This window comes from Babylonia areolata, chromosome 18, assembly GCF_041734735.1.
Source record: "Babylonia areolata isolate BAREFJ2019XMU chromosome 18, ASM4173473v1, whole genome shotgun sequence".
In the NCBI taxonomy this organism is placed as follows: Eukaryota; Metazoa; Mollusca; class Gastropoda; order Neogastropoda; family Buccinidae; genus Babylonia; species Babylonia areolata.
Genome location: NC_134893.1, coordinates 48,998,415 through 49,070,503, shown reverse-complemented (window position 1 = coordinate 49,070,503; position 72,089 = coordinate 48,998,415). Strand labels below are relative to the sequence as shown.

The 72,089-nt window shown below is 40.9% G+C and overlaps 2 protein-coding genes across 9 annotated transcripts; one reads left to right on the top strand and one right to left on the bottom strand.

The window, feature by feature from the left end:
* The first annotated feature begins 4,370 nt into the window (after window positions 1–4,370).
* LOC143292875 (uncharacterized) lies at window positions 4,371–12,228 on the top strand. 5 transcript variants are annotated; one of them, XR_013056692.1, is made up of 3 exons: window positions 4,371–4,590; window positions 8,991–9,197; window positions 10,047–12,228. XR_013056692.1 is itself a non-coding variant. In XM_076603526.1 (3 exons), exons 2-3 carry the CDS (start codon window positions 9,109–9,111, stop codon window positions 10,261–10,263), a joined length of 309 nt encoding a protein of 102 aa, XP_076459641.1. In that variant the 5' UTR covers window positions 4,373–4,590; window positions 8,991–9,108; the 3' UTR covers window positions 10,264–12,228. The 5 variants fall into 5 exon arrangements, 4 of the variants coding, with proteins under 4 accessions (XP_076459641.1, XP_076459642.1, XP_076459640.1 ...); XM_076603526.1 differs by having other exon boundaries at window positions 4,373–4,590; window positions 10,044–12,228; XM_076603527.1 differs by lacking the exon at window positions 4,371–4,590 and adding an exon at window positions 6,830–6,845 and having other exon boundaries at window positions 10,044–12,228.
* A 9,075-nt stretch (window positions 12,229–21,303) lies between these two features.
* Window positions 21,304–46,889, bottom strand: LOC143292874 (ADP-ribosylation factor-binding protein GGA1-like). 4 transcript variants are annotated; one of them, XM_076603522.1, is made up of 18 exons: window positions 46,762–46,829; window positions 43,552–43,698; window positions 42,960–43,120; window positions 41,096–41,194; window positions 39,231–39,389; window positions 38,660–38,725; window positions 38,295–38,375; window positions 36,233–36,367; window positions 31,788–31,872; window positions 31,105–31,212; window positions 30,584–30,694; window positions 29,762–29,829; window positions 27,357–27,600; window positions 26,484–26,625; window positions 25,140–25,480; window positions 24,468–24,631; window positions 23,635–23,745; window positions 21,304–23,351 (listed from the first exon to the last, which is right to left on the bottom strand). In XM_076603522.1, exons 2-18 carry the CDS (start codon window positions 43,655–43,657, stop codon window positions 23,259–23,261), a joined length of 2,274 nt encoding a protein of 757 aa, XP_076459637.1. In that variant the 5' UTR covers window positions 43,658–43,698; window positions 46,762–46,829; the 3' UTR covers window positions 21,304–23,258. The 4 variants fall into 4 exon arrangements, with proteins under 4 accessions (XP_076459637.1, XP_076459636.1, XP_076459635.1 ...); XM_076603521.1 differs by having other exon boundaries at window positions 24,468–24,634; window positions 27,357–27,597; window positions 46,762–46,828; XM_076603520.1 differs by having other exon boundaries at window positions 24,468–24,634; window positions 46,762–46,827.
* Between the last annotated feature and the right edge of the window lie 25,200 nt (window positions 46,890–72,089).

Genomic DNA, 72,089 nt, shown 5'->3' with positions numbered 1-72,089 from the left:
TGGACTTTCAATCTGAGGGTCCCGGGTTCGAATCTCGGTGACGGCCCCTGGTGGGTAAAGGGTGCAGATTTTTCCGATCTCCCAGGTCAACATATGTGCAGACCTGCTAGTGCCTGACCCCCCTTCGTGTGTATACGCACACTGAAGATCAAAATACGCACGTAAAAGATCCTGTAATCCATGTCAGCGTTCGGTGGGTTGTGGAAACAAGGACATACCCAGCATGCACACCCCAGAAAACGGAGTATAGTTGCTTACATGGCGGGGTAAGCGTTCCTGAAATCTGATTGAATGACACAGGAAACGAATGATGAGCGCCCAGTGGCAGTCGTCAGTCGGGTCTACCCAGGTAGGCAGCCTGTTGTGCAAATGACCCCGTGTTTGTAAAGCACTTTGTGCTTGGTCTCCGAGCGATGATAGGCGCTATATAAGTATCCATATCAATCAACCAACATTTTTCTATGCTGCTCAGTTCTGTTTCATTCTTTCTTTTCTTGATTTATGGGAAAGAAAATGTGTTTGCAAAGGAAATTCACCTTCCTCTCAAACCACACAGTTATTTCTACAGCTCCAGTTCCAAGCACTTCTCGCTAGATTACCTTACCGGAAATAGAACCGAGACTCCGGAAATTGAACAGAAGGCGCATTCTGATTGCCTTTCATCAGCCTGATAAAGCAACCCCCAGACACATCACCGAGAATGAATGAACAGATCGATAGGTTCAGGGCACTTTGATTGGGGCGGCAGAATCCTTCGTGGTTTTGTCTTCCAGTGTTATTCCGCGCAAATGTCCCAGAACAGTTTTAGAATGAAAATGAAGTTCGTGATCAACAGTGTGGAAGAACCAGCACCCGCACTACGTACGCACGCAATCAAGCACGCACACACGCATAATATGCTCACACACCCACACACACACACTCTCTCTCTCACACACACACACACACACATATATATATATATATATATATATATAATGGTCGCATCAACCCAGAGAAAAATAATTTGAGCATATTAATCTTTACCCGAATTCTGTTATGCAAATAATTGTTTTATATAACATTGCTCACTCGGTCCTGAAACAGCAAAAATCAATAACTTTGTAAGCGTGGCTAATCTATGTGTTCTTAGATAGATTTTATCACTGGTGTAAGTATCCTGTGTGTATTTACTGACAACGCATGAACTGTACAACATTGATAATGCATGGCCGTGTTTTCAAACATGTATATGAAGGGAGGGGGGAGAAGAGGAGGGGGTCCAACAAGATTCAGCCCCAAAGAACACAGATTTCTGTTTGTCCCCGCCGATACATTAGAAATGCCATGCTGCCAGCACTGAGAGGCTGTGTTGGAATTTCCCACACACCGCCGTCATGTTTGACGAGTCTGGAGGCGGAACCGGCAGGAAGGCATCCAGAGGTCTCCAAAGGACGGGAACTGTGTGAACTGTCTGGTTTCCTGTGAACCCGACGGGGGTCGGTATGTACGTTGAGTTCAGCTGCTGATTTCACCTCTGCTGACGTGAACTGCAGGGGGGAAAAAAGGAAAGGGGGAAAACCACGGTGCAAAAAGATCGTAGCGGCGTGTGTTTGACAGGTCAAGGCATGCGCGCGGTGATAGTTTGCACGTATGCACGGCCGAGGACGGCTGCTTACGTGACGACTGCACCACACGCCATCACAGCTTTGTTGGGGACGGACAGTTCGATTAGTCCTGTGGCCTCTGCCATGTCGGACTGGTTTAGAAAGCTGGTATTTTTAGGTTTGGGGTGAAAAAGTAGAGCAAAATTATAATCAACGTCCGGAAAATTCATGTTATTGTACCCTCAGGACAAATGGCAGTCAAAGGTTGGGAAATGTATAATCAACCGTCCGAACAAGGTACACCGCACATAATGTGGTTGTTTTCATGTGTATATGACTATGTGGACTGAAAATGAGACAGCGACAAAACGTGTATGGTAGCCCTCAGAGGGCAGTGGACAGCAGGAAACCGTTACAAATATTCAGGATGCCAGACTCCACTGAACGACAAGAAGAAAATGATGAAACCATAAAAAATGGAACAATTAACGGATCACAGGAGAGAGTTTCCAGGAAGTTCAGTAAGAAGTAACAATAATGAAGCTGATGTCATCTTCAGTTCCCATTCATCAGCGAATGAACAGCGAGCTAAAGTACAAGCCTTTTCTGATCCTTTTTTCTTTTTTCAAAACTATCCGATTTGGAAGCGGCTTGAACTTTCCATGAACTACAAGCCAAGAGAAGAGCGTGCATTTCAACGTCTCTGACAATTTAAGTTTTGCTTTGAATCCAGCCGACGGTACAGGTCCATATCAGGGCTGAGTAGCATATATGTCAGTGTAGAACTACCCAACAAGATACAAATTAAAAAAACAAAAACAAAAAAAAACGGATGTAGGTGGGGTAGGATGCAAGAGAAAATGATAGTGTGTAACCGACGTTGCGTTTAGAATGAACAGAAAATGCTAGTGGCGTCACGGCTAGCAGGCGTTAGAGATAGACCATCGTTGTATCTTCCGGAAAATCTGCTTTAATTGTCTCTCTCTCTCTCTCTCTCTCTCTCTCTCTCTCTCTCTCGTTTCATCTACTGTCTTCTGTCCAGGACGTTTTGTGAAAAAGGTTGTTGTTTTCTCAGTCGTATGTCTATGCCTGGATCACTTGTTATCAAGCACTTCAGTTCGCCAACATCACCCGAGATATGTGTTTGCTACAATAACAATGTATTACCACGAAATGTACAGAATGATTGAAGCCATGTATGGACATATCCCTGGCTTGTTTTCTGTGCAATGCTGATGCTGAACTTTTGCAATAAAAGACTTCATTTGTGTTGAGTGCAGTCACGGACGCGTTCTTACTATTGTGAAGCTTTGGGGATGTTATGTTGCTGTTGTTTTTTTCACTGACAGCCTTTATTCACATTGTCTATGTAGCTGTTCTAATTGCTGCACAAACGCTTTCACTGACAAGAAATCTTCTCTTATGGGAACAGATAAGAATGGCATTGAAGCCTACGTCTATGGCGTGTGTCAGGGGACAAAAATAACAAAATTCCCTCGTTTGGAAAAATAAACTGTTTGATTACAAGTGATCCAGGCACAGACATACGACTGAGAGAAAACAACAGCAACAAAAAAACACACCTCTTTTTTTCATTCAGAAAACGTACAAGACAGAAGACAGTATTGAGGTGACAACGGAGGAGGAGGAGGAGGAGGCAGTGGGAAAAAAAGAAAAGTAGAGGGCAAGGGGCGGGGAGGGGGGGAGGCAGGGGAGGGTGGAGGGGGTGAGAGGAGGATGCGGCGGTGGTCTTAATCACTGCGCCACCACGTGGAGTTTGTCCCTCCATTGATCACCGGTCCCGTTATCGGCGGCCCTAGGGTCGTCTACCGGGAGACCAGCACGTAGAGAAGGGCGGACTCTACGTCACCAGCTACTGCTCAATGGAGAAGGCGGGGGTACTTTCCACAGAGAGAACGAGAAAGGACGTCCCAGTTAGGCTACGTTGTTCGTTCGTCGGCAACCTTTTGCACAGGTCCCTATACCCTCTGTCCGGCCTTAAACTTAAGAGAGAGCAGGGTGTTCTTTGGTCTGCACTTTGGGAATCCTCTGTCACACCCAAAGCGCTGTGTAACGTCGGCATTAAAAGAAAGTAGTTCTGTATTATTGTCCCCCCCAACACATGTACACGTTCTCCTGTTTAGGGACAGGTTAGCGACAACTTTAATGATTGACGTGTGTGTGTGTGTGTGTGTGTGTGTGTGTGTGTGTGTGTGTGTGTTTGCGCGCGCGCGCGCGTGTGTGTCTATATGTGTGTGTGCGTGTGTGTGTGTGCGTGCGCGCGCGTGGGTGTGTGTGTGTGTTTGTTGCATGCGTGTGTGTGTGTGTGTGTGTGCGTGCGTATGTGTGTGTGCGTGCGCGTGTGTGTGTGCGTGAGAGTGTGTGTCTATGTGTGTCTGTTTGTGTCTATACGTGTGTGTATGTGCGTGCGCGCGTTTGTGCGTGTGTGTGTGTGTGTGTGTGTGTGTTGCATGCGTGTGTGTGTGTGTGCGTTAGTATGTGTATGTGTGTGTATGTGTGTGTCTGTATGTGTGTGTGTGCGTGTGTGTGTATATGTGTCTGTGTGTGCGTGCGCGTGTGTGTGTGCGTGTGTGTGTGTGTGTGTGTGTGCATAAGTATGTGTGTGTATGTGTGCGTGCATGTGTGTTTGTGTGTGTGTTTGTGTGTGATGTGTGCGTGCGTGCGTACGTGCGTGCGTGTGTGTGCGTGTGTGTGTGTGTGTGTGTGTGTCGCCGAGGGGCGGACGCGCTGTGCCCGGGACACCAACAGGGGACGGAGCGTGGCGTGACAGCAGCCAGTCTGCAGAGATCGTCCGGAGCGACAGGAGGTGATCCGACAGGTAGCTAGCTGTTTGGCAATTGTTCAACTTCAATCGTTTTTTCCCCTCAAGTTCACAGCAGCTTTTTTTTTGTGAGACACCGACTCTTCTGGAACAGAGAGAAGTCCAAGTTCTACGGACTCCAGTGCTTGTTGTTACCTGTGGCAAACCTTGGAACCCAAACCAGTGAGTTTTGTTTTGGTGTTTTTACCATTCTGCATCTGTCTGTCTGTCTCCCCCTTCTCAGTCTTTGGGTGTTTTCATCCTGCTCGTGTTCTTTCCTTTGCCTCTGGCTGTTCTTGTCTTTTTAAATACAAAATTTTGTATGTTGTACAAAGTCAGTATTTAGCATTTTTAATTTGGTTAAAGCCATGTAACATATTGCACAATTTAGATTTTTTTTTTTAAATGTTATATTTTCAAATTATTGTTATAGTTTTGAATTACTAGCGTGTATTTCTCTACTTTGGTCACTTGTTCTTTCATACATTTTTTTCTTTTTGTGCTGATGTCACACTTTAGTCTTGAGCATCATGCTTTTTAACACACACACACACACACACACACACACACACACACACACAGTGAAGAGGTCTTTTCGTTGTTGTTATGTATCTCGCCTACAGGTGGTAATCTAGGTTTGTCTTTCAGTGTGGCTTTCATTTTATTTTGTTATATAACTTACTACATCTAACATGCTTGTCACTATATAACTCACTACATCTAACATGCTTGTCACTATATAACTTACTACATCTAACATGCTTGTCACTATATAACTTACTACATCTAACATGCTTGTCACTATATACCTTACTACATCTAACATGCTTGTCACTATATAACTCACTACATCTAACATGCTTGTCACTATATAACGTACTACATCTAACATGCTTGTCACTATATAACTTACTACATCTAACATGCTTGTCACACAAGCATGTTAGATGTAGTAATCTGAAATAAAAAATAAAAAAAATTCTCGCAATGGTCTTTCTGTTTAGTTGGAAGTTAAACCAAATACTCCCCTGTGGGAAAAGTTTTAGAAGCTATATGAAATAACAGTATAAAACTGAAAAGATATTTCTAAAAAGAACATATCATAATACTAATTTTCTGACTGACTTTTTTTTTTCTTTTTTTTTTTTCAATATTATAAACGCCACATAACAATCTAAAAATAAATATGCATCATGAATAAAAGATGTGAGTCAACGGTGTCCACGTATTTTAACTCCGCTCCGATGTTTCTATGCAGTGTTGTTCCTGCTTTTTTATTGTCATTTTTAACAGAGGTGTTTGTTTGTCAAAATCCTGTATTCACAATCTGATGCGGAAATGAGCTGGACGTAGAATTAAATGCTGATTCGTTTGTTTTTTGTTGTTGTTGTTTTTCCTTCTTTTTTTTCCCTCACAGTAATGTCTTCATCACCTCTATTATAATAATGTTTTGTTTGTTTTTTTCGCCCAGAGTTACTTTCATGATAGCTGTGTTGGTAGAACTTGATTCTTTGACTTTGGGGGAAATTTTCTTTAATGGTCTGCCTATATTGTTTGTTTGTATTATCACTCCTATGGTGGTTTTTGTTGTTTGCTTTTTTATTAAAATATATATATATATATATATAGTGAAAATTTTCATTCTGAGAATTTTTAAAAAAATCGAACAGATGATAATCCGATCCCAGCGTTTCGTCAGTTGTCATCGGCTCCAAAACACACGCCCCCACATCACAGAAATCTTCCCTCTCCCACTTCCCTCTCTTCCCCTTTTTGTACAGCTGCCTGGTTTCGCTGTGATTGCATCATAAGTCAACTGACGTCAAACTCACCGACATTGATTTTTTTTCCTCGATCGATCGGGTTGCGATCTTCCGTGCGCGCACACGTACATAATTATCCTACTTGTACCTATTTATAGACACGTAATTCCTACACACGTGCAAATGTTTATAGACACACATGCTGCACTCATGCACATTTTATAAATAAATACACCAGCTGGAGGCTGTTCGAACGTGTTGGGTACCGTGTGTGGGTGAGTGCCGCGCGCGTGGGTGCTCGAGGAGAAATGAGGGATGCGAGTAGGACAGGACAGCATTCACAACAGAGCGTCAAATAAAAGCGTTTTGTTTCCCCGCTTGTGTCGGCAAACAGGTCCAGCATCTGCAGCAACATGGTGCAACACTGTGCAACCCTCTCGGCAATGTGTGAGAGCAGGCGGGCACAGGGAAGAGCGAGAAAGGAGGGTGGGGGTGTGGGCCTTTGAGGCACAGCTGTCGTCATGTCGTTCTAATACTGGCTATTGGATGGCAGCCAGCAGTCGGGGAAGCCATAACAGTAAGTAAGAAAACTACTGTTGTCCACTTGGGGAGTGGAATCAAAAGGATCGTCAGGACACTGCTGGTGGAGAACGTTATGCTCGTCAGAGTTACTGGGTAGGTTTCGGGGGTAATTCTTACCAGCCTGCGTGTTTTCCATTCCATATTTTGGGCCAGACGTTGTTTCCTGCCAAGTCTTGCTTGATTTACAGAGGTTTGTGTCTGGAGCATTGGATAAGTTTGTAAAATGTGTCAGATTACGCTATCGATTGGATAAAAGTATGCGTGCGCCGGTTCGTGTGTGCGCCTGTTTGTGATTGTTGAAATAGCTCACTGACTCGGAGTGCCCCAGTCCAGTCCAGACTGGAGAGTTAAGTGGATATTAGAAAAGGGAAGGTGGAAAATGTTCCTGTTACTCGATGTAACATGCAGTTCCCTTCACTCTACTCAAGGATTGGCTAGCTCTTCCTCAAAACAAACAAATACAGATTTTTTTTTTTCGTTTCCCGGACAAACACACGCGTGCAGCGTAACACTGACGCACAATTTCCTCAGACACGAGAGCCCGCGCGCGCAGAGTGGGTGCGGCACGGGATGTTGCAATTCACACTTGTATTTATAGGCGAGCAGCGGGGTAAAGTCGCTCAGTGTGGTCTGATGCAATCAGCTCTTCACGTGGGAGACATAACAGAGAGAAAGGGAGAGACACCCTCACAAGCCGACAGGTTCGCCAACAGACAAGGTCCTTCACATATTTCAGAAACAAGAAGTGGAACAAACGTGATAAACTGACAAGTGGAATAACTTTTGATAAAGTGACGTGCATTTAACGTGTTTTCTTTGTCACCAATTGTCCAACTCGAGAATCTCTCATCGCGAGTGGAAGGTAAGAAGTGTGGGAATCGTGTCATGGGTTGCATTGCACTGAGAACGACAGACGCGAGACAGATAGGAATAAGAGACATCTAGATTGGGATTATTAAAGGAAATTGGTTTGCCCTGCGTTTAGCGTTTGAAACGGTCTCTTCAGTTGCGCTTTTACTTTACTTTTCTTTTTTTTTTCTTCTTTTTTTCACCATCTCGTTGCGCTGTTCTCAGCCGTGGCATTTTCTCCTCTGCCGCGCCAACACACTGAAGATTGCATCATTGTGGTGTTTTCACCATGTGGCCTGCATGTGGCTTCTGTTCTGGCTTCGCTCCCTGCAACTCTGCCTGTTGCGTCATTGATCGTACGACCGCACAAGAATGTGGCGTGTTACCGTGCCTTTTCTCGTGTGTGTGTGTGTGTGTGTCCCACCCACTCTTTGTCCTCGACACTTGTACTTGCCGTCGAAGTTTCTCAGCCATTTATTGATACTTGCCCATCAGTTTCAAAGGTGTTGCGTCATCCCAAGGTGGCATACATTCATAATGTAATACCATGTTGCGCATGCATTTGTTCATTATCTTCTTTACAATTCGCTGATATTCTAACATAAAATTATGCGTGTGTTGATTTACATCTCGACGCGGTTGGTTGAGCAAAATAAATTTCTGGTTCAGGCGGCAAGCCCGACCAACCCAGAAGCTCCAATAATTATACACAGAAAACAATTTTACTATTTTGTGGCTCTTAATGGAAAGAAAAAAATAATGCATGTATTAGAAACAGTCTAGTTTCTGTGATATTTTGCTGAAGTATCACTTATCCCCCTATGATTATTTCCACATTCGGTATTAAACATTGTCCTAGCTGCCTTCCGGTTTGCCCTGTCCAGACACGGCAGTGCGCGTACGGTCTGCAACAGAAACCCAGACAGACATGTCAGGCTAGACATGGACATACACATGTCTGTGTTGCTGCTCCCACGCTGTCTGTTTCTCAGCGATCAATACGGCGTTCTGCATGCACGAAAGTCTACATGTTTACAATAGCTCTCTCGGCTCTAAACCGATCATTCACTGTACCAGTTACTCATGCACGCACGATTTTTTTTTTTTTAATGGTAGTCCCATACTGTTAACGTTGGGCAGCTTTGTGGTTGATGATAGACAATTTGAATTCTGGCATCAGTCAAAGAGTCAAACGTTTAGGCTAAAACACCACTTGAAAACCAGCTCAACACAAACTATGTCCGTCTTTTTCCCCCCTCAGTCTGTAGTGACATGTAACTATCCAAAAACAGCCAATATCTGCCTTCTGTTGACATTGTGTATAATATTGTGTACACACAGAATGTAGAAACAATGTATTATATTTGCCTCATTTGGTGTGTGTTACAGAAAGGCGACTCCCAGCCAAGCATCCTCTGAGATTGGAATCATCTTAGCAAAGAAGCGAGTGTGCTAGAGCCAAGTGGTAAAGAGCTTAAAAAGAACAACCCAAAAACCAACCTTCACAATGTACTGGCCCAGTGTACAACACGAAGTCTCCTCGACTTCACCTTTGGCCAAAGGCCTGGTGTATGTCGCGCCTCGCCTCTTCGGCAGGTGAGTACCAGTTGTAGTGTTAGTATCTGTGGGGTTGACCCTTCACTTAGACACGCTCGTGAAAGCAACTCTCATACTCATTTTAACTGTCTTCAACACACACACATACACACATGCGTGCATGCCCGCGCGCGCGCACGCACGCACACACACAGATACACACACACTGTGGAGGAAGGAAAGTAATTGGAGGGAACGAGCGACAAACCCAAAAACAGTTCTGCAAAAATCTTAGTGTGTCTAGTTGTCCTTTCTTCGTGTGAAATTACTCCCAAACAACTGTGTGTGTGTGCGTGTGTGTGTGAACCACGTTCGTACCAGGTGACATAACTTCTGAGGTTGCCTGTGAAAATGTCTGCATGCCTTGTGTTTAGTGTCATCAGTTGCTGCACGTGCTACATGTGCGTCTGCCATGTTTCACAGATGTAGGTTTGTAGATCAGCATCAGCATTGGTGCCTGAGGTCTGCAAATACGTGACAGTGATAATTATCATTCACGTATTTTTAAAAAAAAAAGTATAATTCTAAATAGAGAAAGAAAAGAAAACAAAAGATAAAAAAAACAAACGAAGAGTGATTTGTAGTATTTGACATTTCTTTTGCGGACAAGCACATCCATGTGCTAATAATCACAGACGGTGTGTTTTGATGACTTAAAATTGATATGGATTTTTTTCTCACACTTTGTACGCGCGCGCGCTTTTGTATACAATTAGTCATGGGCACTTCCAGACATGGCCTCTTACCAAGTGTAACGTGAGAAACGTCCAAAGCACCATACTCTTTGATAAGCTATCTCATCATATAATTCTTGTTTTACTCAGTTGGACTTATTTTGTTTGTCAGCAGGTCAGTCCTTTTGGAGATGAAAGATTTACGCCTGGACAGCACTTCCGGGTCCCTGATGCAGCCGCTGTGCGCTCTCCTTCAGCCAGTCACAGACAAGCTTTCTCGGCACGTGCAGACAGCGGCAGCGGCTTTCAGCCAATCAACGCAGACTTCCGCAGTCTTCCGTCGCGCTGCCAAGGTCGATGGGAAACACGAGAATTCCGCCTGTACGAGATGAACCGCAGAGCTAATAGACAGACTGTGCATAGTGTGAAAGAATGAATGCAGGAAGGAAGAAAGGAAAAGGAAACTGACAGAAAAGGGACAAGCTGGTCCAGGGAGGACGGTGACAAACTGCTAGTCATTTCCTTAAGATGATGTTATTTTCCAGTGAAGACATTTCCAAAGACTGTAGCCCGTCTGTCAAGTTGTTCATGCCAGTACACGTGCTCTGTAACTAGACTTTACAAACGGAACGTAACCAGAACGTCAGCCGCTCTTTGTACAGACGCAACATTTTTGACAGCATGATTTACTGTTTTCCGGTGTCGTCCTGCGCTGTGTGTGTTGTCAGCTGCCTCCTTGGTCTCACCTTAGTTTTTTCTACCACGGGAACTCATCAGTCAACCAGGACAGGGCTCTCCTTGAACCCTGCTGAATGACACTCTTTTTATAGCCCGCATAGAGTGGGGGGAGGGAGGGGGAGGGAGGCAAAAGACCGAAATGTATATAACCTTATTTATTGCCGCGAAGAAATCATGGTTTCTTTTTTAATGCTCGTTTTTGTTTGTCTGTTGTTTTGTTTTTTGTCAAATATGCCATGTGAGAGACAAAAGGTCAGGAGGCTGTGTCTACAGTTTTATTAGATTTCATTTATCTTTTGTTAATGTCACAGTTGCCTAGCTCATGAAAAAGCAAAATACAAAAACTGAAAGTCTCCAGAATTTCAATTCTGTCTGTGTCGGCAACGCACATCTGTCTGTCCAGTATGTGACAGACGTGAAATGATTAACTATGCCCTTAAAACGGAAACGTGGAAAGAAATACAACGTATGTTCCAATCTGTCACTGGTAAAATAAAAATAAATATAAACCTCGCCTTTGTTTCCACGCTGACAGGTTCCTTACAGCTCCTTCCTTTTCAAGTCATTTCATTGAAAACTAGTTCACCATACTGTCAGTCCTCAGACAAACACATTGCGCAGTAAGATCCCTGTTAAAAATAACTGGTGGCACAAACTTTCAGAAATGTTTAAACGGGATACCATGAATACAGAACAGCGCGGAGTGTAGGCGTAGCCAGATGAACACAGCTCTGTTATTTCACACCATATGTTGCACAAGTCTATGTGCTGAACAAGCTGACAGCAAAATAAAGTTGTTTTACACAGCACGTGATGCTATGTGAAATTAAACAGATTAACATAGCTATGCCATTAAATGCCACAGGTTGTGATCATTACTCAGTCTGGCAGACGCCCAAAAGCTTCCTTTCAAATCGTGTTATTGTCGACCTCAAAACAACGCGTATAAACATTTATGTCGAAATGTCGAACGTGCCATATTTATATGTATGTCTGCATGTTATGAAATATGGACGACACGGGCAGCTTGATGGGAGGGACCTGATGTGAATGCAACATACTACGCATAACATTTGACATTCTTGAGATTTTGAGAAAGGATTTCAGTTTAGCATATATAAATGTCTGCTGCATTGGCAAATGCATTAGGCAGATTTTGCTAAATGTGTCAAACATACCAAAATGTTCCAGTCACACAAAACATGATGCGAAATATTTTTTTCACTTACGATTCATTTCGTTTGATGAAATTCAGTTGCTCTTTTGAAAACTGTGTTCCACAGCCAGATTGAAATGATTATTAATGTTGACAAACTTTTCATTCCCTAATAATCGCTAAATATTTTGTATGAAGTACAACGAAAGGATTCTGTAGTTTATGACTGTTTCAGATCCAACAGTCAGACGTGACCAAATTAATGCTTTGTGCGTAGTATATGTGTCAAGTGCAAAGTACGATGTGATAATTCTTTCAAGGGTGTACATAGAATTGTCGGTGTGCTCATGCGAACAGTCTGAACAAAGTTCTTGGAACCTTTCACTCAAAGTGTACAGTGGTCCTTGTTTATTTTGTGTTGATCGTGATCTGAAGAGCAAAATAAAAGGACAGTGGAATAATAGTCACCATCGTGTTATTCTTTCAAAGATATGTCTGTCGTCAATGGCCTTGCTGCTTACGGGTTGGTTGGTTGTCACTTCAGCAATTTTACTTTGCACACACGATTATACTTTGCATATTGATTATACTTTGTATCACAAAGTATCTTTCACTCAAAAATCGAATCTGTATAAAATCACACACACACACACACAACCGTCTTTATCTCTTTTTTTTGTTGTTGTTGACATGAATCCAAGTAAAACGTTTTCTTCCAGATGTACTTTACAGACACAAACATGCATGCATACGCTTAACACAAACTATGTAGACAATCTATCCATTCAATTACAATGATTCGCGGAGAGAAAAAAAAATCCAACAAATACTTGAGCAGTTTCCAGCAGTTCAAAGCTTTTTGATCTCAACACGTGTTTCAGTTTAGAAAATTATGTTGGTTTTTTTTCGGTGACACCACTTTAAAAACAGACTTCCTTTTCGTTACCACGCAAAAGCGCACTGGGCTTACACTACACAAACACCAAGTAGAGAGTGATGTCAGCATTCTCTTAAGGTGGCTGCCATAATAATCCTCACGTAACAAACGTCCACAAAGAGGAACGAGTGACAAGAAAAACAAAAAGAAAAAAAGACCGGACACAACTGCAACATGACGTAAAAACAGCGACTGCACACACACACACACACACACACGAAAGAAGACCTGCATGAACAGCGATGCTGTTTTTTTTGTTTTTGTTTTTAAAATAAGAAACAGACAAATACGGTAGCCAGGTCATTACAGCACCGGGCTCCTAAACTAAGGATCCTTGAGGTTCATGGTAGCTCATGGTGCAGAACTGATCAGTCTCCAGAATAAGACATTGCGGACCTGCCACAGTGCAAAAACCCACTTCGTGTCTGCAGGCAAACAGATGAACAAATAAGCACGTCATCCTGCGGTGGGTTATGGGCACAGTGTAATTATAGTGAGCACTAACAACGCCTGAAATCAGTGGCGGTCATGTATTTTATAGCCAACTTTAAATGAACGCGGGAACTGCAACCCAATGACGTAGAATTAGACGAAGTGGAGTGATTAAAAAAAAACAAAAAAAAACAAACAAAACAAAACAACTAAACGACTTACAATATGTCAATAGCAGATACAGAAAGGGAAAAATCAAAACCGATATAAAGCAACCTTTCCATGAGTGTACAGACTTACTGAACCTGGCCAAGAACAATAAAGGAATGTACAATGCTCCTGTACACGTTGATCCCTTGCTATAAATACAAGCAGTTGCCCGTGTACGACGACCTTCCCAAATTACTCCCATTTCACTCGAAATAATTCTAGTGGCCTAAGTGGTTGAATATATCCAAACAGTTCACAATATATAGACACATTTGCTGGTTAAATCTTGGGGTCAAGACTCTTTCGGTTGTATATCAATGAACGACTTGCCAGCAGGACTATCCTCCATTGCTCGTCTGATGAAGTCATATAGTGTAGAGATGGCGGTACTACCAACACACCCATCAACAGTAGGTACCAGACAATTTTGATCACTTTGGGAAGGAAGCTGATTGTGTTGCATGCACAAACATTCCTGCACACTACACTTCAACACAGGACTGCATCTTTACCCTGTACTGCGCGAACTTCGCTGCCAGTCCGAAATGAAGTACTTTGGAGTGGAAATCACAAAGGGTCTACAATGAAATGTACGGATCCACAGCGTGAAGAACGCTTGGCTTCATCTGAAGGTAAGCAACCCTCAAGTTAAACGGACTGCATGACCTTGGTGAGACTCATACTTGAATATGCCAGTATATATATATATATATAACACATCTTACAACACCATTGATGTAACTGTGGACATGTTGATGCATAGTGCAATCGATTTCCGGCAGTCTACAACGCAGTGTGTACAAAACGTTGGCAAGTCCCCCACTCTCCAACCTGTAGGCTCCAAATAGCTGCTTTGGCGGATCGGCGACCAGTCTGCTTCCAAACTTGGACAATGCGACAAAAGCCCCGAATGTGAACGTTACTGAGGTGCCAATTACCAGAGCAGACCAATCTTCACAATAACTCTTCACACAGAACGTTCCAGAACAACCATGTGGCACACAAGACACACGAAATGCATATATGCGCGTGTTCTACCAAGCAGTGACGTATCATGGCCTATTATTTATGACAAAGGCTGATCGAGATGCGTTCTCTTGGATGACAGGGGCATTTTTCGTTCTGAAAACCCTGCAAATCTCGATTATAAAAAAAAGAAGTACCAATGAAATAAACCAAATTATATTCAAATGCGATTATTTCATGGGAATATTTAAACAACTGTAGCCTTGGCAGAAATGAAATGATTGTGATTCATGTCATAATTCAGCCTAAATCATCTTTCAACTTTCAACAGCAAGACAAATAATCTACAAATGCAAATAGCTTGACGATGAAATTATTTTTCCTTAGAACAGATTACCAGAAGAATAAGGATGGTAAGGCATCTCCAGTGTTTGCGCGAAGCAGATGGTACACACACTGTCATGAAGACCTTTCGTCCATGCATTGATTAGACGAGCTTTCAGCAGAATTTCAGTATGTACGTGAAGATAAGACTCGATGCTCAAACTTGCACGGCAGACCCGTTATTACTTTATGTATACTCGTACGAATCTCTGATTAAGCCTTACGTGTTTTACTTTAAAAGTGTGCGTGTGTGTGTGTGTGTGTGTGTGTGTGCCGTGACCGTCTTGTTTGCCTTGCCAGTAATATTCCTGTAACATCAGGCTTATCCCCACACCGCAGCAGCCATTGTTGGTAAAAAAAAAAATAAACAAAAGCCCCGAACAAATATTTTCAAAATTCATGCTACATTACGCCTACTCAGTAAGGAGGTAATTATTTGGTCCTCATCTCCATTTGTAACTGTAGTTTCTGGTTAAGTTCGCACTAAAACGGCAGCACTACCTTTTTGTGTATGTGCCATGTTAAATCAGGACTATCGCCCGAGAAAAAAAAGACAGAAAAAGATTTGGACGACCTTGACAGAACATCAGAAAGACTGGGTGCTGAGGCATTGGGGAAGTGAAGGCAAGGGAAAGTAATATGTACAGTAAATTGTGAATATGCTTTGAAGATTTAAGTCCCTTCCAAGAGTTGAACCAATTACGATGAGGATTCCAAGCGTTCACATCTGTGTGGGTGATTCAGTGCAAGCATCCATGCAGGATGGTGGAGGGACGGACCACAGAGGATTCTGACATGAGTCTGCAGGGACGGGGGAGGTGTTTCAATCTATTTTCTAATAAGTTCTTAAAATTAACATTTCCAAAGGGCTATTGATCATTCTGTGGGCTCTCAACTGACCGACTATATTCCCACCACTTCCAACTGGTCTTCGGTAACTTCTTCCCCCACTCACCCACACCATGCATTACAGCAAAAGAATCTTTCCAAGATGCAACACCATATAAGAAACTATCCATATGCATTTTCTCACATGTTTCAATTTGAATTTTGATTAGAAAAAGAATACAATGCATGAAAACACACGAGCATCTGTGCAATATCTGATACAGACAAATCTTTTAATGTTTTCACATTATATGATACAGGTGTGACTATCAAGTAGAACAGTTAAGAGTATTAAACATTTTGCACAAGCATCAGACGCGCGATAAAAAGAGACATACACCAGAGTGCAAGTGATCAATGAATGACAGTGGAAACGTGGTCAGGCCTGGGTTGAGAGCTCATGTACTAACTACTGCACCATTTCTATGCAGTTGTAATCTGTCCCAAGTCACTTGGATAAACTATGATTATCGTGGAACTAGTCTCCAGCTGATGCTGTTTTTGGTTATCGATTTAAAGACCGGAATGAACTGTGTACGCATGCGTATTGGTTGTGTGGGAATTCCTCGAGACAAACACAACCTGCTAACTAAGGGCCTCTGTGTGTGTGTGTGTGTGTGTGTGCAGCATGATATTCACATTTACTTATAGACATATTTTACATTTCAAATCAAGTTATTTGTTCACATTTATTTTCATCCTAACATCTAACATCTTCTTCAACTATGCAACTGTTAGTTGTCCGTCACAACAGATTAATATGAAAGCCACACACATAAACTTATCATAATCAACGTGAAGCTCATCTCTGCACAAACATCTAAAATCAACAATGTGGACCCAATGAAAACGTTAAAGGTAACAGGAGGTGCGAAGGCAGAATAATACACTGGCAGGAAAAAACACCCAAAAAACAAAAAACACTATGTGAGTGTACTGCATGCTTTTGAACTGAAGTGAAGCTTGATAAAAACCTGCCATGACGATTTCTAAAGACTTTTTAGTTGAAAGCAATATCACTCGTTTCATCTTCATTCTGTATATGATTTGGTTTTATCTTTTTCTTCTTCTCACGCCTGTTATTTTCTTCCATTAGCATGCTGCCCAACAGCAAACCATGCAGTTAAATGAAGTTTTTGAAACGTTGTTTATCTGAAATGAAATTTCACTACTTTCCAAATATACCGAAGTTTCCAATAAAATATAAATCGGAACAGTCAGCACATTAGTTTATTGATCGCTGTATGCATATGTGTGGGAACAGTGGGAGAGATAAAGACAGGCACAGAGAGAAAGAGGGAGAGGGGGGAGGGAAGGGGGGGACAGTGAGAGAGAGAGAGAGAGAGAGAGAGAGAGAGAAGGGTGGTATGTACACCCATCATTGATGTTCATCAAAACACAAATAAAGCAACGACCAGAAATGAAAAACAGTGCTGACTGCAAATCATCAGTTGACATAAATACACTGAGAAGAAGGAAAGAAAAAAAGACAAAAGCCCAACACACACACACACACATGCACGCATACAGACACACAAACTCGTTCTCTCTTACTGCACACTTTCACAGTTCCAGACCGTCAGTTTTAAGCCCACTTCTTACGCTCTGTACACCAAGTTGCTCTGGCCTTTCACACTGAAAGGCACTATATACTCCTCGTTCACAAGCACTTGATCCACTTTGTTACTAAGTGTATGAAAATGGAATAACAACTCACAAAGTTGCAAACTCAAATTTTGTAAACTCAGGCAAACACTGCAGCGGAAGACACAGATTTTGACTTTCATGTCAGCTCATTGTCTGTGGCTCAATGCCGCCCCCTACGATAGATCGACATCATTCTTAAATTGATGACGTCTAGTGAAATGAGAAGTATAATGCAGTGTTTTAGCACTCTGTGTGTGTGTGCTTTATTTCTGATCTTTCTTTCTTTTTTTTTTAAACACTTAGTCCTCGTTATAGTCGCTGCACATCAAAATAAAGTCCCATGCTGTGTGTGCTCCAACAGGCTGCTCATTTGTTTGTATCCACCTCACATTCTATTATACAATAAGGTTTCCAGTTTGAATCCCAGGCATACATAACAGAATAAATAAACAGTCTCATAGTGTTGTTCTGAAGGTGTTACAGTGTTCAATTCAGAACAGATGTACTGAAAGAAAGTGTTTCTCACAGAATAACGATGTTGCCAGTGGGAGTCAAAGTGAGATTATTCAGTATGGAATATCATGACTTAATTGGGCTATCATGACCTTGGACCAACATATGTGTAATTTTGTCATGAGAAAAGGAAGCGTAAGCATATCAGTATAAGCACTGTAGTATATGGGCATATCAGTACATGGACATACAGCTATGGCATTAATCGTCCTGGCTTCTCAAAGTGTCAACAGTGTGTGATGTAAGATCACCACAAGATAACCACCTCACCTGTCCCCTGTGAAATGAGATCCTGCTCTGCTGCTGAGTCACTTCTAAGTTCAAAGCAGTTCCACTATAATCTGATGGAAAGCCAGCTGCCATCTAACATACTCCTTAAAAACAACAATAATTGCTACACTGTACCACTGAGCCAGAGTAACTAGATTTCAATGACATATCACTACAAAGTTCCCATTTCTGACATTACATGGCAATACTGAAGACCATGATACTTCACATCCATGGAAGTAGAAGAGAAATCCGTCGCGACAGGAACAGGACATGATGGACCACAGAACTTATCACAGATGGGTTTGTTTCCATTTACTGATAAATTTCTGATATAATTTAATTACTTAATCATACCTATATACTGTATGTACATATACTGTATGCGTGCTTTAAATCAAGCATGAATGACAAAGAAGCAGAAAAACTCAAGAACAAATGACAACAGAAATGCTGACAACTTAGAAACTAAGACAAATGATATTACGCAGTCATCACAGTTACCAAATAACAGCATCCAACAGTACAACCACATTTTTTTTTATTTCATTACAAAAGAAGTAAGTTGTTCAGAAAAACAAAGGCAAAAGTATCTTGATCACATCATCATAAGCGCATGTTTCCCAATGAACTCTGTAAAAAAAAACACACCAGAGAACAGATTCCAGCACCATAAAAACAGACAAAAAAGGGTGGGCTGAGTGAGCAGAAACCTTTATGTTGTTGTTGTTGTTGTTGTCTGCATCAGATCAAATATTGCATAAGTCTTCATATTTGATACAAAAAAGTTCAAACATCCCTGATCATGATTCTTGCATTTTTTTTTTCAAACTGAAAACCTTCTACAAAAACATTTGTTGGAATTATCACAAGCAAAAAAACAAGAAGCAAATTGCTACAGAAACCATAAAAAAAAAGAGTCCTAATTTAACATCCCACCAATACACCAAGTCCACACTATGCACTTGTAAACAAAAACTGAAACCAGCAAATGACAGAACACCAATCACCTTCTTTCACTCGGATTTTCAACAAAACCAGAAGCACTGTGAAGTTTTGTGTCACTAACAACCTTATCAAATTGTGGACTGTTCAGCACTGATGAAATGTCTCCTTTGGTCTCATGGCACCTGACATGCGTCACTCTGTGTGGGTTCTTGGTACTGGGGACGGCGACACAAAAAGCTTGCCAATGGTTGTGTATGGGGAACCAAGGATGAAAGGCATGACAGCAATGCTACAAAATGGCAATAACTGGATAAATAATCGTCTGGTCAACAATAACCATGCTGTCAAATTTCAACCCAAAGAAAGTCTAGCATAACAGTAAACAAACAACAACAAAAATGGGGGGAGGGGGGGAAGTGGGGGGGGGGCGTGGGGTGTGGGGGTGGGGGGGGGACAGTAATGTAACTGCTAATATATCAAATGACCGCTATATATCAAAGAGATAAAATTTCTTTGCACCTATACATATATATATATACTTAATATATGAACATGCATTTTGTAACTGAATAATTCTTTTTTAGCAAGAGTATGAAAGATGCACCTTCAAGGCAGGTAATGCATGGATCTACGACTTGTTTGTGACGATTGTTTTAACTTTCAATCATTTTTTCTTCTTCTTTACAGTATCTTTACAAACAGCCTCTTTCACAGAATACAGCATCAGATAATATTTGTTTGTACAATTCATTAATTCATCTGTCACCAGTACTTTGTTCCTCTAAATTTTCTCCTTACATCTCACATAGCCAGTGCATAAAATGATATGACCCAATGAAGTGATATGACATAGTGATAAAGAAGATAAAAAGATCAGGTTTAAGCCTTTCTCTCCCCTTCCTTATGTATCTGTGGCATATTTACATTCCATTTTTGTGTTCAACGCTATCATGAACTTCATGAACGAGATAATCTCTACACAGTCTGGTACAATTTGAGAACAAGTTTAATCTGAATAAAATCTGACATTACATACACATCTGATAAAAAAACAACAACAACAGACCATATCACCAGATTCAAAACATCATTTCACAAAGGATATACAGACCAGCTGAAAAAGAAGAAATCACCTATTCAGCATACAGCAATCATTAGCACACACATCCGTTCAGGATCACTCATCTTGTTCACCAACAGCTGAGGTTTTTGAGTCACTTCATTCTGAAATCCTTGCTATTGGACTCAAACAGTCTGAAAAAAATGTAAGGTCAGCCATACTGTCCACAGAAAAGTTTGTCTTCTTTTTATCTGCTACTGTGCTTGTCCCCACATCAGTTTCATATCCTCCAGATTCTGCTGAAAGTCTCAGAGCTACAAACAAGTTTCACAGATTAAAATGACAAGAAAGAATTGTTTCCCACACAAAATTTGCCATTTCAAACATAGATGAATAGATTAAAAGACTCTTAAAGACCAGAGGCTGACTTAAAACAGGAAAAATCCAAAAACATAGTATTACCTCTATTTCTGCAGCAAGGATCCAAGTCAAACATACTTAAGTGGTAGCTTATAACCAAAAATTATACGCTCGACCTGACAGGTGCCGCAAGTTTAACACTGATCAGTCATATACAACGTTTTCTCTCATAAACTCTCACTCACCCTTCTTTTCTTTCTTTCTTTCTCTTTTCTTAGAAGTTTTTTTTTTTTTTAAAACATGCTTTGGCTTTACTGTTAAGCAGCAGTTGTAAAACATGGGTAAGTCCACACACACATGACCCTTCCTTCTATATACCGGAACCAAAGCCAGGCACTGAAACACTATGCCCATGCCTGGCAGTAAATGTACCAAACACTCTGCACACAAAAAAAGGTTTTCCTTATACTGATCATTTTGTTTTCGTATCAATTTTGCTCCCAATACTTTTGTCTACGTTGTTCAATCCGGAACACTATTAAGGCAAAAACAAGTGTAATATTGATACTAACTAAGCAGCTTTCTATTGCAATAAAGCTCAGGGCCTAACACCATAAACCACACCAGACGCCACTGAAACACTGCAATTCTGGAGCCCCTTTGTGTCTCAGCTGCTTTCCTTTACTTCTGAATATGTTTGTCAAATGTTTTACCACAACCTTCAGAAACAAGGGCTGGGAGTGAGGGCAAGCTCCTAGCTGTTTGACTAAGACTGGTCCTGTTTCACCAGGAATGGTAACACTGACTGTCAATAATCAACAACCAAGGTAATTACAGGAACACTGCTGTTAGACCAAGAAACATGAATCAACTTTGAAATTGACATCTGTTGGTTAACAAAAGGTCATCTTATGATAAAAGTACTTTATGGCAAAAAGAAAAAAACAAACACAAAAAACATTCAGTGGCATTCTCATTTCCTCACACAAAGAAAAATGAACTGTGAATTACAGGATGGACTCGTACCCTTATCACCGGAAGAATGCCATGGCACACATGAACTTTTAATCCCATCCATTCCCCAACTACATGTCTACCACACATTCTGTGGACCAGCACAACAAAAAGCTCCTGTACCAATCTGGATATGGCCCTGTTCGGTTAGCTAGACTATAAGCAACAATGACAAACGTCAAGCTCCTGTCCTGTAAAAATTTGAAAGTCACACTACAACATAAATCGCTGACTTTTAAACAAGTCTGATTGGCCACACAAAGCACTCTTTCTGTATCAGCTAACAGGTCTGACTGAGAACACAAATATTACAAGGCAACAATAACAAAAATGGATTCTTTATTTGGTTTAAGAACGTTCACACCAGGTATGCAGAGGAAGTAAGTGTGGTATGATTTATCTCATACAAAGAATGGTATGAGTTAAGCTTGAGGGTGCTTTCATTTTTCTTGTATCCAAAGCAATCACTTACTTTGAATTTCAAGATACACAAAATAAAAGTCACTCTCAATGAAATTATGTACATACAAGAAGGCAGAACATCTTCTTCACAGTAACAGCCAGTGGAAAGAAAACTATTTCAACAGAAAAGAGAAATGAGGCTGGGAAATAAGAATCACTGTTTTCATGTGTTTGTTATACTGAACCAACTTTTTACCATGTAGGGGATGTGAGAAATCTGTTTGCATTAACCAACATTTGTGTTTAAAAAAATACTAAGAAAATTAAGAATGCAGGAATGAAAAAATTGTGCAAACCATATTGCGTTATCTATATATGTCTGAAATTCATTTTGATTCAACTGCCTATATATACAACAACAACAACAAAATGGGTGCTACATCAAATACAAATAAAGATTTCTCCATTTTATGTTTGCTTTAAAATTTATCTTCTTTGTTGTACTGAGTATGTATCTCAATAACATAATTCACCCTATGTTAACTGTTAAAATAATGTGAGACAGAAGAAGGTAGGTGAACAGAAAAATCAACAGAAAATAGCTAAACAACAGATGTAAAAATACAAAAGAAGACATAGAAAAAAAAGTAACAAAAAAAGTAATTAATAGCATGCCAAACAGAAACTTCCTAAAGAAAACCCAAAAAACTCAGAAACATACATGCTATTTGCAAAGTCTCTCCACAACATCACTCTCCAAGTACTGGCAATCATCCACACAAGAGTCAATCCTTGTGCATACAAAAAACAAAAAACAAAAAAAACAACAAAAAACAACAACAACAAAAAACATACCCTAGTATCTCATCTGATGTCAATATTAATTTGGTGGGCAATACATAAAACAAGATACCAAATGATATATGCTTATCACTACAGATACCAAATGATATATGCTTATCATTACAATCTATAAATGATTCTCTTTCAATCCCCAGTCTGTTATCTGATGTAAGTATGTAACAGCAATGGCACAACAGGTCTACCATAAAACAGGATCTGATCATGCATATCACAGCTTCTCTTGCACAATTCCTCACTGTCCGTCTGAACTAAACATACATCATTTCAACTGCATCTTTAAAAATTTGTGTGTATATGTGATAGGGAGAAAATGTGTGCAAATACATTTCTGTCATTAATGTGTGCTTACATATGTGTAAATATGTGTGAATGCATTTACCTGCATGTCCACACGCATGTGTGTGTGTGTGTGTGTGTGACAGAGAAAGAGAGTGTGTGCACACAAGTGTGCATGTATGTGCGTTGTTGAGAGCATATGTGTGTACAATATCATTTATGTCTGCATCCAACAATCACACTAACAGTTTGTTCCCTTGTCTCACTTGCTGTCCTGCTAATCTGTGGAAATGTGGCCACATGAAGTGGAGAGGTCTGCCAGCTACTGCACAGGGAAGTCTTCTACATCACCCCCATCAGACACTGGCTCCTCACCAAGGATGTATGAGATCTTGAACTTCAAGCGAATCTTCTCCTGTGCAACAAGTGTACAAATGTTGATCATTGTGTCACAATTTTTACATCATGTAATATTGCTTCCCTTTACACACACACAGAGACACACACACAGAGACACACACACACAGATACACACACACACACCATACACAACCAAAACAGATTCATTACATATGATTCACTTAAGGTATAGACTGCAAGTTAAAAATAAAAAATTTTAAAAAAAACGCCGAAAACCCCCCAGTACATCCGATAAACTGACATCCAATGCACAGCCAACTCCATCCACCATCCCTCACCTTATGGGGGTTAGCTATCAGCATGACTTGGGTGATGGCCATGGGGGGAACAATGGGGTTGAAGGCAGGGAGGGCCAAGGCTGACGGAGGCTGCAGCTTTATTTTCATCACCTGCAGGTGGGCACAGTGGGACAGTAAATAATGGAGCATACAATCAATCTTTGAGGCAGTACTCTAGGAGTTCATCATTAATTCCTTCTAAGTGGTTATAAAAGATAATACGTACATACACAGCACTAAATCTTGTGCAGAAACAAGTGTTTTAACACCCAACTTTCACATGCATGTATGACTGAGAAACAAATGGATCAAAGACAGAATTTACAAATACATGAAGACAGAACGTAGGAAGGCACACTATCGGGTTATAAATGGGTTATAAATGTGTGAGGTTGTGGGTGTACGGGTGGTAGAAGGACCGACAGGCTGTTTGCCTGTTGGTTACATTACTGCCTGACTGGTTCTTTGATATGCTACGTTGAATGTGGTGTGTTGTTGTTTGTGTGTGTGTGTGTATGCATGTGTATATGTGTGTGAGAGAGAGAGAGAGAAACAATTCCAACAAAAACACAGGTTCTCACTCTGGGCACTGTAGCCTTGAAGACAAGGGATTTGACATGAGGGCATGTCAACAAACGGATTTGTGTGTGTGTGTGTGTGTGTGTGTGTGAGTGTGTGTGTGTGTGTGTGTGTGTGCATGTGCACGCGCGCGTCCACATACACGTGTGCATGCATATGAGTGCATACCTGCCTGCATGTATCTGCATGCGTGTGCATGCCTGCCTGCATATATCTGCATGTGAAACAATTCCAAACACAACACAGGCTCTGACCCTGGGCACTGCAGCCTGGAAGATGAGGGATTTGATGGGCTTCACATTGGTGCTGAGGGTGGAGAGCACCATGACCAACACATCGGGCCTGGGCCGGTTCTTGCTAAAGTGGATCATGGATTTCAGGCTGTTCTTGTCGTACACCGTCATTGGGGGCACGTCCCCTGCTGCACAGAGGGTCAATGACTGTATAAAGCACCTGAATGTGCTCAGGCACATAAACACACTGGCACACAAGCATGTACACGAACACATACACACTCCCTTCCACCTTCCCTACCCCTCTTTTTTGTGTATGTGTATATCTAATATCACATAGTCGAAAAGATGTAAAATTGAGGACTACTATACATATGCGCACACATACACACACAAGCACACACATTTATATACAAAAATTCAGTGAATAAAAACTGGTTTTTTTTGTTTTAGACATTAACTCCCTAACCAGTGTTCTATACATGTTCACCTTGTTAACATTATTGTGACAAAAATTAAACTTTGAAAATGTTTACATCAATCTTTGTCAATTTGTTGACATACATCTTCCTTTTACTTTTATTTTCTTAAGTGAAAAAACAGATTTTCATACAACATCACATCATGGGCTGTATGTTTGACCTTCTCCAAACTAATACCAATGAAACACAAATCAAATCAATGAGAACTCACCAGGTGTTATACTTTCCAGAGGCACAAATATGTCAGTCAAAGGCAGCAAGTCCTGAGAGGAGGAGACAGGAGCAATTAGCGGTGCAGCAGAGTTCACAGAACTGTCACTGGACAAGGCCATCGACGACACCGGCAACGATGGACCCACAGTGTGTGTGCCGCCACCTCCACCAGACACAAGCACAGAGTTCTGCTGATCACAACTAACAGGCGATGGCTGCAGCGGTGCGTCTAGGATGGAAAGTGAGGGAAGCGGGGCTTGCGGCTGTAGTGGCTGTGCCTCTTGGCACGGTGCTGTCTTTGCTGCCGCCAACTGGTTCATGGTCAGCTTGGGAGGAGGGCTGTCACAAAATGCGGTCAAAATTCTGCCTTGTTGAAGCAAAATGAGCACTATAATGTGGAGAATTTGGGAGGTTTTTTTTTTTTTATCAACAAGCAAATGGTTATGTCAAAACTGTGGCTCATGATACAAAATACAAAACAAAACAGAACATTCTTAGACAATAGAAAAAATAGTATGCAGACTCCCAGTTTCTTTTTGCACACATTTGCAGTGGAGTGAAACACATCTTCAAATGCATAAAAGGGAATGCACAAACAAACGAATTATTAGGGATGCTGCTTTTACTGACAAAGCAACCACTCAGCTGGGCAAATGTAGCTCGTGTAAGACCTTCACAGTGAGTTAGAACACAGCAGACTTTATACATGTTATAACACATTTTAAAATCTAAATTTTAAGAGAAATTATTTCTCATTGAAATTCAGAGCAATTTCCCATGACATGACAAATTTCAATGCTCCAGGCATGCACCTATGTAATTTCCATACAAAGCAGAATAAAGTATGATTTCAGCTAAAATAACTGAATGAATGACTGCATATTAATCAAGTGACTTTGTAAGGTAGAGTACAAATGTTTACTGAAAAGAAATAAATGTAACAGTGAAATGACTGTGGAAAGATTTATTGCTTCGATACAATTTTCTGTGCTCTTTCCTGAAGGGTATTGTTATCATAATTCAAATGTGTAACAAGAAGTGATTTTTTCCCCCTTTTTTCAGCCACAACTGGTTTTGACAGACAAAGCATTTCCACAAAGTCTACCACACACACACAACACACAACTACATACAAACATACAGACAACTGAAACAGAATTATTTCACAGACTCACTTTGCTTTCACATGAGAACCAAAAATGGTTTTACCTCAATGCGGTGTGGTGTACGAATGGAAGTTTGTGCATGCAATATGTGCTTTACAAGCCTGTATGCTATAAGCATAGAGACGCATCACTGAATTATTCAAACCCAACCACAAGAAGATTCCATGTACACTTACCCTGCAGGAGGACGAACAAAATCCTTGGTTCGGTTCTTCTCCAACAAGGACTGACCAAGAGCATCCAGGTCAGCCATGGCTGCAGGAGCAGCAGCTGCAGCTGAGAATGTCGCCACTGTGGCTGCTGAGGCTGAGGTGGAAGCTGTCCACAATACCACAGACACACACACTGAGTGAAATGAAGCAATACATGCAGAAAAAAAGGAAAAAGATAGGGCAGTAAAGTTTAATAGCTGAATGAAATGAGCGATGGAAAGAAATGAACAAGTTGGGATGAAGACATGCAGAGAGACACAAACCATGAAGGCGGAGCCCAACAAAAAGACACTGCCAATCAAACCATCTTCTTTTTTGTGCTCTGTGGACTTAACTCCCATCACCTCTAATGTCGAGGAGTGGGCATGTGCATGCATCACCATTATTACACCAACATTCAGGCAGCCAAATCTGGTTTTCAGCAACAAGATTATTGGGTATATTTGTTTCCCTAAACCACTGAGTGCTGATATGTATTACAGGATCTTTAAAATATCCACATAATCTTCTGCTTGTATATATACTAGGTTAAAGGATACAAAAGTAGTGAAGGCACTGACAGGTCTGCTGATATACTGACTTGAGAGATAAAATAAAATAAAAAAAATCTCCACCCTTTAATCCACCAGCAATCACATCCTGGATCGAATCCAGGATTCTCCCATTGAATGTCCAATCCTTAAACTGCTCAGCTATTTCATCTCAACAGTCAAGCTACAGGGACAGCTCAAAAATAAAATTCAAATGACAACAAACTCTATCTGCACCGCTAATCATCACATAACATTAACTCTTCAAGTCCACAACACACTACCTTCACAGCTGACCTCTACTCACCAGAGAAAACTGAAGGCTGCGTCAAAGAGGCGTTGATCTCCTGGGACGCTGCATAGTAACGACTCTGAGAAGGGGCAGGAGCAGTAGCAGACAGCATGCCGCTGGCATTACTCTGCGCCAGGAAGGTGGTGGGAACCCCAGTCCCTGTCTGTCTGTTCTGGGCTGGCAGGAACCCTTCCGCACCAGGGGCTCCCATGGCCGCCTGAACCAGGCTCATCCGTCCTGCCTGCTGTTGCTGCTGCTGCTTCAAGGAGCCAAAATGAAGAATGTGATATGGCTATTCTCCTGACAAACATAATGAAAGGCTTGTTTGTAATACAGAACACACATGTGCATGTGTGTACATTTTAGGTTTATAGCACAGATTGTACATGCACACCGATATTCATTTCATTTTCAATACATCCACTGTGAGATGTATGGAATGGTTAGAAAAATTACAGAGTTTTGCGACTTTAAACACCATGTGGCGCTTGTAATTTCCTCTTGACCTTACAATGAACACAGATTATACAAACGGGCATAAAAATATTTCTTGAATACACTATTTATAAACAAGAGTTTGAGGGAGGAAGAAAACAAATGAACACTAAGAGCACACAGAATCCACAAAATAGTTCACTTTCTCTGACAAGATAACAAACAAGAGGCAAAGCCTTCATAGCTTATGTGTGCTTTCTATGCCTATACAATGACTTTCTGATTTCGACAGATCATTAAAAAACCCTCCAAACACATTTTCGGGTGTATTGTACACTATAATATTCTGACAAGTCCTTTTTTTCATGAATTATGTTTGGTAGACATAAAATGATCATGTCTTTGTGAGTGAAATCAGCGTGACCTTGGGTGTGTACAATACTTAGGTAACTGGCTGAAATATCAATGTCAATTCAAACCTCTCTTAGCTCAAAATCTTCGGCACAAATGCCAAAAACCATAGCAAGTCATTGTTGGAATCCATGAAAATACTTAGCTCTCAAAGTAATTATGGGAGTTTTGCACTGACCAGAAACTGACACCTTAAAAAATATCTTTGAATATGAAAGCACAGTTCAAGCAAAATGTAACTGTCGGCTTCGAAGCTAACATTATAGGCAAAATGAAAGACAAGATGCCGATTATGAGGTCATTCATGGACAGACATTATACAGCAAGTGATAAAGACAATACACAAATCATCCTCAATATAATTGAGGGGGACTTCTTTGCTTCCTTTCATAATATGTTATCATGAACAATCACACATGCTTTCTACTGAACATTCATTAAATCTTAAAGAAAATTATTTCCCACAGTATATTCAGATTAACGTCCGATTGCTAAGCAGAATGTTAGACATTTGAGGTGTGTGTGTCAATGTTATTTCAATACTGAGCAAAGGAAATGTCTATCTAAATAAAGATAAAATGACTGTTATTAATCAGTGTATCAATATGTCACATAAATGTATAAAGAAGTTATAAAGAAGTTACAAAGAATGAATAGGAAACAAAAATGTAACAGTAATATGACTGCAGAAGTATTCAATTTTTTTCTGTGTCCTTCCCAGAAGTGCAATGTCATTTTGATTTAACAGTGTGGAAAGAAGTGACTTTTTCCTATTTTGAAACCAAATCTGATGTAAAAAAAACAAGGTATTATCAGAGAAAATCAATACGTTAAAGTTTACCACACACACACATACACACAAATGAAACACCATGTTATTACTCACATTGCATGTAAGCATACACATGAGCCAAAAATGAACAGCATTTCAATTATGAGATATCCTTACCTGATTTGCTACAATCAGACTCTCAAGGTTAATGATCTTCCTTACTGGACTTCCTTCCTGCAAACACCTAAGATTAGAGAATTTCCTTAAGTGATTTGCTGCAGACTCCCAAGGTTAGGGAATTTTCTTACCATATTTGCTCTAAACAGACTCCCAAGGTTTGAGAATTTCCTTAACTGATTTGCTGCAAACAGACTCCCAAGGTTAGAGAATTTCCTTACCTGATTTGCTGCAAACAGACTCCCAAGGTTAGAGAATTTCCTTACCTGATTTGCTGCAAACAGACTCCCAAGGTTAGAGAATTTCCTTACCTGATATGCTGCAAACAGACTCCCAAGGTTAGAGAATTTCCTTGCATGATTTGCTGCAAACAGACTCCCAAGGTTGGGGAATTTTCTTACCATATTTGCTGCAGACAGACTCCCAAGGTCAGGGAATTTTCTTACCTGATTTGCTGCAAACAGACTCCCAAGGTTAGAGAATTTCCTTACCTGATTTGCTGCAAACAGACTCCCAAGTTAGAGAATTTCCTTACCTGATTTGCTGCAAACAGACTCCCAAAGTTAGAGAATTCCCTTACTTGATTTGCTGCAAAAAGACTCCCAAGGTTACAGAAATTTCTTACCTGATTTGCTGCAAACAGACTCCCAAGGTTAGGGAATGGGGAGGCAGCAGGTGGGGAATCAGAAAGGCCTGAAACAACAGTAAACTTACAGATGTCACATATCTGTACAAGTCTCTGAATGTAACATAATTGCAGTCACATGTAATGCTTTCATGAATGAAACAGCCAGAGGAGAACTGAGGAGACAGTTGGAGAAAGAGACAGACATGGCAAGGCTAAACAACAGTAATCTGTATTTCACAAGCTCAAAAGTAGCTTTTTTTCAAATTGCCTCAGTTGATCTTCAGCCTTCAGAACAAAATAATGTTTATCATTTTATACAGTTTTTTTGTGCATGTGTGTGTGTGTGTGTGTGCGTGTGTGCGCATGCTAGTGTGTGCACAAGTGCATGGCTATGGACAAGTCCCTGTAACAGTACACCTGTGAGTGCACTTGTGCGTGTCTCCATCTTTCTTTATTAGTCTATATTAACCCCCTCAAGTATTCTGACAACAGTATTAATTTCGGAGTTCATCTGTATGCATGTGTCTGTTTACTAATGCATAAACCTCTCCACAGATGGACACTGTACTAATATATACTGTTGGTGCATCGACTTGTCATAGTTTGTAATGTTTCTCACTTACTTGGACCAACCTGAATGTTTTGATGGAAGGGTAATGTACAGCAAGGTATTCTTATAGGAACTATCTTACTGTAAAGTGCTCAGAGCAAAACTTGATTAAGCGCTAAATAATTAAATTTATCATTATCATTATACATAACAGGTCATGCCACTGGACACAAGCTAAGGGTTGAAATACATCAGTCACTGTATCCTACCTAAGTTCTGGAATTCTGACTGCAGCACTGACGAGGCCCCAGATCCTGACTGAGAAGATGAGTGAATCTGTTGTCCTTGGGAATCAAACCTGAGATCCAGCAGAGACGAGTCTGTTTTGGATGGAAAAAAAAAGTTAAATGTGATAGAAGTCCCATTTCTGCAAATAAGTAGTGGAATTTACTTGAAAACACATACACACACGCAAACAACTTCCATCTGTTGTGACCTCTGTCTATCTGTCTGTCTCCCTATTTTTTTTTACAAATACTTCTGAGCCACATTATAGGACAGAGTACTGTGATGAACTTGAAAACACAAGCACAACCAAACACACCAAGCACACACACATATCCACTCATACACACATCAAACACACACATGAACTCATTCACACATGCACATGCACTCATTCACACACACACACACAAAGCACACACACATATTTCATTTTGATTTTCTAAATAAATACCAGTATCAAACCAGCTTTTCACCCTGACACAAGTCACAGGACTAAATTTACCTTTGACAGCACCCTCTGCTTGTCCATTCTCCTCCACACTCCCCTCTATTTTCTTCATGTACAGCAACATGGCTTTCGTCACCTCATCATTCACAGCAAGGATTTCATCTGAAAATCGGCAATACTGACACAAATGATGAGTCTACAGGCAAATATATACTGATGCTAATGATGTTTCTGTGGGCACTCTGTGAGTATCAAGTAGTGTTCAAGTAATATTGATGCTAACGATGAGTCCACAGACACACTGTGAATATCAAATGGCAATCAAGACTGATGCTAAAGATGAGTCTATGGGAGTTCTGTAAGTATCAGATAGCAAGTAATACTGGTGATAATAATGATTCCATGGGCATTCTGTATCGAGCAGAATTCAAGTAATACTGATGATTCTGTATTCTGAAAGAATCAAGTAACATTCAAGTGTTACTGATGATTCTGAAGGCTTTCTGTGTGTCCTGAGTAACATTCAAGAAACGCATGTAAATCTCACAATTGATGCTGATGAGAGTGATGAGTGTCAAAGGTGATTAATCTGTAAATATCAGTAATCTCTCATCACAGAGGAAAAAAGTGGCCAGTGTTTGAAGGGATATTTCTGAAGAATATCTCAGTTTTACTATTCAGTGCCCAACCACACAAAGCTAAGACAAACAAACAAACAAAGAGCACCCAACACCTACTCATGGCATCTGTTTCCTGTTCCTCTGTTTCCCCAGCCAGTTTAAACAGTTGGGGGCGCTTTTTTGCCAAGTCTTCATAAAGCCCCTGTCATCATACAGAGAAATAAACAAGTAAATGAGTTATTCTATTTTCATCATAATTTAAAAAAATATATATATGTGTGTGTGTGTGTGTGTGTGTGTGTGTGTGCGTGTGTGTGTGTGTGTGTGTGTGTGTAAACATATACTTATCTATATCTTTTTATCTATATATATCTACATCTGTATGCATATATATATGTGTCACTCTCAAGAGATACCAGCACTCAAAGCTTCACCAATTGCTGCTGCTTGGGGAAAATTGTCATCTGCTCAAAGTTATCTGTTTTCCTTGAGGCCCAACACTCGGCTTATATCACAGATTGACATAAGTTTACATCTGGGCCAACAGCAAAGTGAGAGCTGTATTATCAATGGTTTCTCCAGTCAATGGGAAACCATTTACTAAGCAGCTTAGTCTTTTGTGAAGGACTATGACTCTCAAACTAGGATGCAAAATTGCACTGGCTCTTAGTGCTGCAGCCTTGTGGGCTAGTTGGCCTTTGGGAACCATCCCAACGCCGACTGTCCTAAAACCCTCTTGGCCCAGAGAGTGGGGATGTAACTTGGGCAAGACACTCTCCACTATAATCAAATTCTAGCCCAGATAGTCGGAGCAGCAGTTGCCTCCTCTGCTGTTCTGATGGTCATAGTCAGACACGACTGATATATATATATGTTTTCCTCAGAAGAGTGAACAAAGCCAATCTAAATTACCTCCCCCTCTGGTTTATGCACTGTGGGCTATATGTTTTTAAAGCTCAAGTTACTCAACATTGTGGCCATAGACCTGGGCTGCCCAGTCTAACTCTAATCTTCCTGGCTGGATGGAGCCATTATCTTGCCTAAGTAGCTGAGAGGGGTCGTCAGCCTGTTTTGTTGAGTGAAACAGCTGTCAGGAAATATACTTTGATAAGCTGACACTCCTATTCAAAACAAGGCTGGGGGGGTTGCTCTCGTAATGTAGATGGTTGCAAATAGCTTTTTGGACGCTTCATCTGGAGACATCAGCTAGGTCAGTCGTACAGAAGTGGCCTGTTTGATGCCACACATAAACCGCTTCTTTGAAGCCATGTTCCAACTGTTTCGATGCTTGCTTGAGCAGTGTAGCGAGAGTAAATCTAAGTTCTAATTGTCAGAGTAAGGAGATGAAGAAGAAATTAATGCTACATTTAAAACAGAGAAATTAGCAGTGTTAAACTGATATGCAGGTACCTTTGCTGTCAGGTCACTGGGTTTGTTTGATCTACAGAAGACAGCGTTGACTGCAAGTGAGAATTAAATAACCCTATTCAGTGGTTCTGTCGTCTCAGAGAAAACCTCCTCCACACCTCCTGTGGCTGTGTCTTGTGTGAAGACTGGGGAAGGTTCAAGTTCATTGTTCAGCAGAGAGCATTTTCTCAGGAAAGCCTGGCAGGTTTCAACACTAATATCTCTATTCCAATAGGCAACAATGACTGACTGACAAATGAATGTGTTAGTGAATGGAGTGCTGAAATAATGTATTTGTTTCATGTGTGTATCACTGTCAGTGTTTGTACTTTGAGGTAATATGATCATTCCTTGTTGTCAAGGGATGTGTTTGAAATAAAGTGTACACATTGTGAAAAAATGTGCAGCTGCATTTTTGACAGTGTGTTATTTCACTCTGTGTGTGTGACATATGTAGATCTATCTCAGTAACAGTTGTGCAGTGTGTGCAGGGGATAATTTTTATGTGCAGGATTATTACTGTGCATGTTGTGATAGATGATCAGCTGAGTACAATAAAGGAAATTTTCTATCTAAAATTACGTTCAAGTAACATACTTACCGTGACCCACTAGTGCGGACTCCGGCAGGGGTCTGACATTCCTGTCCTGTGCAAACTGCTATCCGCCTATGCGGAGAAAACGAAAGTAGCTACAGCTGATAACCTCCCGGAAGTAGGTAACCTCCCCTGTGCCCCCCTGGCTAGCGCCCTCTTTTGACGGCAATATGCCAGAGCCAGTGCAGCATGCAGGGAGAACAGGAAGCAGGGAGGATGGGAGGGTCTTAGATTTGGGTCACGGTAAGTATGTTACTTAAACGTAATTTTAGATAGAAAATTTCCTTTTAATTACACATACTTAACCGTGACCCACTAGTGCAGAACAGCGCGACAAGGTGGGGGGCTCACCTGTTCTACTGTCTGTGTGCTGCGATGGCCTGTTGTGCAACTACCACAGAAGCGATGCCTCTTGAGCCATCATCCCGCAGGCGTGCGACGTCTCTCAGGTAGAAGGTGGCAGGGTTTTTCCAGTAGGCAGCATCCATGATGTCTTGCAGCTGTGCTGAGTGGGCTAAGGCAAGAGAAGAGGACCATGCTCTGACTTCATCTGCTCTGGCTGAGGAGGCATCAAGTCTCAATCCTGCGTCTGCATACGCGCCTTTAATCGCATTGACTATTCATTGATACAGAGATGTCTTGCTAATGTCACGCGGATGGTCCAGGTTCCAGCTAATGAAGAGGCGTCGTTTGGACGATTGGAAGGGACGTGACCTTTTGAGGTATACGCGCAGGGCCCTGACTGGGCAGAGGAATCTGTCCTTGTCGTCATGGGCCAGTATAGAAGAGAGAGGTTTGATGAAAAGAATGGGAGAGGGTGTGCTGGGAGTTTGATTTCTGGCAAGAAATTCAGGGAGGAATCTAAGTGAGATAGATCCATCCGGCTCAAAGGCTATATCTTGTGTGATGCCACTGAGGGCATGAACCTCACTACACCGCCTGCCTGAGGCTAGTGAGATGAGAAAGAGTGTCTTCATGGAGAGTAGCTTGAAAAGAGCTATAGCAAGGGGTTCAAAGGGGGCCTTGAGGAGGTATTGTAGGACCAGAAAAAGGTCCCATGAAGGGGTCCGAAAGGATTTACGTGCGTGACTGAGGGAGGCCCGTCGGACCAGTGTCCTGAGCAGGGGTCATCTGAGAAAGAGGGCCCGCCCAGTTGCCGGAGAGTGGAGCTGCTTGCAGCACGGTGGACATGTACTGCAGAGGCAGAGAGGCCTTTGGAGGAGGAGAGGAAGGCAAGGAAGTTGGCGAGATCCATATTGGATGGGTGCGTGGGAATGACTGAGTGGGTTGAGCACCAGGAGAGCCAGCGGTTCCAGTGTGCAGAGTAAACACCTTGAGTGCCTTTGCAATGTGACCTGCAGACAAGGTCAGCTGTGTCATCGGAGGTGCCTAGTGCTGACAGAGATTCCCACACAGTAGCCAGGTGTGTAGGTTGAGGACCTCTGGGTTTCCGTGGGGAATGCCTGAGCAGGGCTGGACCAGAGAGTGTCTGCCGATGTGAAGGCGGAGTGGGGGAACGTGAGTGAGGTGGAGCAGGTTGGGGAACCATGACTGTGCTGGCCAGTGTGGTGCAATGAGAACCATGGTGGCACTCTCCAGCCTTGCCTTTCTGAGGACTTTTCCCATGATGGGAAGTGGAGGGAAGGCGTACCCCGAAAGGTTGGACCAGCTGATTGATAGGGCGTCTATGGCCCAGGCCTGTGGGTCTGGGACTGGGGAGACGTATGTTGGAATGCAGAAGTTGAATATTGTGGCAAAGAGATCCACATGTGGTTTGTGCCAAAGGTCCCATATCGGTTGAAGTGTTGAGTGTGACAGGGTCCACTCTGTTTGGAGTAAGGTGTGGGATCTGCTGAGGTAATCTGCGAGAATGTTCAGCTTGCCTGGGACATGTCGTGCTGTCAGGCAGATGTTGTGCTCTTGACACCAGAGGAGGACTGTCTCCGCACGCAGGGATAGCTGGTGTGAGTGTGCCCCCCCCATTTCATGGTTGATCAAACACTGTAATTTGTGAATTGCAGAGACTGAGCCCTTGTACGGGAAGAGGAGCAGTACAGCCAGTACCTGTCCCTGCTGTCCACAGATTCTACAATTTTTTCTCTTCTATCTATGTCAGTTATTGGTATCTGTTTTTTCAACAACTAAACTTGAGAGCAATGATGAACTGAACTTTCATCTTATTTTATTTTATTTAGTTTGTGTGTGTGTGTGTGTGTGTGTGTGCGCGCGTGTGTTTGTGTGTGTGTGTGTGTGTGTGTGTGTGTGTGTGTGTGCATTAATAAGTTACCATTACCTATCATCACCATTATTCTTATAAAAGTTGTTATTATCCAAAAAGAACTTTAAAAGTTCCTGTGACCAATACGCATATCTTCGTAAATGCCTTCTTGCACCATGCGAAACATCACTGAACCACTTCTCCCACTGTGAAACAGCAGCTCTCATTCACTCCTCAACTTCAAATGTATCTAACTGGGATCTATCCAAGGATGCACACACCACATTAATAATCAAACTGTCCTCAAGCATTGAATCAGTACCTCTCCATCTCAGCTCTCACCTTCATGGCTTCAAACTGGGACCTGTCAGAGGATGGATTGTACTGTTTCACCATCTTTGTCAGCTGCTTCCCCAGGTTGTTGATGGTTTCCAGCTCCCTGATTCTCCTAGATCGCTTTTCTGATTTCTCTGTGTCCTGCAAAACAGTTTCAGTTTCAGGGGGTGTCGAGGCAAGTGGACTGGTCCATATATGCTACACCTCTGCTGAAAAAAAAAAGAAAAAAAAAAGAGCGATGATGCCTGACCTTTGCGTAACATGTTGATCAGGCCTTGAGCAAAACAAAAGAAGAAAAAAAACAACTTTAATGATCAGAGAATTTGATGCTTTGATCTCTGATCATTACAGGGTGGGGTTTTTTTCTTCTTTATTTTCAGCTCCCTGCTTATCTCATCATCTGACAGTGCATGCAGTCATTTCTGCCAAAGACATTTCCCATCCCTGACAATTGTGGTCTGACTGGTATGACTGCAGCTAAAGTCATTTACCAGCAAGACAGAAAGTTAACATACAATTACGCAGTGTTTGTGGAGTTGTAATTAAGTGTTTCAAGACAAACAAAATAAATACACCAGGTTCCAGTTTGGTCTCTGATGTCAGCAGGCCACGCTTATCTCTGCGATGTATATCTTGCTACAACATAGTGGTTGTGATATGCTGAAGGCTTTAGTTAATGTTTGTCAGTAAGAGCAGTGAGTGAGTGTCTTTTCTGTTTGTACTGTGTTCCTACTGACAACATCTGTGTAGAACCAGTACATGTTACTGCCTGGGTACTCCCCACCTTTGAGTCTCTGCCTATTGTGTATAACATCTGCGCTGCTGTGAAAGCTGCATGTGGCAGAGGATTTGGGGGGGGGGGGGGGGGGGGGGGGGGCTCAGCAGATTGCTGACGGGGAGGAGAGATAGAGAAATTTTATACAAAACTATATAAAAAAAAAACCCACATATTCTTAGAAAGAGGAAGAAACATAAGAGATCATTTCTTGAGCAACAAAGATTATACAGTACTTACAGAAGAAGAAAAAGACCTTTGTCACAAGAAATAATTCAGGATGAGCCAACAAGAGCCTCACTCTTTTAAAACAAAGACTGCGCCTGATACTGATGGCCTCAAACCTGCATTTTATAAAACGTCCTGGGACAAACTAAAAATGCCATTCCTGTTGTATATTACAGAAGCCATTAATTAACCCCTTGTCTGCCAGGAAAAAAACAGTAGAACATGGTGTTTTAAGTCATAAATCAATATCCAGAACAATCAGCCAAAAACAGAGAAAATGATGTACCACTAAAGATCAAAAGTGTGAATTTTCAGCCTTCCAGTTCCAGAGTTATTTCCCTTCTTTTGATGGTATCATCAGTGACATCACTACGCCCACTACTTTATGGGCATGGCAGTCAATGATTTAAGGTAGGAGAATTACCTTTCTAAATGAAAAAAATGTAACATTGTAACATTAATTCATAAAGGCAAGGATATGGACAAAAATAACATCACAAATCAAAGACCTATTAATCTTGCAAATACAGACTGTAAACTCTTCGCACAAGCGCTGGCCATGAGACTCCAGAATGTCATCTTATCAATTGTAAATTGAGACCAAGTAGGTTTCAAGAAGGACAGAAATAAACAGGCATCAGAAAACCCCATAGTCCAATCCTCTGGAGTCAGAGGTCCAGGGGCCGCTCAGAAACACCAGTGATTTGAATTAGAAATAACAGATTCAAGGAACTGACCTGACCCCTCACGTGTAACAAAAGCAACAACTCGAAAATGAAACAATTTGCAAATGATACAACATTAACTCTAACAAGTGAGCAAGACAGACAATGTAACACAGTCTGAAGAATAGGTAAGAGATAACACAAAAATAAGACAAAAACTGTGTTGGAACATGGTCATGTCATAGTGGAACAGACTGGGATCTAACCAGTTCAGGCAGAGACCATACTAAAATAAAAAGACTACAGACAGACAGCACCACAGACTCTGATATAATGATCAACCAATATAATTAAATACTGACACAATGATAATGTAATTCATTTCTCAAGTACCACTTACCTCTTTCACCAGTTCCTTAATCAGTTTGTTTGCAGCCTTCAGATCCTCAGCCTTTTTGCTCTTCAGCAAGCGGTTAAGTTCCTGAAAAAACATTTTGAAACTATATCTTGCAGGTGTTCAGGTTTTTGGAGTCAGTCATTGGTCATAGATGCATAAAAACTTAACCCATAAATATGGTAGCAAGCCAGTCACTTGACTTCTTAATTTTTTGAAAGTCTAACTGCTTGGATACTACACTGTCACTTTTGATTTTCACTTTTTTTTTTCTTAGCCCAAGATACTAATTAAAAAGGAAATTTTCTATCTAAAATTATGTTTAAATAACAAAATTCTGAAGCAGATGAGAGTACATCTTTAAGGCTTACCTTGGCTCTTTCTTCATCTTCAAAATCAGCTGTTCTAGGCTTTGGTGGAGGAAAGAGTTCAAAAGTCTGAAATATAAATAAAAAAGAAATGTAGAGAATTCAGATATCAGCACCATTTCTAATCTCTTGTAAATATATATTGTTGATTCTGCATGTGATGTTAAATATTCTAAAAAAAGAAATGGAAAAAAAAGCATAAAAAACCCAAAATTTAAACAACTCACAAAATGTCTCAAAGCTAAATGACCAATACGATATCAATGGGTAAATGCAAAACCCATAAAGTCTGTATATCTACCTCTGTGTGTGTGTGTGTGTGTGTGTAAGCGCGTGCGCATGCATGTGTCTGTGTGAGACAAGGAAACTTTGAGGTTATACAAAGAAAGGCTGTGACAGAGGACGAGGAAAACCCCTGCACCAATTTTACATAAAACGCAAACATATAAGTACATGGGAATAAGTGTTTTAAAATGTACTTTATTATTATTATTAAGTACATGAGTACACTTACATAAGTATTTTAAATAAATTCCATACCAACTAACCCATACACTTAACTTTGAAACCCCACCTTATCCATGTATGTGGGATCCTCCTTGATGATGTGCTGATCTTTCAACATTTTGTAGGCATCAGCTATCTTGGTCTCATGGGGTAAGCCCTTGTGCCAGCTGTACAGTAGTTCAATGCATCGTTTCTTCACACGTTCTGTCATCCTGTTCCCCAAGAACTGCAATTCCATGTGAATCAAAATGTTTTGATATACAGAGAAAACAGATGCTGATGCAAAAAGATAAATAAATAAATAAACAAGATGTATGTAGTTCTGTACAGTATTACATTGTACAGATATTACATTTCATAGTCATACTTGTTTAATGTACACGGAAAAGATACACTGATGCAAAAATACAAGATGGTATCTGTTTGTTTGCAGTATTTTGTTGTACAGGTACTATATTTCACTGTCATAAACACTTCCATGTAAAATTCAGGCTGCACTCTCCAAACTGAAACTGTGCCACTATGGTCTGTCTGCTTACATCTATTTATTGATACAACCCTTTTTTCTTTTCTTTTTTCTTCTTCTTTTGTATGAGAACGTTTAGAGTGGAAATTCTTTTTCTGCCATACATATTTTTTTATGTTCACTAAAAATGCATCCTATTTCACCTGAATTATTCTTCTATGTGCAGAATTTTTGCTAGTATGAATAAATAAGCAAGGCTTAACAGGGTCTCCCTGATTAAAGCCTCTTTCTATCCCAAACCATTTTGTACAATATCAACAGCTGCTTTTACATTTTGTAGAATGTTTCAACCCAGTGACAGATATTGTGATTAAACCTATATGCCTTCAAAACCTTTATCATGAAATATCTATTTCCCAATGAAATTAGGGATGTTTCCCCCAATTTATTTGTTTTCCATAAATCCAGTCTGATCGTCATTAATTATTGATGGTAAAATAATATATATATATATATATATAAAAAACACATAAAAGACACAAGTGCATGCTGCAAATACATTTTGGTACACAAATTTGCTCCCAAGTGAGAATGTGGTCTATGTTGTGTTGTGTTGTGTTGTGTTGTGTTGTGTGTGTGTGTGTGTGTGTGTGTGTGTGTGTGTGTATGCGTGTGTGTTATTTGTGATACTGACAGCCTTTCTTTATTCAGTGCAGGTAAAATGTACAGTCACACACAAAATGTATAAAAGATAGAAGAGAGAGAAAAAAAAAATATATATACATATATACATGTTTTCATACGTGTGTGCGTGTGCGTGTGCGTGTGTATAACCATGTCATGTACCAATGAGTGTGACGGACAAAATATAATTTCAATTACAAACTTTGGGGGAGTGGTTTGGCCTGATTGGGGTGCCAGGTACAACAATAAGTTGTTTTCCCTGACCCATTGGTTTTGTGCTGAACCGGTCAAATGACCAATGGTGTCCTGAACCAATCCTAAACCACACACACACGTATAAACACCCCACAACTACACACTTCTTCTCCCTCAACTATGTGAAGGGTCATTGGGATGCCGCAAAGAAGAACTGTTCACCAGGTCTGTAAGGTGTGTGTCAAAGCCTGGGTCTCTGCAAATGGTTTTCCTGTCCATTCTGCAACGTTGTCAGTCCATCGTTTTTTTTCTATCTCCCCCTCTGTATCACTCCCTCAACAGTTCCTTGGAGGACTGATTTAGCAATGCCACTGGATCTTGTTGTGTGGCCATACCAGAGCAGAACATACTCATATACAGGAATGATTTGCTGTTGAGAAAATAAATCAATAACATTTACCTTGACACCATCTAACTGAAGGATCACATCCACTTTCAAACAAACATTCTGAACCAATGATAAAGCCATTCATGTTCAAATGCAAAGAAAGCTACTGCAACATGTAACAATGGCAGTTCATCATTACCTTTGGAGACAGGATTTTAATGATTTCATTTAGAAATCTGAATTTTCCAATTTCTTTATGGAAAGGCACACCACACTGTTTTACACAGGATTCGATTGTCTGCAACAACAAATAAGAAAGCAGAAAGGGCACTGATTAGCTCACACTACAGATACAATCATGCATACAAATAAAAACCTTTTGTAGCAAGCTTGTTTACTGGAGAAGAAAAGAAATTGCAACAAAGTAACACAAAGAGAATTGGTGCAAAAAGTCAAATTCTTAATACCAGATATACAGCCATGTGAGTGAAGCTTATAGAAACACTGTATATATCTATGTTACTCAATGCTTCCTTTTATGCTGTGACTGAATTATGTATTCAGAATATTGAAACAAATAAAACCTAATAACATAGAAATTCACATCAGTTGGTGATTCTATGAAAGCAACTTGTTCATGCTAATTTACACCGAAGACACACTAACCTTCCCTGTGTCTGGCAGATTTTTTTAATATTTTATTATTATTATTAATTTTTTTTTTATAGGTTATCAGAACACTGCTAAATTCAAATCTGCATCCAATACCAAACTGAAATTTGCTATAATTTTTGCTAATACCTGCACAGTAATTTGGATCAAATCAGTACGTTCTGATTTTGGTGGCATTATGGTTGTTGTTCCTGTTCCTGTTCCTTTCACGTATGATCTTATGTGTCTTAGTCTTGCTAACAGTGATAGCTTGTCTCTGGTTTGAGTGTCCCAATCACAACAATATGCCACCGAATCTTTCAGATCTTCTCCATCTATACCATTCCTCTAGGTCACTGCGCTCAGTTGACACCTCTCTGCTGACAGTTCTTCGGTTCTCTTTTGAGACCTTTGGCAAAAATCTTTCTGTCTTTGCCCACACTGTCTGGAACTCCCTGTCTCTGTCCTCGGAAAAAAGCCAGTGTTTTTCAACTTTCAAAAAAATTCAGACACAACTATTTCAACTTCATCTAGCATAATGCAGGCAAATGTGTGCCTGTTTGTGTAAGGTGATGTTTTGTGGGGATTGGTGACGGTGTGGTCGTTTTTAATTTTGCACTTTAAAACATAGATTTTGTATTGTATTGTGATTTGTGTGAAAGTGGATGTGAATTTTCAGTATTGTGATATGGTTTTTGTGCATTGTGATATCCGGGAAATAGTTTTAAGTATTGTGACAGGGTTTTTATATATTGTGATAATGATACTATATTACATCATTTAGGCATATTCATGTGGTAAGTATGATGAGCATGTATAGTCTCTGACAACTGTGTGTGTGTGTGTGTGTGTGTGTGTGTGTGTGTGTGTGTGTGTGTGTGTGTGTGCATAAATTTGTGCTAGAGTGTTTGGCTGGCTGACTGTAAGGGGTTATGCATGTAAAGTTTTCATTTTAATGTTTAAATTCATATTTTCAACGTCAGTACTTACACTGTACAGTGCAACTGAGCATGTTTACAAGAAAAGGTGCCGGATAAATTAAATTGTCATTTTCATCATCATTATTTTTATCATTATTATCATTGTATAATCCTGGCTTTAAGAGGTTTAGATAATCTGTTCATTCTGACATGAAGGCCTGCCATAGGGTAGAAATGGGTGACTAAATGAGACTTGAAGCTGACAGCCCCATCCTATTTCAGAATCAATCCACCCTGTAATTCTTTCCTCCTCATAAAAGCCACAACATACATGATTAAAGACTGACCTCATTCTTTTACTCACTCATGCTGTAATTCTTTCTGGGTTTCTTGCACCCTCTTGTACAGTAGAATCCCAGTTAAAATTAAACATAAAAGTCTTATTCACCCTTTCAATTACAGATCAAAGCTTCACACCAAAGTAAAACTCACACTCAAGGCACTAAGAGCTTCCCTCTCTGTAGGGGATTGAATTTTGTGTGCCAGCAGGCGCACTGCAATCTGGGGACCTTCCAGTTCTTTGTTGACCTGATCACAGAAGGCAGCAATGGCGTCCCAGTCGTCATCGTGTAGTGCTGGGCTGGTTGCTTTGTCTGAAACAAAAAACAAACAAAAAATCAATCACAAGGTCTTAAATGTCGACTGTTCACAGATTTTTTTAAATACATAACTATACCACTATGATATATATATGCTTTCCTATTTCAGTGTGTGTGTGTATGTGTGCATGTGCACGTGTGCTAGTCAGAGTTAGTATGTGTGCATATGTGTGTGTGTGTGTGTGTGTGTGTGTGTGTGCATGTATGTGTGTGCATGTGTGTGTATCTGTGTGTGTGTGTGTGTGTTTATTTTTTGTCTTTGTCATGTGTCTGTGTGTATGTGCACACACACACTCAAGGCAAAGGTAGGATAAATTCAATATATATAAATGCTTGCGTTGTTCAATATTATCAGTGACAAGTATTCAATGAGTTGTGTCAACAATCAGAACAGTTGAATTCTGTCCATTAATTCTTCCACTTACATCCTCCAGGTCCTGCAATTCCAAGTTGAGAATACTGAATCTTCACATTTGTCCAGCGTCCATATGCGCAGTTGTTCATAAGCACAAATACATGGGTAGTCATCATGAAAGATGCTGTGCCTTCAGATGGATGTCAGGAAACAGATACTGTGATAAAACAGAGTGGGCAAATGTGTTCTAGCGAAATATGTCTTCATGGTAGATCTTTGCCAGAGACAGCGTTTCTTGTTTGTCATTTGAGATTGTACACACTCTGAGCCAGATACTGGCTCATTGTCTTGAAATTCTCTGTGTCTCCCACATGCACTAACACTTTTGAAAACACACAGTGACACCCACACACACACACACAAACGTAACACACACACACACACAACAAACAAAAAACAAACATTGTATTATGTTTCGCCCATTTAACACATCATATGGGTTATTGCTGTTTGTGTTTTATTTTTTAGAATGAAATTGTCTGACACTTTACAACATGGAAGTGGCAGTGGCTTTGTCAGTTTGTGTAAGCGCAGCTGATTCTTGGTACAAGTTTTGATCGTTTAGTCTGCAATGTTCATCTGCTTGTTGTCCAACATCACAGAATGATAGTAAAGTGAAACTGCAGTCGCATTTATTCTGTAGGAGTATTAAAGAAATCTCCGAGTGGCCCTTTGGGGTCCCGACTTGGTGAGCGAAACTCATTGCGTGTGGATGCGTGGTATCACTCTCTGCAAGCTGAGTTGTGTACGCTGTGCAAGTGCTTTTTGCTTTTGCTCTCTGTTGGTTTCGATATTCATAAAAAGTTTCCCATTCGACCCTGCTCTCGGGTATTTATTTGGATAACCGTTTTGTGAGTCTTTGACAGTCTCTGACGATGGCTACTACTTTTTCGACCGTCAATCCTGTCTTTTTGAAAACAAAGACATTCCAGATGTGGACAACAATTGGCTGACAGTTCTTGAGATTTGTCTGGCGGCAGAACGAGTGTCGGGTCAAGGATCCGTCTTGGGTGCACAGAATATCAGGAGTCTGTGGCGGATCTACCCTGCGACAAAGAAGGCATGAACGGGAATCCTCGTCAGAGGACTCGGGTTGAGGGACATCTGTATCCAGGTAGCACATACTAACCCTTTCATCCTTCGCACAGATACATGTGAGGAAAAACCCACTACAAAAGTTTGCCTTGACAACATTCTGATCTCAGTCACAGACTCTGAGATCGAACATGCTCTGGCGCAGATAGGATGCGAATTAAGATCGTCATCAAACTGGAAAGGGCCAGGAATTCAAACAACAAACTAACTAGATTTGTCACTTGCCGTCGATTTGTTTATATTTCTGTACCCCCTTCTTCTCTTGAAAAAACGCTAAAAGTTAACATTTTTTCAGCCACTGTGTACCACAAGGAACAGAAATCTGTTTAAAAAAAACTGTGATCTATTCAAGATGTTTGAAAGATGATCATGTTTCAGAATGCACGAACGACGTGGTGTGTCGAGAGTGTAAACAGCCAGGACAAAAGAGAGGTGATGCCACTTGTCAATTCAAAGACAAACAAACAGACAAACATGCAGACAAACAAACGAAACAAAATCCCCAACACTTCAATCATAACAAAGAGTCAAGTGAAGGGCATAAAAAAGTCTGACTGCCTGGGTTCTTTCAAAACAGGATTTCAAACACAAGAGGAAAAAACTTTGAACCCACTTGGGAGAGAAGTTGTGTACTTCGACTCGTAGTCTTCAAAGCAACTGAAGATAGCAGCAGTCACAAGTGCAGTTTTCTGGCTGTTGAATAATATTCACATATTTGTGGAACCTACTACTAAGTGTGCTAGTAATTGTGCAGATCATGTTGGCAGGAGGCGCACATTGGCCGATCAGTCTACTCTGCTTTCTTATCTGGAACAGGCCACACACAGCAGGTCTCAGACCCCCAAGTGTGAGGGACCAGGGAGGGAAGCAGCCCAGACAAGATGACACGAGGTCAGCCAGCCCCGTGATGGCTGAGGATGGCAGGGATTCTGAGTCTGTGCCATCTGACCATTGGCACTAACTTCAGCCCGTGTCAATGTCTCCCACACCCCACACCCCTTCGGTAACGGACCAGCTTTCACTGAAAGGACAGTGAGATTGAATTGTGATTTGTGCTTGACTGATGTTGGATTGATGTTTACATTTTGTTATTCACTTATTGTTTGTGCTGGTAACAAAAAAATGATTTTAAGCGCTTATAGTTTTTAGAGGCGTTTGATTGGCTGAGAGCGGGTGGGCCCGTCTTTTCACTGTTAGCCGCGCGAAATTTGGCCAAGCAGAGCAAACCAATAGGCCTAGTTTGCATCAGTTTGACATGGTACAGTATATGACACCAAAAAATGATTCATTTGAATTTCCCTTTTTTGTATATATAAAAAAAAAAGTTTTCTTGACAACGCTTGGGAATAATGCTTAGAATTTGCATGCATGAATACTCTATAGACTTTTTTGCAGCATTGTTTATTGTAATGTATTACACACACACACACACACACACACACACACACTTGAGCAACCAAAAATTCTGACATCTCCGTAAGGGTACTTAAATAATCATTGAATTTGTTCATGAAACGAGAATATTCAAATGTGAACACTTACCATAATACAGTTTTATGTATACTCTGGCCCTCAGATTTGAACTTCGTCTCTGATAAATATTGATATCAATCAGTCGGTTTGTATATGGCGCGCGCGCGCGCACACACACACACACACACACACATTCTGACATTGTGAAATGACAATGCGAAAAGGAAGTCGCTGAAAGCACGACAAACAGTACACTTTAGAACGAACCCATTATCTTTATTGGCGTGACTGAAAAAAAAAACACAACTGATTTTTTCTTCTTGTGTTTAGTTTGCAGGGTGAATTGTTCTCCACGGACGAGGAACTCAAAAGCCTCTATTGTGAAGTCTAGTCTGTTAAACTCGCGCAGATCGAAACATGCGGAATGTCTTGTGTAACAATCGAACACACAGACACACACACAGACACACACACACACAACTATAAAAAAAAAATTATGTCAACTTCAACTCTGGTCGCGACTGTTTTCGTTAATGATCAGACCAAGCACCCACCAACATAAATACATGCCCGTATGAAGGGCAAATACCAGATTACATGGACAAAGATATAAAATCAAAATAACAACTAATGAATATAATAATCAACTTACTCAGGAGAAGCTCGAGTGTAAAGTTTTCTTCCGCCATGTTGAGTCATGGGATTATCTCGTGAGAATTGATGTTGACGTTATTACGTCCCTTTACACCTGTTGCTTTTCCATGCATCAGCCGTTTCCTGTGTCATTCAGTCAGGCTTCAGTCACGCGCGCGCATACGCACACACACGGTTTGTACGGCACACACACACACACACAAACCGTCCCGGCACACATACATCGTCCCGGCACACACACTGACTCACACACACACACACACACACACACATGCAGATGTGTACATACGCTCACACCGCCATCATCATCGCACCCACAGACTTGACGATTGGCAAACGCATAGATATTGACGAACTCGGCGCCGTGCGCACTGCACAAATGCGTATACACGCATGCTGACTCGGACATCTGCATGTGACGCTCGCACACACACCACATCAACGCATACCGTGAACCTACACTGATATGTACTGACAAAAGTGCATGTGCATGCACTTAATTACGTCGTTCAAAAACCTGCGCACCCAGACATGCAAAAAGACCCCGGCGTGGCCCTCTCACACGTATACCTATCATCCACGCGCGCACACACATTGCCAACCCAAACACACATATAATAGCAATGTTGTATTGACATACAAACGCTACGCCGGGCTGGCGCACACTTCCACTGACCGTGACATTCCCACACCGGCCCAACTGAACGTGACGGCACCCACACGGACATACACACACGCGCGTCATGCCGTGCGCTCAGTCGCAGAACGCCGGTTACGTGCAGTGCATGAAGACACCACGCTCACGCACACTGACGCACATACGCTCAACACTGATACACTGTCCGTCTCAGTTCGGCCCAACAACTTGGAATTCTCTGCCTATTGCTCTCAGACAAACAACTAGTCTATCAACCTTTAAAGCAAATCTTAAAACTTATCTCTTAAAACAACAACAACAACAACAAAAAACCAACAACAAAAAAACTTGTAATAACTCAAATAATGTGGCTGTCCCAGGCTCAAGGCAATGCGAGTGCCGCGTGTAATGTGTGACTGAGTAGAGAGAATGGGTGTGTGTCAGCCGTGTGTGTGTGTGTGTGTGTGTGTGTGTGTTGGGGTGTAACAGTTGTAGTATTGAGAGTATGTTACGTTGTCAGTGGGTGTGGGTTTTGTGCACTGTTAGTGTTTTTATACTAATGATTCTGTTTTATGTTAGTTTTTACTACCTTTTATGCGGTGCTTTCTTGTTTCACTTTAGGTACTGGATTGTAAAGCTCTCAGAGTTTGCTCATGCCTGAATCAGTATAGCCCAATATAAAAATAGAATATTATTATTATTATTATTATTGTTATCATGACACCGTGCAGACACACATCGTCGCGCGCGGACACATGCAGTACCGTACACAGGCATCCAGACTAGACAGACTGGCGGGCACGCGGCACACAACTACTGCGTGCAAACACATACCTGCACGTCCTGACTACACACGCACACAAAGACACTCAGTCACACATACGCGCTCATACACATGCTGTCAAAACTCGTGGCATTTTCAGGTGGATGTCCTTTTTTTTCTTTTGTTTTTGTTGTTGTCAAGATTGTTTTGTGTGGGTCTGTCCTCATTAGCCCACCTTACGATGCCGTTGAACAGTTAAGTGTGTGTCTTCCGGTTTCAATGTTTGTTGTTGTTTTTTTACACGTTGGGCCGGGTTTGCTTTTGTGTTATTATTCAAGTCAGTGTCACTGATCGGCCCAGCCAATGACAGCTTTCAAGTTATGATCCGTGTTTATGTTGTGTGGGTGTAAGTGGGTCAGGTAGGTGTGTGTGTGGGGGGGGGGGGGGGGGGGGGGGGAGGAGTGAGGCGGGGACGGATGGGTGGGGGCTGGGGGAGAGGGTGTCCTTGTTCGTCTCTCTCATAGACGGAGCCGCGGCGTTACACTGACATAGTGTCCAAACACTGATGCGCTTAAGTACACACACACACACACACTCACACACGTACACACACAAAGTTTGGGGGACTTTTTTTTTGTTACTGTGGTCCGAGGCCTCGAATGTATAACTTGAATATGTATAGAGAGCACTGAGAAATATATACAAATATATATATATGTCTATGGTAATAAAGTCTGAGAGAGACGGAAAGTTCGGATTTCCTGAAAAGCAGCGAAAACAATTATTGTTATCGCCCATTGCTCATGTGGGGTAAAGCCCTGAACATGGACACAAATATCTCAGGGAATTCTAGTGTATATGCCATCCTAGTCTCTCTCTCTCTCTCTGTCTCTCAAATTTGTAGTTGTCTTATGTTGCCTATTGTCCTGAAAAAAAGACTACTTATTATTATTACAATTAACAAGTTGTAATGCGTGTTCACTACATTCCCTTCATGACAGGCCAAGGCCTTTAATGAATTTTGGAAACAACAACAACAACAAAAAAACAACAACAAACAAACCACGAACAAAAACCAAAAAAACGTCCGTATTTATGTCTCTGTCTCATTCGGTCTCTCACCCTCCTTCTAACGACGACGATGATGAAGATGATGTATAATTATTATAACTTTATTTTTTATATTCGTATCGCTGCTGATGGTGGTGGTGCCAGATTGACTGACTGGAAAACTGGGCAACGCTGAAATCTTTTTTTTTTTTTTTCTGGTCCTGGGCCTCTCTGCCTCTCCCTGTGTCTTCCCTCTCTCTCTCTCTCTCAGCCTGTATGTGTGTGTGTGTGTGTGTGTGTGTGTGTGTGTGTCAGTGTGTGTGTGTGTGTGTGTGTGTAGTGCCGTGTGTGTGTTTTTGTGTGTGTGTGCGTGCGCGCGCGCGCTCGTGTGTGTAAGGGTGGTGTGTGTTTGCGCACGCGACTGATTGCGAACGTATGTGTGCGTGAACATATGAGGCAAGTTGAAGCAATTGTTATCAAATTTTTATTATTTTTTTTATTCGTTTTTGACGATGCGAATGAAATTACATATAAACAAACGAAAAATAATAAGCGAATAAGAACACCAACAAAATAAACTGAATGTGAATAAGGTAAATTTTGAAAATATTTTTGAAAAAGAAGAAAAAGAGAAGTTATATTGTTACTGGACGCGTTAAAGTGCATAACAAACTCAAATATGACAATGCATCGAAATCATCACGATAAATCATCATGCATTAGAACTATTCATCGGAGCAAAACATATTTATATCGGTGTTATAAAAAATAAAAAAAGAAGAAGAAGAAAAAAAGAGTTGTTTGTTATACATCTTCCATTCTTTAGCTGTAATATATTTCGGCTGTAACGTTCTTAGTAACCAGAATAAAATCGTGGGTTAAAGGAAAAGGAAATCAGGGTTATGCTAATAATCATGAAGAGAAATCATTCTGATTTTATGCGTCTAAAAGCAATGGCAAGTGCGGTATCCAATCGATTTGAAAGTCGGTATATTTTTGGTTGATCCTGGTTATGTATGAGGGTGGATCAAAAAGTTCTCGGCCTAACATAGAAGCAATGACACTTACTGTAAAAGATCAGCACAAATATAAACTAGAATCTTTTCAAGGTTAATCACAGTTTCTGTCTTTATTTGTTTGCAAGCGAGGATCTTTGAAAGTTGCCAAGGGTAGCGAAAAAGCAGAAATGGGCAAAATGGAATCCCGTGCAGTAATCAAGTTGTTTTTTTTTTTTTTTTTTCTGAAAAAGGGCACGACACCCACGACCATCCATGAAGACATGGTAAAGACACTTGGTGACGACTCCCCTCCTTATTCAGAAGTAGGCTGCTAACTACAAACTGGGCAGAGAAGCACAGAAGATGACCCATTGTCCGACCGCACCAATTTTTCAACTGATGATCAGGTGGAAGCCATTCACCGTATGATCTTGGATGACAGGCTTTTGTATATTGCACAAATAGCCAACACTATGAGCATCAGCTATGGTTCACTACAAACGGTTTTGGCTGAATCAGCGCAAACGATTTTGACTGACATCTTAGGGGTGAGAAAGCTGTCTGCAAGATGGGTACCCATAATGCTGACGCCACATCAGAAGCTGGCCAGACTTCAAACTTCTTCTGACTCGTTCCTAGGCTGACCCAGCTAGTTTCTTTCGGAGAATTATCACCCAAGATAAAACTTACAGCCTGAAAAAACAAAAGAATGCAATGGAAGTACCTTGGTTCTCCTCCTCCCAAGAAAACAGGTGGCATCTGTTGGAAACGTCATGGCTTCTCTTTTCTGGGATTGCGAGAGAATCATAATGATTGACTACCCGCAGAAGGGTCACAACATCACAAGAGACTACTATGCCTCAGAACTGCGTCAAATCAAAAAAGACATCAATAAGAATTTTTTTTTAAAAGGCAAGGAAAGCTCCGAGCAGGGGTCCCTTTGCTGCAGGACAATGTATCATGCAGTTAACTCTGCGCAAGTGGCAGTTAGTCTGCCAACTGTCGGTTTCAGCTTTTAACCTACCCCGCTTATTCACCAGACCTGGCTCCATCTGACTACCTCTTGTTCCCCAAACTGAAATCCCATTTCCGTGGGTGCCGTTTTGGTAGTGATGATGACGTCCGTTCATGCCGTTCTGGCATTTTTGGATTCTTCTATGCAGGGATAGCAATGTTTGAACACTTACCGCTGGACATTTTTGTAAAGTTTCCCCAGCCAAGCTCTCTTGGTTAGGCCTAGAACATTTATTTATTTACCATCGTATGGGCTATTATCCATCTGTATCTATACAGTCTTGCAAAACAAACTTGTTTGTTCTGTTTACATTGCTACCCCCCCCCCCCCACCCCTTTTTTCAGCAATAAAGTGAAAGGTTGCGTCAATTTGTATATTTCCATCATATCCAAGTAAATGTAGAGTTGTCAATAGCTTATCGAAAAGTTGTTGTTTATGTTGTTGTTGTTTTACAATTTTCTTTTAGTATGGCTGTGAAATCTTGCCAGAACTCCTGAACAGCTGTGCAATGTCAAAACATATGATTAACACCATACTTTGCAATATGACCAAAAAACAAAAGCAAAAATTTTAGAAAGAAAACAAAAACAACAACAAAAAACAAGTTGTTATTATCCAGCACTCCCATCTCATGTAAGAATGACATTCGTTCCTATTTATCTATTGTTCATTCTAATCTAAAACCATTTTGTCTTGACATCGGCAACTCGAACCAACTTTATAAATTATCATGAAATAAAACGAGACATTTATCTTCTTTTACTTCAAAAACGAAAATACACATGCCCCTGAGTACTTGTATGCTGCGAGTTATAATGACTTACAAAACAAGGAAAACCTGTCAGGTATAATATTGTCTATTGTACATCGGCGCGCGCGCGCGCGCGTGTATGTGTGTGTGCAGCTGGACACATGTCTTGGATCAAATAAATATACTACCAGCCTGAGGATGGAAACGTGTCTATCACTGACTGTGAAAAGACTTTTATCAGAGAGATGGACACCGGCACTCGTATAAGGAATCATAACATGACAAGGACAACAATGGCTGACGGAAGCATCCGCGTGCATTGTTTACGAGTTTTTCTTCTTTTTTTTTCCAAACTCATCCTAATTAAGTCTTTGTCATCATTGCTGGATCGGGTTTCTGATGTGCGTTGGGTTATGATGTTGCTCATTCATTTGCCTAACAGATGAGGCATAGTATGAAAGGATTTGTCCGAACGCAGTGACGTCTCTTTGAGAAACTGATCCCAGATTGGAGACAGGTGCAGGAAGGGGCATTCAAATGATTTGAAGCATTGAGACAAACTCGAATTTATCATTATTCATTCTGGTATTATTTTATTATTATTATTATTATTATTATCATTTATCATTATTATCATCATCAGTGGCAGCAGCAGCAACAGCAGCAGCAGTCGTAGTAGTAGCAGTAGTAGTTGCAGTATTTCAAGACTGCTTCTGTTCTCGATTTATAAAGGAAGAAATTCTGTTAAAAACAAGCTGCAATTGTTGCAAACACGAAACAGACGTTACTTTTGTTGACAAAATTATGATATGAAATGTGGTCAACATAGGACTGATACAGATGTTGACAGAAAACCTGATACGTGGTCAATACCAGGCTGATACAGTTGTTGAGATAAACATCAAATATGGTCAATACAGGGCTGATATATATTTAGACAAAAACATCAAATGTGATTAATCCTAGTCTGATACAGTCGTTGACAATAACACTAAATGTTTCCAGCATCAGGCTGAATCAGTTGTTGGCAAAGACTGACCATAACCCCATGACCACATGCATGCCCTTCCTCTGACTTCGCTGAAACTGAAAGAGCAGCAAACATACAGCGGTGGCAGTAGTGAGGGGTAGCTTAAATCTAGTTGACGGTTGTGAAGATTTTGGCTTGAACCTAAGCCCCATCGGCGTTTTTCTTTCTAATATTTCGTTTCAGCCAGACGTGATGCAGGAACTAGATGACGAGAACCCAGCAGACTATCATCAAGTTGATGACCAAGACTGACACTCCTTGACGACGCCCAAACACCGTTGTGCCTTGCCCCGAGGATGTTGGTGCTTGTGTTGAATTGGTGCCTTCCTGGCACAATGAAGCGCTGGGGCTGTGGCGGTTCCTGGCTCCACATGACTGCAGGTAGGCCATCCCTTGGGCACAGGTCACAAACACGCTGCTGTCACTCGGAAACTCCACTATGCCGTTCTTTTTGTCTAAGCAATATTTGGCAGGCAACTCTGAAAGGGACAGACAATGAAACACAATCAGAGACAAGTGGATTTATTTTCGCCTGTGTCAGAAAAACCTGACAAAAACTTCGTGGTTCTCGTATGATTCCTAATAAATAAAACAAAACAACAAACCTTCAGTAATGGAGTAGCAGGGAATAGATAGCCGATCTATACCCACGAACTGTATTAGCAGAGCAGTTAAGCCCAAGGAGCCAGGAAGTTGGCCATCTGCATGCTAGAAGAACTGGTAGGCGGGACTTTTATTCGTAACACCAGCTATTTGCACTAGTAGAAATCATATCAAGACTGATAATCCAACCTGCTGGAACTCTAAACCAAAGATTTAATGTCTTCTGAGGTGCTTCTAACTGAAAAGGTTGCTTGTACAAAGGCTGTCCGAGGGGCAAATGGTTTCAAGTCTGTTGGGAGCAACACGAACCACAAAGCAGCCTCGCATGTCAAGCAACTGCGGATATAAAAGGAGGACACCCCTGAATGGGGCTGTCTCAGCAGAACTGGTTTGACCTTGAGTTCCAGAGGAGGTGCGAGGGTGAGAGTTAGATCTGGGTACCAGGTATGGCCTAGTTAATTTGGCACGATAAGGATGAGCTGGGGGTGCTCCAACCTGGCTTTCAGAACCGCCTTGGACATGATCGGAAAGGAGAAAATGTGTAAGCGATCAGGTTGCTCCACTCGAGGGACAGAGCATTATCCACTTCCCAGGCTTCCGGTCTGAGACCGGGACTTAAAATCAGGAGTCTCTAGTTGAATGCTGTCGCAAAGAGATCCACCATCGGTCGAAATCCAAGTTCCCACGACGGCCAAGATGATGTCCGCGATGTGTGTCGCTGAGAGAGTGATGTCCCTGTCGTGAAACCAAGGAAAGGATGGCCTCGGCCAGCACGGAGAGGTCCACTCTCTCTCTCTTGTTTTTACAATGATTATTTATAATAATGTGTCTTGGATGGTTGGTTACGAGAGATAAAGATGAATAAGCTGGAGGTCTGTGTTCTGCTGCGTTGTCATTAAAATTGGAAAGAAAGTAGCCAATCACATGCCATATGCACATAAGGAATGCGCCAATAAATAATCATTAACGACGCTGGCTGTTCTGCTGACAGAGCGTCCTCTTGTGCGAATGTAAACAGTGTAAAACCTTCACGTTAGGTGCAAGACACAACGAGCTTTCTTTTCCCCGAGTCTTTTTTCCCCGTTGCAAAGCAGGTTCCATTCTTTCTAAAGCAAAGAAATCACAATACAGTCGTTTTTTTTTTTGGTTTTTTTTTTAACAAAACCATGCATCAATCTTGTGATGTGCATTATATTCAAATACTTTTATCAAACATTTTCCTTGTTTCTAAGCACACTGACACAGAATATGGTATTCCAATATACTCATTTCGAATACCGAGAACCACATACATATTGGTCTGTGACTGTAAACACTCAAGTTTCATAACAATGAAACGTTTTATTTAATTTTTCTCTGTCTTTTCTTAAAATGTTATAGATACAATGACTTTTTAATACTCCGAGAAAATATAGAAAAAAGTAACAAACAAAAACAACACCAAAGAGAGTATGTAATGAAAATAAAAGGGCGACAAAATAAAAGAAAAGGGGAAAATAGGAACTGGTTCAAATGAACAAACGGAAAACAAGATATACCTATAATTCCAATATGGCACTCTGTTAAAACACTAAAATTTAAGGACTTTACCTTTATGAAGCTTTAGTCGTACACTGTTGCAGCTCCTCTCTCTCTCTCTCGAAAAATGTAAACAGGTGTTGACAAGAGCACCGACATATGACAACTGCGTGCACTGGAGGCATTCTGTAGGACTGTATACTTACATGTGCATCATGCCAGCCACACTTTTGGGTTTTCGGGCAGAATGTGGCAGTATTTTGTTAATTGTGTGTACTGGGGATATTCTGTGGGGCTGTACAATTTTAAGGTGCATTATGCCAGCCATACCTTTGGGTTTTCGGGCAGCATGTGACAATATTTTGTTTGTTTTCGTGTATTTCATGCATCTTCGTGCTGCGAGAAAGCTTGCACTGTTTTGTCTGACACTGAAAATTCGGATTTGGAAAGACGGTGTTACAGTAGGTTTGATCCTCACTCTGTTATTCTTTGGACTTTTACATCAAAGATGTGGTGACGTTGAACTTAACCCTGGACCTGGACCAAGCAATAGAACGGACAGCCTGAGGCACATACGTCTGTCGAGTGCCAGCGGGACGCAAGCGGCAATCAACTCTCCTCCTAGCCGGTCATTACCTGAGCCAACTAGGAAAGACTTTATCTTGTGTCTTAAGGATCTGAACTGTAAGTTCGATGGAATGAAAGAGGACATGAATGGGATAAAAGATGACATGAAGGACGTTAAAGAAACGTGCATTTGTCTCCGTGAGGATGTGTTGTCATTGAAGCAGGAAGTGTCAGAACTTAGCCGTGAGAATGAAATTTTGAAAGAAGAGAATGGCAGATTGAATTAAAAGATTGTGCGCTTGGAGCAAAAGACAGACGATCTATAAAACCGCCCCAAAAGAAATAACGTTATTTTCTATGACAGTCCCCGCAAAAACAATGAGACCAAGGAGGTATGTGAGGGTCTGATTCAGGACCTCATTACTGATGCACTCGAACTCCCCATGGACATTCAGTTTGACAGGCTTCACCGACTCAACAGAAAATCACGCTCTCTGATCTTTGGTTGCTGCACCCTCTATAAGGACAAGGAAGCACTGCTTGTACCAATCGTAAACTGCAGGTAACTGTGATCTTCATAGGGGTGGATTTTTCTGCGAGGGTTAGAGACATTAGGAAAAAGCTTGTTCCACACTGGAGGCTGAGAAAAGCAAGAAAGCATAAATGGTTTTTGATCATCTGATAATGAGGGGAGGAGGGGTGTGTGTGTTTTATTTCGACCACAATGGTAAACGGTAACCCAAGAAAACGGCAGGCCTGCTCAAAAAAAAAAAAAAAAAAAAAATGTCGACATCCCAAAATGTTATGTAAATGTCCATAAGGAATCTGATATTGTACGGGAACACACAAACGTTTGTCACCTTTTCTTCATCAGTGTTATAATGAAAACTCACGCGCAGATTAAGCCGAAGCCAGTGACACTGATTCGTTGGTGTCAGGCTCTCGCCGCAGTGTTTAATGTGCACGTGAACAAGTCACTAACATATCGATTTTTTGCCAGTTGATAAAATGATAAAAAGGCTATGAATATTTGTGAACATACTGTTGATATTAGCGATAATTCTATTACCCCTGTAATCAGTTATCATTTATCTGACAGTTCAGAATATCTGCAAAACAACTCTAATGTTTTATTGAGTAAAGATGTTCATGAGAATGTTCAAGGCAGCATAACAGATGATTGGCATCATGTAAATAACATGAGGGTAAAAAGGAAACACATATATTCTTACATTTTCGACCAGGATTTTGTTTCATAGGCTGCATCGTTTGATTTTGTATGTCTTGTTGAAACGTTTCTGGAAAAGTCGCAGTCAACTGTTTTTAGAAATCACCGAGTCTTTTGTAAACCCGCTATTCAATTAACAAAACAAGCGCATCGCTTAGGAGGTGTTATGTATTTGTGTGACCAAGCGCTATGCTTGCTCCAAAACTTGCCTCACGCACAAGCTGTATTAGCAGACGACAGTTTTCGCAACTAACAGAATATGTGTGACGTCACTCCCAGTTTGAACGCAGAATATGTGTGACGTCACTCCCAGTTTGAACGCAAAGCCGCTTACATCATTTTGTCCTCCCCTGACAACCTACTCACAGCAAGACCAGTGTTGCACCGTGGTACGCTATTGGCTGAGCTGGAATCTGTGTTTTTGCTCCACCGTAATTAATCAATACCTCTTTTGTCAGCTCAGTAAACTTCAAGTATAATATACTGGCAGAATCATCGCAATTCCATCTTTAATTCTATTCCATTTATGTTTGCCTACATGAAACTGATTTTACGCAGTTTGTAATTTTCAGTGACGAGCTCGTTAAAACTGACCCTGTTCAGGCGACTTAAATTAAGATTATAAATTCATCTTAAATAACCAACACTTCATTTTATACTCATTATAAAGTAGGTGTTAAGCTCTTTCTTTTGCAACTTATCCGACGTAAATCGGTTCAGGAATCATTTAGAAATCTGTCACTGAACACCTAGTAACAAACACAGTTGTTGTCAGATTTGGCCAGATTAGTGTCGATCTGTTCGCAGCACACGTGACTGTCTTTGTAGTTCGCTTAACCTGCATAAATTGCACAGTGAGTGATGAGTGCTCATTTCATACCTGGTCAGTCATCTGACCAGAGCTGCTCTCTCTCTCTCTCTCTCTCTTGCTCCATCGCGGGCAGTGTGTGTGTGTGTGTCGTGTGTGTTCTCACAACGGCTGACACCTCGCTATGGCTATGTATCGCTGTAAGTACTAGTGTGCAGAATGTGTTGATTTGTAAATTGTATTGTTCGACACAGTACTTGTGTTCATATGATTATGTTCAGTTATTGCTTTGTTCAGTTATTGCTTTGACATGTTAGTCACAGCTCAGCTATGATTGATCTAAATAATTGCCATGTCGTCATATGCTTGGAGCAGTGTTCCATTTGATTCTTCTTAACGTCACAGTCAGTGACGTCTCTGGACACTAATAGTTTGTTTGAGAATATTCTAGTGAGTGCATATGACGCGTTCTTTCTCATTTGCTGTCACTGATGAAGGTTAGTGTTTCACTGATTCTCAGTACTCTAACATGTGTGTAGTATTCTGTCATGATTACAAGATAGTGTTGGATTAATATCAGTTATTGGTTAAAACCACCTGATATGTATCAGTCTGTTGATTGTAATTTAGTTATCATGCTCTCTCCAATACGGCTTACACCAGTATAGTGCTACATGATAAACTGATTCATTTGAGTCACTTTGACACAGTATAAGCTTTACCTAATCTATACTGTCAGTGTACTTTTACCAAGTCAGCATTGCTTCAATCACTTTAACTGCGCTATTTAAATGTATTAGAAAAGTCATTTGATGTCAGCGTTTGGTCTTCACACATATGCATTATGTTGTTGCGTATCCCAAACCATGTAATATGTATACATGTGCTTTACTATTCACTTGTGCCGACATGTTGTGCTTATGACATTTAATTGTCATTCCAGGCACTGTCTTCTCTTCTCTGAGGTCTTCTCTTTTTATTTCTTCTTCTTAGTTCTTCTCTTATAATAACTATTGTAAATAAAACAACAGAAAAACCCATTTGTGCCTGGCCTCTATATGTTCCTGGCCTGTGCACGGAAATTTTTGTCTTTCCTTACATTCAATCAATCGTTTAGTTAGTTCTTTTGTACCGTACCCTATTAGAACCACTCGGTTCGGCTACATTTGATTACAAAAGAGTTTTAATATTGTGTCCAAGAGGTACATACTGATAAGAAAAACAATCTTCTGTTCATGATTTGTAAAAATCTTCTTGGTTTTGTTGAAAGATGTTTTGTACGTTTGTGCTTAATTCCACCAGAAAACTTGGCATATTATTCCTGTTTTGATATTGTTAATGGTATTTGTGACATAGAAGACTGCATTATAGATGTATTACTTTCTATGCATGATTTTCTTTTTCTTTTGTCTGGGGTCTCAGTGGTAGAACGTCTAATATTTTTCATTATGTGTCTGTAGATGAAACTGCTACTTCACGGTAAATAGCAAGCAAGACGGTTTCAAAAGATGCCCAAATGACAATGGCTTGAATAGATATAGTAAATATCCATTGAATATGTGTACGTCACTGGGCTTATATATTTTAAATGGTGTATGTAATTGTGCCCTTCAGGGTCATTTCACGTACACATCTGAGACTGTGGACAGTATAAACGATTATTATATAGCTTCACGTGACCTGTTTGATATGGTCTTGTTCTCTTCATGTGGATGAACGAACTGGATGTGACTATTTCATACGATCATGAATGAATGATATGGGTACTTAAATTGCGCCTATCATCGGTCGGAGACCAAGCTCTAAGCGCTTTACAAGCACAGGGTCATTTGCACAACAGGCTGTCTGCCTGGGTAGAGCTGCCATTGGGCACTCATCATTCGTTTCCTGTGTCATTCAATCAGATTTCAGGCATGTATGCATACACACTCAGACAGACATGTAACATCTTATGTGTATGGCCGTTCTGTTTATTGACCCCGCTCTGCAGGCAGCCATACTCCGTTTTCGGGGATGTGCATACTAAGTGTGTTCTTGTTAGATGTTAGGAATAAATATAGATTGGTTTGATCAAGAATGTGGAGCTGCTCAACGAAATTTAAGGAGACTTAAAACGATGTCGGAAAGCTTTAAAGGACGGGGGCAGTAATTTGTTTTGTGAAGCTCGAAAAGAATACAAAAAAAATGATTTACATAAAAAAGAAGAAAATCTACTTTACTAATTTGATAAACGTAGTAAACCAGTGAACAATCAGCTAGAATTTTGAAGGCATCTTCATATAATATAAAAGAAAAAATGCCAAATAACCAATGATATTACTGTTAATGACAGGTATGTTCCTTTCAAAGGGCTCCCAGGAAAAAAAAAAGATAATGACAAAGAAGAAAATATTGAAGATAATGTTGTAGAAACTGTTGTTCGTGAGGATGATAATGGTATTATTGAATAAAAGCCTTTCACAGTTCAAGCATTTTTCTTCCAGAATTAACGTGAAAATGGACAGTACCATGAATAATGCTGCACGGTGTTTGTTTTGTTTTTTCCACGATCCCAAAAATTGCACCACTCCCGTTTGTTTCAAAATGACATTTGATACTGAAAATCCATGGCATAGTCTGAGCTGAATCCATTTAATCTTTATTCCTTTTATTTTTTAAATGTTTCCCTATTAATATTTGTGTTTAACTTAGTTTCCCATTTAACAACAGACTTCATATCAGATTTCTAATCATCTCTAACAATTTATTTGGCTTTCGTCCCTTTGTTCACTTCAGATGATTTATTGAGCTTTGTTGCTTTGATTACTTATTTTCAAATGTTATTCTTCTGATTATGTTTTGTTAAAGTTTATCAGTGATACGCATACCCACCTACCTACATACACAGGCATACATATAGACAGGCAGACAGACAGAGAATTAAAGGGACAGTCATGCGAACAACCGAAACAGGGCTATTACATATACTCACTTTGTTTACACAATAAAAAAAGAAAAAAAGAAAAAAAAGAAAAGTGGCCCGAAGATTGACACATGTAGTATTCCATACGCGACAGAATGAACCCTCATTATTCACTGTTATCACTGTTGTCGTCTTACCAATGGACGTAAATATCAAGCGCGTCTCGTGCTGTAAAAACACAAAACTGAGACTGGTTATGTGTAACTATACAGAACTATACAAGTCTGCTATCCACTCACCTTTGTCTGGATATGCTGGTAGGTCGTTGTCATACACAGGAGAGTCGCTTTTGCCTTTGCTTGAAAGTGACCTGAATAGGAACGTCAGCAGAAATAAGAACATTTCGCTAAAACAACATCAGAAATAATATTTGAGTGGCAAAGCCTTCAATGACTTTTACGTGTTGCTTCTACATCAACGAGAGAGGTAAAGGCCTCACGACACACATGTGATTTCTACTGAATGTTTTGTAAAAGGAAAAGGAACGTCATTCTTCAGCAGTGAAAATGGCGGTCGAAAAAGTCTTATCGACTGGAATATAAGTCTAGTCAAGTCAGCACCATATCTAAGACATTGGTATGCAATAAACACATCGATGTTGTTTGGTCTGTCCGGAACTCCTTATATCATGCTGTCTGAAAACTGCAATCGAAACAAATCCCAACCCGGCAATAAACAGAGAATGACCCAAGAAAATCTTGCTGATAATGGAGCAAATCGTTCACGATACAGAAATATATTTCAATCCGGAACAATTTTCAGAGAAAACGAACTTATAAAAGATTAACACACAAATCCACACACAGGGTTCAGTTCAGTTCCTTAAGGAAGTGTCACTGCTCTCGCAGAAATCCATATACACTGCACCACATCTGCTAAGCAGATACCTGACCAGCAGCGAAACCCAACGCGCTTAAAACGACACACACACAAGCATGCGCGCATATCCGTTTATCCATCCGTCAATACGTGCATACTAACTGTCGGAGAGAGTATGGTAGAGAGTTCCGGTATGGCGTGTTACGTTAAACGGTAAAGAACTATAAATCGCAAGACAATCAGTCCAAATACAGAACAAACACATGGTTGCCTCGGCGGTTTTTCGACTTGAAATTAATAAACGATGAGGCCAGGAGATCAACTGATTAACAAATAGTAAAGAGTGGTAACTTTCTCCATTCATAAAACTTCACAGAACAAACCAAACCACACAGAACACATGGACAATTGTTTATGGGCCTCATTGTTTATCAATTTCAAGTCGAAAAACCACTGAGGCAACCATGTGTTTGCTCTGTACTGTCCGTGTGTTCTAGGTGGCTTGTTCAGGACTAAAGAAGCTATGCCAGTCTTGAATAAAAGCTAATTTGAGCTTGCACATTTCTTCTGTCATTGCTGCTGTGAGCATATGTTAAATGATAGGAAATGGACAAGCCTTGTCCTTCCTCTTTTTTTAGACTTGAAGTTGTGTACCTATGAATGGAGAAAGTTACCACTCTTTACTATTTGTTAATCAGTTGATCTCCTGGCCTCATCGTTTATTAATTTGAAGTCGAAAAACCGCCGAGGCAACCATGTGTTTGTTCTGTATTTTCCGTGTGTTCTGTGTGGCTTGTTCAGGACCAAAGAGGCTATGCCGGTCTTGAATAAAAGCTAATTTGTGTTTGCACATTTCATCTGTCATTGCTGCTGTGTGCACATGTCAAATGATCGGTTTAAGGACAAGCCTGGTGCTTCCTTAGAGGAAGTGTCTGGGTTTGTTCCAATATACCTTTTATTTACCTGTGTGGTAGCTGAATCGGTAGCGTAAACAGCATTGACTTGAAGTTGTGTACTTTGTGAATGGAGAGAGTTACCACTCTTTCCTATTTGTTAATTATTTGACCTCTGGCCTCATTGTTTATTGATTTCAAACAGGCTTACTATCACCAAGGACGCTGCTTTAACTGACAATAATTATGACCTCTCGAGTTCAACGACGAATGATATTCTATCAAAGCTGCCAATGAAAAACACAAACTTACTTTGTCGTGTCACAACCATTGCTGATGGCAGACACTAACGGGGAGCGTCCCTGGCCACACATGCGTCCTCTGAAGTCATCCAAATCCAATGACCAAATTCCCACCCCTCCAAAGGGCATGTACCTTTCGAAGTAAACCTGCGTCATGTATCATGTAACTGTAGTTTGTAACGTCACGATGTCAATGGCTGCTTGAATTGCTTAGATAAAATGAATCATAACCGTAAAATCCAACTAGCAGATATGAGTGGACATGGAAAATGTTGCCCACGAACACAGAACAAGGAATTAACCGTGTTTGTCATTAATTAAAGTGACTGCTAACTTCGGGCTTCGTAAATCCGATAGTTTCCGTCAAAGACACATCAGATAGTTCAAGCTATACCCAGAATACATGGTTTTGTGTCGTTTGTGTCAAGTTTACTATATATATATATACATATGATATTCTGGTGCTGAATCTGAATCCGTTGGAGGGCCAAGTCGTAAGTGCGGGCATTTTTTAGATATTGCGTAAAATCAAGATGGCCGCCACCGGAATCGTAAATTACACATGTAGAAAACATGTGATGGATAATTGTGTTTGTTTCATACCTAATATTTTTCTCATAAAAAATCAGTTAACCAAAATGATTAATTAGTATATTTTGAAATGTATCCTATTTTAGCATGCTTTATTTGCTTTGCGCTTTTCAAACATAGCCGCTTAAGGCAGTAAACAACACTTTCTTGCTCTTGCTCCTGACTGGCATGCCAAATGAAGTCAATAAAGCTGGCCATCTAAAGTGAATACAATTGTTGAAAAGAAATAGCAAGAATTCTTTCATCCGGGGATTGTATCATAAACTAATCAACGGTTGCATGCTTGGAAAGTAATCAAATACACACACGAACAAAGTCGTTCATGTGTTCAAAGCCAGTCAAGTTACTGTTGTCCACTTTCCGTGTCCAGGATTTTTGGACAGTAGTTTTCTGTATGGCCGTGATGATGGATGATGACAGGCGTGATGAAGATGCTGCTATGGGGGTCCGTTTAGGTTGAGGACTATTTGACAAGCCTGTACTCTCATACTATGTCTTGTCGTCAGCCCAGCTGAAAGATATAGTGTTGCTCAAAGAGTTCGAGCATCCATCCTCGAGACGTATTCGTTAAGTTGACGATCCTTGACTGTGTGCTCCCTGTCTTCCTATTTGAACCGGTAGCACGTTCAGCTCTGGTTAGGAGCCGGCAACGGTCCGAAAAAAATCATACTTTATAGCGCTAGAGATGTTCTTGTTTTGACTTGTTCTTTTCCAGACTTCAGTTCCGTACAACAGAGGTATGCCTTTCACCACCGGCTAGGATATTTCTTGTCAATGTTTACACAGAAGTTTCCACCGCTGAAGTTAAAGCTAACTTCAGTACCACAGATGAACAAGTGGTGACTGCTGGACCTTTTAAAACGAGGTTAAAATGGTAAAAAATGGTTTATAATCAAAGGTACCTTAAGATGAAGATAAAAACGACTTTTCGAGTCATAAACTCTGTCAAGTGAAGGGGTGAAGGAGTGTTGGCAGGTCTCAGCAGCCTGTACTGAAGAGGTGAGTACATCTCAATGGCTGGAAACTTCTGCTCTGCTCGCTGTGTTGTTGGAGGAGAGGGGGGTGGTGGGAGGAAGATGAGGGTGGGGCGCAAGGAGAGGAGGGTGGATGGGAAGGAGGAGAGAGGGGGTGGGGGGCAGGGGGCTGGGGTTGGCTGTGGGGAGAGGGGAATGGGAGGGAAGGGAAGGTGGGAACGGGAGGGAAAAGAAGGGACAAAAACTTGTGTCACTCTCTGACATTGATTACATGGGGCTGCACTGTGCCAAGGCGGGAGATGATCTGGCTTTCCATAAATTTCCTGTGTAGGTAGTCTCCACGGCTGTTGCACCAGAGTGCTGCAACTGATATATGCGAAAGGTTGTGTTGCCTGGAGTTGAAGTGGTTTCCTAATGGGGAAGTGGTTTCAGTACCGCGTGCCCCCCTTCCTCCTCGCCCCACACCTCCAACCCCACGTTGTCTCTTTGCGTCAGTGTAGGTGCGTTTACGCTGTTTGTTGTCCAAAATGTGTCTGAATGTGGTCTTTGGAACATCATGTGTGTATTCATTTTCTGTGGCACATGAAATGGTAAGCACCTTCTGCAGTCTGATCGCACAACTCAACCTCCCGAAGACGACTGGCGTCTCGAAGACCTATGGTGTTGGTTTTTTTTCGCGCCACAAATGAAGCATTCTATCGAACGTTAATAAGACGACAAACTCAACAGCATCACTCTGTTGTGATATGAGATTGTTTACACAACACACCTCTTCCCGAGTGTGAATTGAGGGGACTGGTTCGTGTGTTCTCTCTTTAACTTAACGTCTTTTCACTTTGAGTGATATTGGACGTGTCATGTGTGTGTGTGTGTGTGTGTGTGTGTGTGTGATATGGGGTTGGGGGTGGTGGTTAAAGGGGGATAGACAGAAAAAGGATAAACTATAACAATGGAATCAACAACAACTTGTAAATGTATGTGTAACAGTTATTAACAACTAAACACCAATAAAAAAAATTATCTTAAATATCGGAAGGTCGCATCATAGAAACATTCCTATTGGACTATGTAACAGGGATTCAGCAATTTCAACCAACAGTGATTGGTTGGACATTGTCTCTTTTGTATTTTGTTCAGGAAATATCCTAACTTTACATGAGTTTGGAAGTAATTTGACAATCATTTGACAGTGAAACAAAATATGATTTCGTGTGATCTGTTTACCACGTACGCAATAAACGTTTTTGCTGAACTTTGTCTTGGAAGTGTTCAGTCTTATTCAAGACAGCAGATAGGTTACCAGTCTATGACAGTACGATGGGAAATACACGATTTTGTATTGTGTGATTTCAGTTGTAAACCCGTTTTCCTGTGGGTATGAAATCCTGTTGTCAGCACTAGCTTGACACCTGCTCCATATTGAAGACTCAAGAAGTCTGCAACATTCTGACACTGATCGATGAATAACTATTTCAAAAATATTCTCTATTCTATGTGCTCCCTTTTTCGCTGCTCTGTCGGCCATTTCATTTCCTTTAATACCAATATGAGAGGGTACTAGCAAAATTCAGTGGTTGTGCCTTCGGCTGATAGAATGTGCAATAAATGATGTATTTCAAAAATAAGATATGTTCGAATTTTTATATCAAACGATTCCAATGCATGTAAGACTGATTTTGAGTCAACCAATAAAATTACTCAGAATATAGTTACTGGGAGGTTTATCAGACATTCCAATGCAAGCATTACTTTATTGCCACTAGATCAGCAGTGAATATAGACAGCTTACTCTCAAGTTAAAATGACCCTTTGGTGTGTGTGTGTGTGTGTTCTTTAATACTGCAGTTTTATTACTACTGTTAGTTTTTTAGATATTGAGTGTTGTATTTTAATCCCAGGGTGTACCTAGTTTCTAGAAAGGACAATGACTCTTCATTCATTCATTCATTCATATATTATTATTATTGGTAGTAGTTGTGGTGGTGGTGATTATGGTTGGTTGTAGTAGTGGCAGTGGTAGTATCATTGTTGTTATTATTATTACTGTTGTTATCATCATTATTATTGTTATCATCATCATCATTATTATTATTACTACTATAGATACTGTTATTGTTGTTGCCATTACTCTCCTTGATTTACGGGCTTATTCATTATTGCAACCTACTTGTTTATATTCGAAGGTCGTTTTACATGTTGTGTGTTGTTTTTTTGTAATTTCTTATAACGAGTGTGAAATGGAGACTGGTGGCGGGCGCACGGATATTTGATGCAGCTGAGATTGTATGCTTCTGAGCGTATGCAAATCAGCTGAATGGCTTCTGTATGTCTGTATTCGTACTATATAGAATTTAACTGTTTGCCACCACACCAAGTATATCCTTTTAAGGACAATAAATTATCTTGTGATCTAGTGATTGTGCGTGTGTGTGTGGTTTTTCCGTACGTCCCTTAAAGTAGATGTGATGTAAAAAGGTGGAGTGATGGCCTAGAGGTAACGCGTCCGCATAGGAAGCGAGAGAATCTGAGCGCGCTGGTTCGAATTACGGCTCAGCCGCCGATATTTTCTCCCCCTCCACTAGACCTTGAGTGGTGGCCTGGACGCTAGTCATTCGGATGAGACGATAAACCGAGGTCCCGTGTGCAGCATGCACTTAGCGCACGTAAAAGAACCCACGGCAACAAAAGGGCTGTTCCTGGCAAAATTCTATTAAAAAAAAAAATCCACTTCGATAGGAAAAACAAATAAAACTGCATGCAGGAAAAAATACAAAAAAATGGGTGGCACTGTAGTGTAGCGACGCGCTCTCCCTGGGGAGAGCAGCCCGAGTTTCACACAGAGAAATCCGTTGTGATAAAATGAAATACAAATACAAATAGTGTATACGGATCTATCCACACGGTTTGTCGCCATGAAATTCACGGAAATCAAAACTCCTCCCATTCTGTCACAGACACACTAATGACATCTCTCTCTCTCTCTCTCTCACTTTGATCCAGATCTATACTGTGATTGTTTTTTTCAAAGTTAAATGCTGGTCCACACACGCACGCACACACATTCATTCTTGTTTTTCTGAGAAATCTCCTGACTGAAAATGTTTAGATATTGTTTAACATTACAGTACTGCTGCACACTCTCACAGGACAAGCGTTGTAGTCCTTTGATGTTATGTTGTTTAGAAATACCTTGATTGTATTCTGGATAATTTTTTTAATTTTTCACACTATAGAAGGATGGCTTCATACTCCAATAAAACACCTGTTACAGTTTGATGTTGTGTATTTCAGACTTTTTCCTAAAGTTCCATATTTTTCTTGATTCTGGAATATCTTTTGCCACAAAAACACGAATGAACGTGCGCGCGCGTACTCACACACACACACACACACACACGCGCGCGCGCACACACACACACATGTACAAACGCACACACGCACACATACACACAAGTATGCACGCGGACACGCAGACAGTCACATCTCCACCTCTCCCTTACCCCACCCTCTGATCTTCCTACATCTTATGTCGGAGTGTAAAGACGTAAAACCGAAGACTACAGCTAATACTACTACTGCGAATACCCCCAAGTTAAAACCTCCCCCATATGCGGTAAATGGATAGTATTGTCCTGATCATATCAAATGCCATTAAAAAAAATATACCTTTTCCTGTTATCTGTAAAGCGTGTGGCCTTTATTGTTGCAGTGAAAAAAATGTGTAAAGCGTGTCTCGAAGAAAGTAAGCCAAGGTACCCCCCAGTTTTTATATGGGGGGAAGAAGCTTATGACTTGTTTGATGAAGATGGATTTCTTAGTGGGCCTATACCATGGGGTTGTGAAATTATAGGTTTTAGAAATGATTAACACCCATTTAAAGAAATATACGAATATACATAATGGAATATACAATCAATTTCGATGCAGCAGTCCAAATGATTCAAAAGTGGCATGATGTGCCCGAGGGTGTTTATAAAGTCACTGAGACAAGCATGGCCCCAAGTATGGTTGTTACTTTAAAACCTAAAGATGGAGATGTGCAAAAGGCTTGGGCACCACTATCACTAATTAAGCATATTAATCAAGTATGGCCGCTTAGTAGTATCTTATTATGATTAAAAATAATGGTCTCAAAGAATATTCTAGCAAGAACGGTTATAAATATTTTGATATTCAAGTTGCTATCAACCCGAAACTTAAGCAATAATGGGTTAACCCCGAATGTTTTTATTAAAAAAAAAACTCTTGGTGGGAACTATCTTCGTTCCACCCCTCAAAGCATTTAGGTATATATGTGTGGGGGCCGAGAGTCCTGATTTACCCATCAGAAAATGCGCTCTAAACCCCTAAAGTTTCCTGCCGTAAAAAACAGGGGTCAGGTAGGCGTGTGTGTGTGTGCGTACATGAATATGTGTGCACCCAAGCTATCAGGTATATGTGCATATGTGCAGGTGTCGGGGGACATTTTGGGTCAAACTTGTTGGTTTGCTGTTATTGGTAGTGGGGTCTTAAGAACCCGTCAGGTATATGTGCAGATGTGTGTGTGTTGGGGTGGGTGGGGGGGGGCATTTTGGGGTCAAAGGTCAAAGTGAGCCAGAACCCCCAGTTCTATTACTACTCAGTATTGGTTGGTTAATAGTCAAGTCACGTCATGAAGTCATAAACAATGCATAACCGTCACAAAACAATACAATCTGAACAATTAAATAGTGGTCAGTAGTTGTCAGAAGTAGTCACCTGGCGGTCAAAACAAGCCAAAACGAGATAATAATGCACAATCGTGACAAAACTACACAGTCTGTGCACTGTTGCGTAGTGGTCAGCAGCGGCAAGCAGTGCTCAGTAATGGTCAGCAGTAGTTAGTAGTAGTCAGCTTATCATTAAATCCTGTCGAGAAATCCTGACACTGCATAATTATCACAAAGTGATGCTGTTTGAACACATTGTCAGCAGTGGTAACTTGTGGTCAGTTAGCGGTCATACATCTGCCATGACATCATAATAAAGCACAGAAGTGACAAAATAACGCAATGTGAACACTTTTGGATCGTGATTAGCAGTGGCCATAAACCTGGGGAAACAAAGTCCAAGAAAACGGGAATTTAGGGGAGGGGCGGGGGGAATTAACCTGTGGGAACTTGGATGGAAATAAATTTTGGGGTAGCTAGTCCAAGGCCAACATAAACCTACAAGTGTTATCTGGTAAAATCTTTGCTAAAGAAGCCTTCACTTGATCACGACGATATGAAGAACTACCGCCCTGTTTCAAATATTCCCTTTCTGTCTAAGTTGTTAGAGCGTCTCGTTCGTTTGCAGCTTCGTAACCATTTGACTCTCAACGACTTTCTCAGCTCTTTCCAGTCAGCATACAGACCTCATCATAGCACTGAAACTGCATTTGTTAGTTCATGAATGATATTTTAATATCTCCTGACAACGGTAAAAGCTGTGTTCTTACACTGCTTGGTATTTCTACCGCTTTTGATACCATTGACCATGTTAACTTGCTTGATAGACTTAGATATTTTTGGCATCTCTAGTTCCGCGCTGTCATATGGTTCCAGTTCTACCTTAGAACAGAAACAGGGAAAGTAAAAGGCGATTTATCTTTCCCTTCAACAATTACAATTGTTCCACATGGACCTGTACTTGGACCAGTGCTGTTTATTCTTTATACTAAATCACCTTTCGATGTTGTCAAAAACCATTCTGTAAAACGTCATGCCTTTGCTGATGATAACCAGCTCTACAAAGAAACGACTTTTATCGATCTTGACTCTTCCATTGGACACTTAAACAGTGTGTAGCTGACGTTACGGCATAGATGAATGAAATTAACGCATAGAACATTGATGAATTAAAACAAACTACAATAAATGACAGTAAAACATAAGCTCATTTAACTTCTTCAAGCAGACTGTCTATAAACAACTCTTTACCTTCCTCTCTTAAAACTAGACTTTGCATCTTCAGTGAAAAATCTGCGTGTGATGTTTGATTCAAACCTTTCAATGAAGAAACACGTAAACAATCTCTGCAAAGCTGCATACTTTCAAATTCGAAAGATCAGTTCCACCAACATTTTCTTGCTGCTCGAGCAACACAAACTCTGGTGTGCTCTCTTGTCTTGTTCATAATTCATTATTGTAACTCACTCCTCGTTGCTTATCCTCAATACTTAATACAAAAACTTCAAAAGTTCAAAACACTGTAGCAAGGTTAATCTTTAGAACCAAACGGACTGACAGTACCACTCATCTTCTGCATTCTCTTCGCTGGTTACCAATTTCTGCCCGCATTCAGTACAAAGTTGCAACTCTCAACTTTAACTCCATTTCGGGTGCTGCCCCTCAGTATCTAATAGAAGTCATTCAAACCTGCACAGTCATGCGGACACGCGCGTGCATACACACATACACACACGAAACACCTACTGACATGCACACACACCACATGAAAACATCAATGCTGGGGGCGCACAAGGCAGTGCAGAGGGTGGGTGGAGACAGATATGCTTCGTCACATCCAAATGCCATTCTGAATGGGCAGATTTTTAGTTTTGCTTCGAAAGAGGACAGTGTTGGTGAGTGACGGAGATCTAGAGGAAGAGAATTCCAGACTGAAGGTCCTTTGGCCAAATGGCCAATTCCTCCCATTCTTTCGTTTCCTTCAGATGTTGTAACTGGCAAAACAGCTGGATTGTGTCTTCTGCTTGTCCCATCCATGATCTTCCGCGTTCTAGATGGCTGCCTTTTGGTTCCTTAACTGCATCATGCAGTGGGGTTTTGAGGGCTTTCTAATGCTCTGAAATAGGCCTTAACCTCTTCTAACTTGTTTCTAGCCTGCAGCAAAGGAAAATCAAGCAAGTATCGCATCGTCTTCGTAGGGGAGTCTTTCATTGTTCCAAGGACCAGCCTCAAAGCCTCATTTTGAACTCGTTCTAACTTAGGAGGCTTCTTTGAGGGAGTGTTGTTAAACCTGATCCGTAGTCGATCACACGAGAACGAGTGATTGATATAGCCGGAAGAGGTGGCGTTGTTCGATGCCTTTGGCTGCCATAGCTTTAAAGACTGAATGACCCTTTTTGCAGTTTAGAAAAATTGCCTTCAGTGTGTTTTCTGAAGGTCAGCATCCTGTCGAACTGTATTCCTCGGTAGCGTCACTTTTCTCGATCTGAATTCTGTCGAATGATACAGCTGGTGGTGATTTGCTCGCAGTTTTGTTGTTGAGAGTGCATAGCAACGTTTGTACTTTCGCTGGATTGACGGAAGAGCCTGTCCTTGTACCATATAGCGATAATGATCAGTTGTTTCTGGACGGCTGTAGTTCTTTCTTGAGCATCTTTCGGAGTTTTCAGGACTGGGCCATCATCTGCTTATCACTCTATTGTATGAACTGTTTGAGCAGAGCAGGTCCTTTTCTTTATTTTATTTGTCTTTAGCTTGGTTCCATCGTTGGGTTACGCTGCTGTTCGGGCATCTGCTCAGCAGATGTGCTGTGGCGTGTATGGATTTGTCCGAACGGAGTGACGCGTCTTTCAGTTACTGAACTAGACTTGGTAGGTGTCACCATTTATTACCACTGAAGCACACACGCATCGTTACAGGGAAACAGCATAATTGGGGAACAGCAAAATGAGGAAAGATCAGCATGATCCCGCGAAAAGTGGTCGACAATACACGCAAATGTTATACAGATTTCACAAAAAAGTTAAAGACCACTTTTCCTCACGAATATCAAACTGCGATGGAAAAGTGGTCCTTAACTTTTTTGTGTGTGTAGTCTGTATATGTGACCGTGGCCTCTGTGTCATTTTA

Excerpts from the sequence above, each read along its gene's own strand:
- LOC143292874 (XM_076603520.1), bottom strand. The coding sequence starts at position 43,657 with ATGATGACTACCCATGTATTTGTGCTTATGAACAACTGCGCATATGGA. Across the intron at positions 39,390-41,095 it reads TTAAAATCCTGTCTCCAAAG|TTCTTGGGGAACAGGATGAC; the intron begins GTAATGATGAAC and ends ATGGAATTGCAG. Across the intron at positions 38,726-39,230 it reads ATCCCACATACATGGATAAG|ACTTTTGAACTCTTTCCTCC; the intron begins GTGGGGTTTCAA and ends TTTATATTTCAG.
- LOC143292875 (XM_076603526.1), top strand. The coding sequence starts at position 9,109 with ATGTACTGGCCCAGTGTACAACACGAAGTCTCCTCGACTTCACCTTTG. Across the intron at positions 9,198-10,043 it reads GCGCCTCGCCTCTTCGGCAG|CAGGTCAGTCCTTTTGGAGA; the intron begins GTGAGTACCAGT and ends TTTGTTTGTCAG.